Below are 72,089 nucleotides of genomic sequence, written 5' to 3' on the forward strand. Positions count from 1 at the left end.
AAGTTGAATCACATAGGGTTAGTAATACTAGTAGTTAAGATGTGCCGATTTGACATCTTTAGTCGAATTTAATTATGATTTTCCTATTTCTTGTAATATAAGTAGTGATGCAAGCCGGACTGCTGATTTAATAGCAGAGGCTCATTATGCAGAAAATAAAAATAATGATGTTTTTATCCATGATCAAGTCTCTTCTGTTTCTGATAATTCTATTGATTTCACTTTTGATTGCATTTATGATCTCGAACCATTGGGTTTTGAAAAATACTCAGTAAATAATGATGATTATTATAAAGGGTTTGAATCTCAAGATCCCTTAGAAGAAATTAATCTAGGGACTCCTGATGATGTTCGAATTATATATAATTGTAAAGATCTTGTTGATCCTTTTCGAACTGAACTCTTTAATCTTTTACGTGAGTTTAAAGATTGTTTCGCTTGGGATTATCATGAGATGCCTGGTCTCGATCGTTCACTGGTAGAACATCGATTAGCATTGAAGCCTAATGCTCGACCTGTGAAACAGACTCCAAGACGATTTGCTCCTAAAATTAATATAAAGATTAAAGAAGAAATCGAACGATTGATTAAAGCAAAATTTATTCGAATTGCACGCTATGTTGAATGGGTGTTTAATATTGTCCCTGTTATGAAGAAAAATGGGAAGTTGAGAGTATGCATTGATTTTCGAGATTTGAATAATGCTACTCCGAAAGATGAATATTTTATGCCTATTGCAGATATGTTAATCGATTCTGCAGCAGGAAATGAAATACTTAGTTTTATGGACGGTTATTCTGGATATAACTAAATTTTCATTGCAGAAGATGATGTGGCTAAAACTGCTTTTCGATATCCTGGGGCATTGGGTACGTATGAATGGGTAGTTATGCCTTTTGGCTTGAAAAATGCTGGAGCAACATATCAGCGGGAAATGAATGCTATTTTCCATGAGTTTATTGGAAAATTTATGGAGGTGTATATCGATGACGTTATGGTTAAATCGATTTCAGTAAGCCAGCACATTGATCATCTAAGGAAGGCATTCCTTACTATGAGAAAGAAATGTTTAAAAATGAATCCTTTAAAATATGCTTTTGGTGTGTCAGCCAGAAACTTTTTGGATTTTGTTGTTCATAAAAAAGGGATTGCCATTGATAAAAATAAAGCAGATGCGATATTGGCATTGTCTGCACCAAAATCAAAGAAAGAGGTGCAGTCATTTTTGGGTAAAGTGAATTATCTTCGAAGATTCATTTCGAATCTTTCGGATCAAACTAGGGTCTTTGCACCTTTAGTGAAATTAAAAAATAATTCACATTTTGAATGGACAACGAAGCATCAATCGGCGTTCGATTCGATTAAAACTTATTTGTCTCAAACCCCGATTATGGCAAATGTTTGACCATTTGAACCTTTGAAATTATATATTGCAGCATCTAATGATACTATAGGGTGTATGTTAGCCCAAGATGATGAAAATGGGCAAGAACGAGCAGTTTATTACCTTAGTCGAGTATTAACTGATATCGAAACAAGGTATTCCCCAATCGAAAAATTGTGTTTGTCTCTATATCATGCTTGTATGAAATTAAAATGTTATATGGTGGCCAAGTCGGTGAAAGTTATAGCACAAACCAATTTAATTAAGTATATGTTAAGTTTTCATATGTTAAGAGGACGTTTGGGGAAATGGATGCTGGCATTGACGGAATTTGATTTACAATATGTTCTAGCAAAGGCTGTGAAAGGACAGGTCATTGCAGATTTTCTTGTGGATAATTCAAAAGATCTGAATGACCAGGGAGCAAATATAATCGAGGTAAAAATCGATTATTGGAAGTTATATTTTGATGGGTCGAAACATAACGATGGTGTAGGAGTTGGGATTTTAATTGTTTCACCAGAAGGAATCTTGTCGAAATTTCTATTTGAAATAAAATATCCCTATTCGAATAATGAGGCAGAGTATGAAGCGTTAATTTTGGGCCTTGAAATTTTGATTAGTAAAGGGGTATTGGAAGTTCAGATATTAGGGGATTCCTAGTTAGTTTTGAAGCAGTTATCCAAAGAATTTAAATGTAACAATGAGAGGTTACAGAAGTATTTGACAACCGCTTGGGAATTGTTAACTTCTTTTCGAAAAGTCTCTTTGGTTCATATTCCAAGGATTCAGAACGAAATAGCTAATGAATTAGCCCAAATTGCTTCGAAGTATAAAATCGGATCAGGGACTCTTGAGTCTTTAATAGGTATTCATCAGATTTTAGTACCTGCAAATGAAAGAGAAGTTTTATTTGTTGATGAATGGGAGGATACTGATTGAAGGAAGCCTATTGCTCAATACTTGAAAGAGCCTAATATTCTAGTTGAAAGAAAGATAAAATTGCAGGCAATAAATTTTGTTTTAATGGCTGATGTACTATATAAGAAAGGTATCGATGGGAGTTTATCGAGATGTTTAGGTCAGAGTGATCAAAAATTTACTTTGGGTGAAGTTCACAATGGAATATGCGGTGCTCACCAGGCTGGAAAGAAAATGAAATGGATGCTATATCGCAATCATGTATATTGGCCAACTATGATTAAAGATTGTATTGATTATGCAAAAGCGTGCCTGGAATGTAAAAAACATGGCTCGATTCAACAAATTCCTACATCCGAATTACATTCAATAATAAAGCCTTGGCCATTTAGAGGTTGGACTTTAGATTTAATTGGATTAATTCATCCTCCTTCATCCAAACAACATAAGTTTATCATAGTAGCAATTGATTATTTTACAAAATGGGTTGAGGCGATTCCCTTGATCGAAGTAAGTAAGGGTGAGATAATAGATTTCATTGAGGAACACATTATTCATCGATTTGGAATTCCTCAAACATTAAGTACTGATCAAGGAACAATGTTTACTGGTCAGTGGGTTAAAAGTTTTGCATCTTCAAGAAATATCAATATGGTTACTTCGACTCCCTATTATGCACAGGCTAATGGGCAAGTAGAAGTAGCAAATAAAATTTTAATAAGTTTCATTAAAAAGCATATTGGAAATAGGCCTCGAACATGGCATAAAACTTTAAGCCAAGTGTTATGGGCCTATCGGAATTCACCAAGGGGTTCGACAGGTACTTCGCCATTTAAGTTGGTGTATGGTCATGATGCAATACTACCATTAGAAATTAATTTGAATACTTTAAGAATATCAAGACAGAATGATTTGCCAGTTGATGATTATTGGAATGCAATGTTCGATGAGTTTAATGAATTAGATTCAGAATGAATTTTGGCACTTGATAATATGATTCGACAGAAAAAAAGTATTGCTCGAAGTTATAATCGTCGAATCAAGGAAAAGTTTTTTTTAAATGTAGGTGAATTAGTTTTGAAGGTTATTTTGCCAATGGAAAAGAAATTGAGATTTCTTGGTAAGTGGTCCCATACTTGGGAAGGCCCATTCCAAGTAATGAGAACATATTCTAGAAATGCTTACCAGATCAAAGATATCGAGTCAGGAAAAGTGGTTAACTCGATTAATGGGAAATACTTGAAACTTTTCTATTGTTGGAAAACATAGAAGTTCAACATATATATAAAGTTCAGAAAAGATGGAAGTTATTACAAAAATAAAATTAGAAATAAAAAAGGAATTTAAGGTGCCACTAGTTTTGCCAAATCGAAGTGCAGCTTTGCCCTTTTGTTTTCCAGAATTGAAAGCACTTCAATTTGTTTGAACTTGTCAGCTTGGATTTTCTCAAGTTGTTTTTCATATTCTCCCCGCTTGGTATCAATTGAGACAAGTTCTTGAATAAGGTGATGTTGATCTTGTTGGGCTATTACTAGAGGTTTGGCTATAGTGGCTCGACTTTGGCGTATGGTGGCAAGCTATTCCTGAATTTGAATTAATTCTGCTTCTAGTCTTGCTTCTTCTTGATCATGAAAAGCTTGAACAGAAATAGCATGGGAGATTCTTAGATCAAATTCCTCACGAGAAGCTTGAATTGGTTAAGCGGTTGCAAGACAATTTTCTATATTAAATTTGGCTGTGGCTTCTTCATTTTCAATTTCTTGGAGTTGAAACTGAGATGCAACGCTCTCATTAAGAAGTTGTTTGAACTCTTGAATTGAGGCAGAATGTGGTGTGTTAGTTGGGAGTTCAAAAGAAGAATTTAAAAGACCAGCCAAGAGTTTGTGGAGAATTGGATCATTAACCCATGTGGTAGGTGGATGATCCAAGAGCTTGATGAGTGATCGAAGTTGTTCCCAAACGTCAGGATCTAATTCGATTAAAGGCCTTGATGTAGCAGGTCTTGAGATCACTGGTACAGGCACTGGAATTTTATTTTCTTGGATAATTTTATTTAAGACAGAAATCAAGTTGTCCAAGGAAGCACTTGTAGGGGAAGTAGAAGCACTCGTTGTTCCAGGCCTTGGCCCAGGAGGAGTTTGAAGATTAGCTTGAAGTGAAGAACTAGGTTGCAACTCGGGAGGAGTTTCTAAAACCTTGGATCGAGAAGAATCTGAATTGGTGGTGTCAGCAGCCTTAGAAGCAGAATCGGAGTCCGGGACCACTAGGTTTTCTGCGAAGAATGCAGCATGATTGTTTGGTGAAATTGACTCAAGTATATGTATTTCTTCTGGAGAATATTGCAAAGGATTTGTTGTTGGGTCAATCACCTGTGTCGTATGGAAAGAAGGTGGAAAAGCGGCTGGAATTGATTGAAGGGACCCTGTGAATTAAATCGAATCATGTGATGTGGAATGCTCTGGGTCATTTTGTTGTTGCAGAATTGGTTGTTCAAGAGCTCCAGCAGATGAAGTCGAATGGGCAACATTAATGGGCTAGTACAAAATGTACATAGTTATAAGTCTAAAATTTATTTTAAAGTTCAGTAAAATTTGTGTAAAGATAATTGTGTTACCAGAGGAAGTCTGGATCCTCGTACCAGTTGAGAGCCAGGGTCAGAATCGGCTGCATCTTCCGATTGAGAAGAGGCAGCAAGAGTGTCCTTGTTGGTTGGTTCACTTTCATCAGCACTTTCGCTTGATGATGACAGTACTAACTGATAAAAAGTACAAAACCAATTATGGTTAAGAAAATACAAATTGAATAATATTTCGAGTTCAAAGAAAGAGTTATGAATAGAAGAGTTACTCTTCGAGAGGTTCTGGTAGGAGTCCTTCTGCTCTTATGTGGCGGTGGTCGAGCAGCAACAGCTTTCTTTTTGTGAGTCCTTTTTGGGGAACTCTCAGTGACAGCTGTTCAAACAGCAGTTTGTTGAATTTCTTCTAAGGTACGAGTGTACCTTGAATAATAAGCAGCCCACCATTCGAAACAAGACTTGGTGATAAATGAGCTGCGTTCATAGATCAAGAAGTTGAAGCGGTCTCTTCGTTTTTGATTTTTTAAGAGACAAGTGTTGAAATCTTCTTGAGATAACAGAGTAATGTGACAGAATGGTTCACTGTGTCGAGGCTGTGGTGTTGGGATAGCTTGAGAAAAACCCAGTTATCTAGCAGTTAAGTGAGGAGCGTACAGGGTTATCTTGAACTTTTCTTTTTTATACTGTGGCAACCCTATTGGTATCACCTGAACAGCCAACAGGTTTGTCCAAGTTCGATTTGTGAGTTCATTTTCCTCATTAGTATTTGGAAAAAGTAAACGATCAAGTCAAGCAGGGCCGCGATTGCGACGCAAAAAAGGAGTAAAATTGAGTTGATCGTTATCAAAATCTTTGCAAGAATGAAAGAGGGAGAAAACAGCCCAGAATCTGTCTTCATCCGATTGAGTGTTTGGAAAATTTGGTTTGTAATTTGACAAACGAAAACCTTCAATATATTGTTTGTCAGTACTGCCACCTTCAGGTTTGGTCATAAAATTTTCAAAAATGGCATTAAGTCATAATTGAAGGAGCCAGAGTGGACCTCCTGTATTGATTATTTTATTGTCTCAGAGGTCACAGATAAATTGACCAAGTTCTTCAAAAATGTGCCCTAAGAGAAGCTTGGCCAAGTTGAAGCTTTCCCTTCATGTAAGAGAGCAGCCAGGGTGATACGTGCTTCAAATGTTCGTGATATGAAGAGTTCAAGAGTTATTTAGAAGATATTTTAGTTTACATTTTTAGAATATTTTATTTAATGTATTTTGATTTTGTTTATTTAATTACTAGATTGGGCCTTATGTTTATGGGCTTTAGGGTTTTCTTTGTTTTAACCTAATAAGAGGTTATAAATACCTCCTTAGCTATTGTAGTCGTAGTATAGAATTTTTAGAGGTTTCAAAACCCCTTTTTGGTTTCATGATGAAACCATGATGTGGACAATTCAGGTTGAGGAGTCCCTCTCTTGTTACATCGGGGAATTGGGTAGAAGGTTGAGGAGTCCCTTTGAATCAATTCCCAAACTATAGCGTTGACAAGTTAGGTTGAGGAGTCTCTTTCTTGTTGCGTCAAGAAATTGGATAAAAAGTAGAGTGATTCTCTTTGTATTCAATTTCAACTTATCCTTTTTATTTTATTTCAATTACAATTAATCTTTTCTATTCAATTTCAATTCTTGTCTTGTTTATCCTTTTATTTTCGTATCATTTGGTATCAGAGCTCAAGTATTAGATTAATTATTATTAATCTATATTTGTTCTTCTTTTATCATAAAAAAGAGTCCAGTGTATGTTGCATCTTTCTTTAAGTTCTTATGTTCTTGTTTTCGTTTGTATTTCATTATTGTTTAAAAAAAAGCATAAAATGCAAAAAAAAAAAACAAAAAAAAGGAAGAAAAAAAACAAAAAAAGAAAGAAATTATCTTTCTTGTAATTATTGTCCTTTTCATATATTATTTTTTTTCACCTACAAGATTCGAGGACGAATCTTTTTTTAGGAGGAGAATGATACGTGCTTCAAATGTTCGTGATATGAAGAGTTCAAGAGTTATTTAGAAGATATTTTAGTTTACATTTTTAGAATATTTTATTTAATGTATTTTGATTTTGTTTATTTAATTACTAGATTGGGCCTTATGTTTATGGGCTTTAAGGTTTTCTTTGTTTTAACCTAATAAGAGGTTATAAATACCTCCTTAGCTATTGTAGTCGTAGTATAGAATTTTTAGAGGTTTCAAAACCCCTTTTTGGTTTCGTGATGAAACCATGATGTGGACAATTGAGGTTGAGGAGTCCCTCTCTTGTTACATCAGGGAATTGGGTAGAAGGTTGAGGAGTCCCTTCGATTCAATTTCCAAACTATGGCATTGACAAGTTAGGTTGAGGAGTCCCTTTCTTGTTGCGTCAAGAAATTGGGTAGAAAGTAGAGTGATTCTCTTTGTACTCAATTTCAATCTATCCTTTTTATTATTATTTTTATTTCAATGTATCTTTTTATTCGGTTTGAATCCTTATTTTCTTGTTTATTTTTTATTTTCGTATCACAGGGGAAGGAAAAGCTTTCACATTTGTACACTTCAAGAACAGAACAAGATTGCATTTAACCAGTAAAACGAGAAGGCCACATATTCATTGTCTGTGATTTCTGTACCATCTTCACCCATGTTGTGGGCAATGAATTCACTGTAAGAAGTGTTGAAGACAACATTGTATTGATACTTAGATTGCATGTCAGGGGTACAATCTGGAGAATTTATTGGGAGTCCTTTAATGGCAGCGACATCGAGGAGAGACATTCTGATCATTCCGCAAGGAAGGTCGAAGTTGTTGGTTGTTCTATTCCAGAAACAAGTCACCGCCCCAATCATCTAAGGGTATGTAGTGAATGAGAAATGAGAAAGCCTTAGTAGTTCTTGTATTCCTAGGGCTCCCCAGATAGCACTCTTTGTGGGCTCGAGGCGTCGGTACCAAGTTGTGAAATCGAACCCTCGAGGATTGATTTTTGGATTGTTTCGGAAGGGTTTTTGGTTGATGAAATGAGAGATGTTGAAAGCTTGGTTTATTAGTAAATCTTCCCCTTCAGCATTTGGGAAGAAAGAGAGTTTTTTGTCTGCTCTATCAAGAGTCTTAATTGGTCCAAGGAAGCAGTGTGTATCTGCGCCGATTGTGAAGGGATTAAGATACTGGTGTCGTTAATCTGTAAATGGGGATTGTCAATGATTTCATCATTGATTTGATTAAGAATACAAAGAGCTAGCGGAGATGGCGGTGCTATTACATGACCTTTACCCTTATCTTGAGTAGTGGCATGAGAAAAGGAACCAGCCATTGTCAAAGAAAATAAAGGAGGTTGAAGGTTGAGAATTTTGTGAAGAAATTCTTGGTGTAGAGAAAATTCAAAGAATGATGAGGTTCCAGAAATTTGAACAAAGGAGAAAGTGATGAATTTAAAGTATCATTGTAGCCGTTACTGTGGAAGGAATGCAAATAAAGGTAACTCCACGAGGAAGATGAAGTGGTAGAGAGAGAAATCGCAAGTTTCAGGAGACGTCTTGAGTGGGTCAGTAGTAATGGAGAGTTTAAATGAAAATTATTACTGATTTGAAAACTGACGTCTTTTGGATTAAGTGTTTTATTCTTCGATAATGTTATCGAAGGCAACCACATTAATCCAAGGGGGCAATTTGTTGATCGAAAAATATTTTCGATAAGAGTGAATTGATTCGGAATGAGTCAGGTATGGTCTCTCGAGAAGATATACGCATGAGCATGAGGTTGGAAGTAATTGGCGCTGATTTGGATTTCGATTGTTTTGTTAATCGAGTAGGCCTGGTCGAATAGGAGATTCGATTCGAGAAATTGAGTAAGGTCTTCGATGAGCTGGTCGAATAGTCATAGAAGTGGGAAAGTTAGTGGCTTCTATTACACGAGGAAATCATGGGTAATATCTACAATCACGCGACGGGAACAGTTACCAAGAGGGATTGCATTTCAAATTTGTAATTTTGTAATTTTGTATTTAATTGTCAGTTATGTAAGATTAGTCTGTAAATACTAAGAAGTGTTAGGGAATAAGGGTTGGAACTTTTACTCAGAAAACACTCAAGTACACTCACATCCCAGGAATTTCTGAGTCTGCAATCGAGTAACTTTTCTGTAGGCTTTCTTCCATCTTTTCATTCTTTCAGTTTATCTTTCTGTAAACTTTATGTTTTAAGCAAATTTATTTTCCAAGTGTTCTTTATCTTCATCTCTGTCCAATTTACATTTCTACATCGTTTACTTTTAATTTAAAGTCTTTTGATCCAGTCAAAGGTATTTTATCGCTTTCCTTTAATTTCAACACAAACTTTTCTGTTTTCAATATGTTTTTTCGAAAACCTTCATTTTATTCTTTTTATTTATTTATCATTTTTAATTTATTTTTATTCCCAATCCCGGTCTAATCGAAGACGTTTTGATGCACTTTTAGAAAATTAGTACCTGCAAAGAGGAGTAGGTTTCGCTCCTAGACCATTAGATATCGAACCACCATCGATTTACTAAAAATCGACAAAACAATAATAAATGGTTATTTTAGTTTTTTTTTCCCCTTCTAGTTATTATATTTATTATCACGTGCACCACCGTATCAAACTACTTTGCTGTTTATATTTAATTGATCGATTTAGAAAAGTTTTATAATCTTAATTTATGCAATTGTAAAACAAAACTATATCTGCCGTCCAATTTATACAATTTGTTAGAAATTCAAGGCAATCTAGTAGAGTTCTATTTAAAACAAATTAGTGATTAGTGATTAGTGATCTAACTCTAGACAACCCAAATCGGTTGATTATGTGATTTTCAGATTTTGATCAATATTTTTTTTGTTGGGTGACTAGATTTTGATCAATATGGATTAGCAATTTAGATTCCATCGAATTGAAAAGCCTGCCAATTAAAAGGGCCCATCGAGATGCTAATGAAGTAATGATGAAACCTGAAAACCTACATATAAATGCTAATGATCTAGCAAGTTGCAACATAAACTCAAATTCAAACTGAGCAGCTTGGGCCGACGATATGCGGATTGCGGAGAGGAAAGCACCGAGACGGCTGGAACTGGTCAGTTGTCCCACGGCAAGAACGCGGCTCTTAACAGACCTTCCGGAAGAGACAATAATCGAAATCTTGCTGAGGCTTCCGGCAAGGACGCTTGCTTCCTTAAGGAGTGTGTGCACTTCATGGAGAAACCTAATCTCCGCCCCCGACTTCACCTCTAACCACCTTCGTCGTTCATGCTTACTTGATCCAAGTTTGACTACGCCACGAATTGCTTATTACAATGGGGCCTACAGCTATGACGTCAGATGCGGCAGAATCGGACTTCTCTCCGTACGCTCAATCTTGGATGATCCTTCCGAGCCTACTCAAGTCGATTGCTTCACGGAACAACACTACTACGGAATCATTGGTTCTTGCAATGGATTGTTATGCTTGGCTGATGCAGATACCTTCAAATACATGCATGCCATCTTGTGGAACCCCTGTACCGGATTCACATTCGAACCTCCGGAAATCAGCGGTGAAGTCCGCTTTTGTGGCTTTGGTTATGATTATCTCAGTGACAGTTACAAAATTTTTGCAACTATATGGAAGCAAGGGCGATCTGATTTTGAGTTTAGTGCCAGAATTTATACATTTGGGCCAACTTCGTCATGGAGAAAAATTGATGATATCCCATTAGCTCTATGTGGTTTCCCAAGTGACCATCCTCGTTGGGTTCTTAATAGGAAAGGGGAATTTTTTGGTAGTAGCAGATTATGCACTCTGAATTGGTGTGTTAATCATGTGGTTCTTTATTTTGATTTGGATAAAGAGACTTATGGTCATTTTCCTCTGCCTGATAGTGAAATAGATTTAGATCATAATTTTCCAAGGCGGTGCACTCACTTATGTGTCTTGAGAAACTGCCTTTCTGTTTGTTCTTACGAGCATAAGAGAACACGCCAGTGGATTGTGTGGCAGATGAAGGAATATGGAGATGCTCAATCTTGGACTAAATTGGCAGTGATTTCGAACCTTCCAAAATTCACTTATTCAAATTATTCAGAACATTGTTTACAACCTCTTTACATATCGGAAAGTGATGTTCTTTTGGCATTTTTTCCATTTCGCGGCATAATTTTATGTAACTTAAAAAATGGGAGCGTAGAATTTCCTGAGATTGACGGCTTCAACACAAGGAACCATCCTTTGTATCTATGTTACGGGTATAGGATAGCTTGTATCCACCATGAAAGTTTAGTTTCACCAAATGGTCTTCAAAGCAACTCATCCAAAATGCTGCTGCGCTTCATCAAACCCAAATCCAAGCCTATTGACTCTTAAAAGCCTATTTGCGCCTTCTTTTGGTGAAGCCTTTCTAACACTACCAACTTGGTTTTTAATGTTATCGAATTTATTTATCTTAGTACTATGTTTATTTTTCAATTGCAATTTATTTCTTTAAGATAATTTGTTTGTTCTTCTTCCTGTTCTTGTCAGATAATTCTTTTCGCATTTAATTTGTGCACTGATGAAAAATTGCAATCGGATTAAGACAAAAAAGCTGAATTTAAAAAAAAAGTTTGAAGGAATATTTCTTATTGATGTAACAATCAGCTTTTTTTAGCTTTCCAATTTCTTCCTCAATATAATATAGTGATTACCCCACCCCCCATTCTTTTAAACTCATTATAAGCAATGTATAAAAAAATTTTATGACAAGACTATTTAGAAAAAGGTCTCTTTTGTTAAAATAATTAATGACTATTCATTCATGGGAAACAATGACATGTAAGAAATAGAATCTTTAAGGTGCAAAAGTATCATGAGGTTTTGAAACATTATACAGAGGCTATTGATTCGAATCCGATGCCAAGGTAACAATACTCATTAAATAGAGGTGAATGCTGATCATGATCTGTTCAAATACTGCATTTCAAGTTGTAAGTGCTTAGGTTATCGTTAAATTCTAGGTTATTGTATAAAAATAATAAAAAAAGAATATAAGATTGCCCTTGTTTTCATTAAAGCTTGGGTTATAATATATGGACGTTTAAAGATAGAAATATGTTTTCAACGTCTCTTTTATAGTTTGATTCAACCTGTCTTTTAATTTATGTTTTCATCCCTAGTTTTCTACGTGAAGTAAGGTGGTAATTCAAATTAAATCATAATCATCATAATCATAAGTTAAATCTTAAAACCCAATGGTTTAACTGCTGATGTGACATCCCCTCCTTTATTCTTGAGTTTTTTTAAACCTTTTATTTTTTGATATTTTTAATTTTTTTATTTTATTCTGTCCATATTTTCAATGCTCGTTTTGCTAAAAATTGATGTTTTCAATTTTTTTTCTTTTATTCAACATATCCAAGCAGATCCAGTTTGTCAATACATGTGTTATTGTGCAGTGTTGCTTTTATTTTATTCAACATATTCCCGTTTAATACATGTATTATTGACCATTGTTGTTTTCAATTGATTTTAATGGTTTGTTTGATGTAAATAAATGTAAATGAAATTCACAAATCACTCTTTGTATCTGTTCTTGATTTCTTCTTCTGCCTCTCAAATCCCAAATTGGCTTATAGGTCTTTCCAGTTAGTTAAAAATTTATTTTTACCAAATTCTCAAAATTCTCCAATTCCCTCAATTCTCAATACAATTCACTCCTAAACTATTCCAAAATCTTTTCTACACATTCCAAATACTCATTCATCAATCTTCAACCATTCCAAGCCAAAGTTAACCTACTTCTAATTTATTTATCCTATTTTATCAATTATATCCATTTTCATCAACAGCATATACCATTCCAATATCCAAATTCCCAATCACCCCATAATCAATCAATTCATTCTCATACAACAATTCACAACACTTACATCAACTTATCACATAAGGATTTTCTTTATTAGGGAACCTAATAGCTATCATCACTAGAAGCATATCTAAAATCTCTCCAGAATCAAATCACTTCACCATTAAAATTTTATTTATTCATACTGAATTGAAATACTACTATTATCAAAAATTCTTTTTAAATATTATAATAATTAACATGTTTGTGAAAATAGATATTTTTATTTTTATTAATTATGATCTTTTATTATTTAATTTTTTCTGACATGTTTTTAATTGATCTCACTTTAAAAGTTTATAATGAGATATCGCACTTAAAAAAATAATTGACAAAAAAAAGTGTGATAATCTATTTTTATAGTTGTGGAAGTTGCTAGAATAAGGGTAGCATCCGTGTAAGTAGCATGGGACATTACTCTTGAAGGTTTTTGATGGTCTAGAGAAAAGGGGTTGAATCTATGACATTCTTTAAGACTTGATTAGTAAAGCCTCAAACCAGAACTTATAACTTAGCTTCTGTTTAGTCTGCGAGATGGAATACGCAGGAAACAATTTCATTTTGTCTTATAAATCGTGAAAAATAGAATTAGAGCAGGGAAGAGAAAGATGACACAGCCATGTATCCTGATTCAGTTGTCCAGTGCAATGCAACCTACATTTAGTCTCCACCACAATGTTGGTGAAATTTTCACTATCTTTTCAAGTATTATATATACAAATTCTCAAAGACTCAACATAATCCTATCAAGGACACACCAAACTTCAACATAAACTTGACTTGGCTATGTAACTACCTAGACTTAACACACTAAGTATGTAACACCCTAATTAGCCTAAACTTTACCTCGTGTCGTAAAGCAAAGGTTAGTCAGAGATTACAACAGTTCTAAGCTCATACATAATATATATATATATATATATATATATATATAGAAGTTCGATGAAAGAGACAGCTCAAAAAGCAAAATTTAAAAGCGCAAACGTATTATTGAAGCTACTAACTTAAAGCATAAGAAATAGATACAATATAACAAAATATCATAGTATAATATCATAAGAATCTAGCCACGGCTCGCGGAGTTTAAGCCGGCTAGGCATATACAGATATACAGGACCAGACAGTAAAAACAGCTTATACAAGTTTTGTTCTCTCAAATACAAGCCTCTAGGCAAAACAAAATACAAAAGTGAGAGATGTATAAACAAAATAAACAAAAGACTCCAAAGGTATCATGATCCTCCGCTTCTGCTACCATCCAGGCAACTCACCGAGATGGGTTGCAATCTGTATCTAAAAAACACAACAGAAATATGGTATGAGAACCAGAGGTTCTCAGTATGGTAACAGTGCCCAGTGATGTAGGATATAATACCCCGGGACGCCAAAGGCAATCCTAGACTTCATATCCCTCACAAGATTCAATCTTAAGGCATACTAAAATAGATATGCATGATATATAAATTTTAACATAAATAAACAGGGTATTCTATCTTAAAGGATTTCTATTCTAACCAAACACCGCTGTCCCACAACCTTCACCAACCTACCCTCCATGCGATCTCATCGCCACCGCCTTCCAAACCTCCTCAATCCCAGTAGAAAATCACAGTTATATACAATGCAAGTAAATCACAAGTGGAAGCATATAAAGCAAGTACTCAAGTAGCAATTAGACATATTATACAAATAGGCATACAATTACAAGTCGGCAAAGCAAACAAACAGATAGAAAATGCATATGATGAATGCCTGCCATATTGGCTGTGATATCACATTGTCGGTTCAAATGCCAACCCGACACATCTCTATGGAGATGTTGCCCTTCGGAATCATCATTGGGAACCCCCGAGATATAGTGCTCGGATCACTGTCCAGGGTTTTGCGCCTGCACGTTCTATAGATCCGAAGGGATGCGAGCGGGATACTCTTGCCACAGACCTCACATCTCAACGTAAGCGAGATTTAACCACCGTCCTTACGCCGCCGCCGCTACCTCGACAGGCGGGATCCAACCGCCGTCCCTGCCGAGTGCATGGCGTCTCACATTCTCAATATAAAATCAATACTTCAGTGGTTTTCAGAAAACATTTTCAATATAATATGGATCCATCATCTCATCAGAGTCCTCGATTCATCCTAATCACTGTCAATTCACATTTTAGTTTTCGAACTCAACAGTTCATCATTTCTCACTTCACATATCAATCTACCTTCACATACCATCAAACCATCCTCAGTACACCCGAAACCTAAGTCTCCGTTTTCTAATTTTTCATAATAATCATCAACTAAGCCCTTAGGTTATTTTTCATGTTCTCATGCTCAAAATCAAGCCCAAAAGTCTTAAAATGGTGTTATAGAAGCTTACAATCTTGTTGGGAAGGTGAAATAGTTGAAAACAAAGTTTAAAATTGAGAAACAGGGCGTGTGCGTGCGCACACCCAGAAAGATTTTTAAAAGCGTGCATACGCACAGCGGTGTGCGTACGCACAGGTACGAAAGTTCACAAGTCTGTTCGCTCGCACAAGCTGTTATAGCGCCCCCAACAGACTGACCTTTCCAACGTGTGCGTGCGCACAGGGCTGTGCGTACGCACAGGTTGCAATTCCTCATTGGTGTGTGTGCGCGCACAAGCTGTGCTAGCGCTGCAACTAGCACACCCTTCCCTGCCTATGCGTACGTACATACCAGAAATCATAAAATTCTGCAACTTTGCAGAATTTCAAATTTTTACACCAATCTTTGAATGATCATAACTTCCTCTACAAAATTCTAAATTTTACAAACTTTATATTAATTCGAAGAGTTTTCAATAAACTTTAATTCTAAACAACTTTCAATCAATTTTAAAAACTGAGGCAAAAATTATGATCAGACAAAGTTCACCAAAATTTTCTTTTTATCCAAACTTACAAAAACCTCAATTTATCAACTTTCACAAACCACCCCCAACCAAAACAATACCAAACTCCCATTTTTAGCACAATCTACCCTCTTAGGTCATAATTCACCATTTACACCAATTTTTCCATTGCACTTCATCATTCTCAATCTCAATAATCAAATATATATATATATATATATATATATATATATATATATATATATATATATATATATATATATATATATATATATATATAACATTCCAAGCATATATCCACCAATCATCATTCTAGCATTATCAATTTGTCCTCATCAACTCAACCATGATTCATATTGGTAATCAACATTATTCATTCATTCAAATCCATCATATCTCAACTTCATCATTTAATCACATCAACAAAATCAATTTATTATACATCATCAACCAACAATCATCAACAACATATAAATTTCCAAACCTATCCTATGGGTCACTAGCCTAAGTGTCTATGAATATTATATACTACATAGAGGAAACCGAAACCATACCTTGGCCGATTTTCTATATGCCAAAACTCAAAATTGAGTATACAATGATCACCAACAAGCTTTCTAATACAATCCAAGCTTTCAATTCCACTTCAACAAGCACCAACAAGTTCCAATAGCTCCCAAACTCACAATAATCAAACTATATATGCATAAACCATCACAAATCAACCTAGGACTCCATATAAACATAATCTCACAAGGGTTCAATGCCTCTTACGTTTTCCAATAGCTTTGGTAGCCAAAATTCAATGCTAGGCAAGGATTAGAGTGAACCTAAACATCCAAAATCATAAAAACTCACTTAATCAAAAGCCCTAAATTTTCGAAATTTTGAAGAGAAGAACTGAGAAAATTTCGTTATTACCTCACTACTTTCTTGGTTGGATTTTGTAGAGCTCTTCACAAGAAACGCGTAGTCGCAAACAGTGCGGCGATCGGAGCTCTATAGCTCAAGTTATGAGCTAGAGAAGAAGATGGTGAATAGTGTTTTCTTCTTCCTTTCTTCCCCTTTCTCTTTCAGCTGGTGGTGTTGTGTTAAGTGTGTGTTATGGCTGAAAGAGGTTCATTAATGAGCTTTTTATATGTTGGGCTTGGGCTCGGTCTAACCCGTTAGCGTTTTTACCCCATTTGGCCCAACTTCGGGTCAAACCTTTAAAATTAACACCCGATTTTCTATTTTTAATATTTTTCTAAGGTTTTTGACTGTTTTCACTTTTTCTCGTGCAGCACCGGGCAGACTTGAACCGGTTCAACCGATTCGACTGCCGGTTTGCGATTTTTCACGGTTTTTTACATAAAATACATTTTCTAACTCAGAAAAATCTATTGAGTCCAAAAATCACATTTAAATCCTCAAATTCTCACTCTAACTTTTTGGAACCTAATATGGGTAATATTAATTACTTAATTAACCGGTTGATTAATTGAGGTTCTTACAAAGTACATACCCAACTTAACAATGGGATACCTCTCAGGTACATGATACAAAACAGAAATACAACCAAAAAAAATTCTAAAATCAATCTTGACTTTTCTCTCTAAGTATCTCTCTTAGCCTTTTCTCTCAATGACATGTTCTCAATGCCTCACTTTCATACCTTTTACCACTGAATGAAAACAAAGAAAGATACAACGTTAAAACAGAATATTCAACAATAAACTATAAAGAAGATGATGATTCACAGCCTTGACACTATAAAATGAACTTGATTTAGCACTCTTTGATGAAGCTCTCTATCTTAGCGGAATGTTTCTTTGATGTAGAGAAACACTATCCAAAACGTTGAACTCCCACGGGAAAGCTTTCAATGAAACTTAAAACTTTGGTTCTCTCTCCTTATCTTTAAACTGAAAATTGATTTTCCTTTTGAAAGAGATCTGTTTTCAATACTTAAGGTTTACTTCACAAAATCAGCTTCTTGAATCTAGAGCTAGTTAAGGTCTTTCTTCTTCTTTCTTCCATCAGCCCAAAAAATCAGAAATTTTTATTCAGAAGATCTCAGAATACTCTAGAGGATTCTAGAAGACTTTGGAAGGTCATAGAGTATTCTAGAAGAATGTGAATGTATATAGAAGTTTGAAGAGTAGTATGAAATAATCTAAAAGTATTTAGAGAATTGTGGTAGGATGAATTTTTACAGTGAAGGTTTTAGATGATCAATCTGAATCGTTGATTAGATTTAATTCTAACTATCCATTGAGGATATGGATAGCTATAAATAGGAGTGAGAGTTAGAGTTTGGGTGAGTGAGTCATTTGTAACAAACACTTGAGTAATAAAGTTTTTTTCCATCAAAGTTTTTTTTTTTTTGTGTTTTCTTGTGTTCTTAGCTTTCTTGCTAAATATTGAGAGTTAAGCTGACTTGATCTTAACTCAAGAGGTTGAGTAAGTTTGAGTGCCGGCACTGTAGCGTTAAAGTGTGTCCAAAGTCGTGACAATTTGGTATCAGAGCAAGGTTTGAGAGGGAGTACAAGTGATTTGTGGGTATGACTTTTAGTATAACCATGGAGCATGTTGAGTTTCAAAGGGGAAGGGATACTATTCATTCTCAATGGGAAAGCAAGAAGGTGCGCTCTTTAAGTGAGTCTAGAGATAAAAACTCTAACTTCTTCTTAGAAGTGAGAGTTTCGATGTTGGAGAATGTTCTATCCTCTATGGATGAGCGCTTCCAAAAGATAGAACACGACAAGGTGACCCTCAAGACTCACATATTGAAAGAACTAGATGTTTTTAAAAAAAGCATACTCAAAATCGAAGAGAAATTTGATAATTTCTTGAAGCTATTCGAGGAAGTTCGAGTTTGATTCAAGGAGGCAAAATCTCGACCAACCATTATAAAGGAGACGACAAAGATTGATCTCCCCAAGTCAAAGGAGCTCAAGGGCGCGAGGGACGTTCGAGAGGTGGAGAACTTCCTATGACAAATGGAGAGATACTTCGAAAACCAAGGGGTGATCGAAGAAGCAATAAAAGCACGCACTGCAGCTCTCTACCTTTCTGATAATGCTACTTTTTTGTGGAGAAAAAAATGCATAGATATAGAAAATGGTACTTGCAACATAGGCACATTGGAAGATTTTAAAAGGGAGTTGAAAAGATAATTCTTCCCTGAAAATGTGGTCTATGAAGTAAGGAAGAAGTTGAGGGAGTTGAAGTCACAAGAGTACGATTAGCGACTACGTAAAGGAATTCACTACTCTCACGCTTCAAATCCCCAACTTAGCATCAGAGGATACATTGTTCTTCTTCATTGATGGACTCTGACTTTGGATAAAGCAAGAACTACAAAGAAGGAATGTTAAGGATATCGATGAAGCCATTGTGGTGGCTAAATCACTTACCAAGTATCATCGAAGAGACTCTAAACCCAAATCTTTTTTCAAGCCTATGTTTACTAAAGGTGGGAGAGACAAGGAAAAGAGTTTTTCAACCAAGAAAAAAAATACTCTTAAAAAAAATACGAAAAGTCATTAACCATATATGATTCCTAAATTTTTGCAGTTTAAAGCACAAACTTATGCATGATAATGAATTGAATATTCTAATATGAAAACATCATTCATTTATTTTTCATCTTCCCTTTCAGTTTTACACCAATATACCTCATACCAAAAGTAATTAAGTTAACTTCAAATTATATATAAGTTAGAAACACATCTAGATGTGATTATCCAAGCAGTCATTTTCTAATTTTACACCGGTCTCTATTATGAGTCAAAAATCACAGGATGAAGCTCTAACAAAGTATTATGATTGTTGAGACCGCAATATAATTTAATTTCCATAACATACAACCTTTACCCAAATTATAGTAGCATCAAATCTTATAAAAAAAAGATCACACGGTCGAGCCATGGCTTCCAAAAGAAATCACTTTAATATATGATTTGTACTTAAATATATTTAATATAAAGTATGTGTTCAAAGATCCTAAAAGTATACAATGACCCGAATGATTTATTTGTCACTATAAATCTCCTTAAAAATCATTTGTATATAATAAAAGAATTCATCCAGTAAGAAACAATTTTTAATATACAATTCCTATCAATGTTTTGCGATTTTCTTTTTCTCTCATTTATTTTTTATTCCCATTTATCTCATCTTCATGTACCACATTCATATATAGAAATAAGGAAAAAAATTATTTTAAAAGAAAAAGGAAAAAGATTGGCTGAAATAAAATAAAGAGAAAATTTTATGGCCAACACTTTTATTAAAATCTAATCAGCATTTAACTATCAAGAAAAGAGTGTGTAATCTTACACTATTAGATGTAATCTCACATCATTAAAAATACTAATAATGACTAATTAATAACTACAAATTACAAAATGTACTGACTTCTAACACAACATTGGCTTCTTATACTTTACAAGTGTAATAACCCGTGCCATGCACGTGATAAAACTGAAATTATAATTTTAAATTATTCTATTAAAATTAATTTGAATTATAATAATTTAATTAATAAATAAATAATATGATGTGCATTCTTTGTATTTTTTTAAATATAGTATTAAATGTATTAACTCGAATGTAGCTATTAAGTGTATAAAAATTATGTTTGAATTATGAATTCTCTAAATGAAATTACCCCGTTTAAAATATTTAAATTATGATTTAAATTTTCTTTTTTTTGATGTATATTACATTTTTTTCTTTATTTTACTATTAATATGTTGATATTGTAAGTCTAAATTACAGTATTTTACTTAATCTTGACTGAAAAAGAAAATAGTTACGTGTTTCTATCATTTAATTTATTTAATACACAATGTGTTAACACTAACGATATTTAAAAAAAATATATTGATAAAAATAGATATAATATAATTACAAATATAACATAAATAAATAAAATATATAAATAAATGCGAAATCAATATGTTTACCAATGTCTTTGTTAAATTTTATAAATTAGAGAATAAATTATGTATTTGGTTGCTTAGTGATCACATAGATGATCAAGTAATTAGATTGTAAATTGATCTCATAGTGTATATCTTATTTTTTTCTCATTTTTGAATGAAAGCGAAAATTAAGGGAGTAAGTAGTAATATATAAAGAAAAAAATTTTGCACCACAACACATAATTATAATCTAAAGAAATATTCATATTAAAATTTTACATACTGCAAATCATGAAGATCAATCACAATGTACTGGTCACTTCTCTCTATTTTTGACCATGATATGAGTTTTTCTTTTCTAGTCAAGAATCTAATAACATCTAATTAAACAAAAAAATGAATTAAAAGTACCAAATTAAGGACAAATGAGTGAATAATATAAGAAATTATAACTTCAAACGTGTATAAAATAAAAAGAATTTACTGATTTATTTTATATTAAACGATAAAACTAACAATAGTATATTAATAAAAGGATATACCTTTAAAAAAAGTCACAATATAATTTCAAATATTTTCATAAATAAACTGTTAAAATTTTTGTTATCGATAAAATGATGCTATTATACAATTTTTTGGCAAAACTTAAAATCAAAAGAAAAATAATTTTGTGTGGGTTAATATAAATTAATTACGTACCAAATAAGTAGAATCGTTCTTTTGTTTGTTTCAATATATCAGCATGAGCAAGCAAATTAAAATAATTATCCAGAATTTTACGATCATCGACCAAATGTACTATACCTGACTCCATCTTAAAAGATATTTTTCACGTGTGTACAGTCAGAAGATATATTCCGCTTGATTTCTCGATCTCAAAATTTGAGAAGACATAGATTTTCCTTTCTACCAATTCATTCTCAAATATTTTTGTCAAATAATTCTTGATTGAACAATGAATTTTATCGTATTGCAAAATAAATTAAATATAAAAGCTATTAGCATTTACAAAGCTATTAAAAAGAATTGTCTTTGACTTGATTGAACAATGAATTTTATCGTATTGCAAAATAAATTAAATATAAAAGCTATTAGCATTTACAAAGCTATTAAAAAGAATTGTCTTTGACTTGTGAAATGGTGTACTTATAAAACTAACTTAAAATATGAACTACAAATATTTATAAGAATTTAATTTTGATGTACTGACAGTGTAAAGTAGTTTTACACGTGTATCCAATTACGTAATGACACATCAATAAAAATAAATACATTTTACATTGACTGCGTGAATGGTCATCCAAAAGAACGGATGTGATTGCACGACTATGTAAAATGCTTTACACTGTCAGTGCATCAAAATTAAACTCTATTTATAAATTGAACATAGCATTACTTGAAAAAATTTAGTAAATGAATCAATGAATCTTATCATCTATTAGAACTATTTCTATGTAAACCGTCTTACTCTTATCAAACTTGAATGGAACTTTTATAGCCTTATAATTCTTGTCTTTATTTTTCATACTTTCTCTTCGTATAATCTACTATAGGTGATACTATTAATAGGATCGTAGTCAATAATCATTAGGTATGAAAAAAAATAGAATAAAGACTATGTGAAAATTATAAATTTTTTAAATAATAAACATGAAAGAAAATTTACTGCTTATTATATATACTAATAATATGTCAATAATTTTTAAAATTTACTAATAATACTAATAGTTTAAAGATAATTTTACTATAGTTATAATAAATTTAGTTATTACTCTAAATGAATAAAATAAATAATATATTTAAAAACTAAAGAAAAAAAAGATTAGCAGTAATCATGTTTATAATGTTCCCATATTTTTTTTTTTTTGCTTGTTATTCTTTCACTGCAATGTTAGATCAAAGAAACTCCCTATATATATATATATATATATATAGGGAGTCAATGCACAAAGATATGTTATCGTAATAAAATATCACACTATGAATAATTATATTTGTCAAGTAAATTTATTTATACTCTATATCTATTATATTATTTTATGTAAAATTAAAATCTACTCTTCTAATTTAATATTATATATATATTTACTTCTTACATTGTCTAAAATTAAATTAGAATTATGTCTAAAAGCTTAACATGGTAAACAGAATATAATTAATATCTAATATTTTAATAATTAAAAACCTAAAATAAGTTAATAAATAATAATAATAATTAATACCTAAAATATCATATATATATATATATATATATTTGTTTTTGATATTGTCCAAAATTAAATTGAAATTATGTTCAAAGTCTTAATACCGTAATTGAGGTATAATTAATACTTAAAATTTTAATAAGTAAATACCTAAAATAAGTTAATTAAATAACAACAATTAATACCTAAATTATTGAAAAGGAATTTTTAATAAATGTGAGGAATAAAAATAAAAAAAATTAATAAATAATATTAGTGTTTAAATGAAAGAGTTGATAAAGAATAATAATTATAAGTAAAAATAGTATTTTTATTTTGGAAAAAAAAATACATGAGAAATTGTTTAATAATCCGTACCATGTACATGATAATAAATTGTTCAATAATTCGTACTATGTACTTGATAAGTTTGAAATTATAATTTTAAATTATTTTATTAAAATTAATTTAAATTGTAGTAATTGCATTTATTTTTTCTTAATCTAGTGTTATGTGTATCAACTCTAATATAGTTATTAATCGTTTTTGTTAATCTACTTTTTTTCCCCTAAATTTATGATTTAAAATAATTATTATAAATATTAATAATTAAACAAATTATTATATTATAATTATTTACGTTTTATTCCTAAAATTGAAAACATATTATTTCTTTTTTATTTAATGGTTTTTTATTTATACTACCAGTATATATTAATCGATTAGTCAATGGTTTTTTTATTCGTAGGATATATTTATTTATTTTATTTAAATCATTTTAAATCTTCCTTATTTAAGTATATATATATTAAGTCACATATATTAATTATTTTTTTATTTTTTTATTATAAATAATTATTTTAGCCTACAATAATTATATTGATTTTATTATTCCATTAATACCATCATATGCGTAATAATATTCATAAATCATACTAATTTCTATATTTATTTATATGTATATATATCGATTGTTTAGTTAATAATTTTTTTATTTTTAGAATATATTTATTGTTTTAAATCATTCTAAATACTTCTTTATGTAGTTTATATATATAAATTGTATGTAAATATATTTAAATCGTACATATTAATTAATTTTTTTTATCATAATTAATTTTTTTGAGTCTACAATCATTCAATAATTTTTTTATTCTTTATTATTAATATCATCGTATGTGTACTTTTTATAAATTATAATAATTTTTTTATTTATCTATACATATATATTAATTTTGTTAAATAATTCTAAATATTTGTTTATATATATATATATATTAATTGTACATATAAAATTTTAAGTCACATATGCTAATTATTTGTTTGTTATGATTAATTTTTTATATATATTTATGATTATTTTTTATTTTACAATCAAGTAATAATTTTTTATTTTTTATATCCATGCATGTTTCTCAATTCTTTTTCATATGTATGATTAACAATTTTTTTTAAATGGTGATATTTTAATTTTTTTTCTTTCACGTATTTTTATATATTAGCAAGAAAGAAAAACCACGTATTGTGACTCTTTTTCCTTTTTTGCGCCTTAATCTTAATTAATCAATCTTGTGTCCAAAACAGATGTTAGTTAATCTTAATTAAACTTTTAATCATTCTAATTTATTGATGAATTACATTTCTCTTAATAATTGCATTACTATTCTGAAATACAAAAAAAAGGTGATACATATATCAAAAAAGAAAACAAACTTTAAAAAAATCATATTAAAAAGTTTAAAAATAACATATCCATAAAGAATAGTCATAATATATAAATGGAGACAACAATTTAAATTTCTCTAAAACTAATTTAATCAACTACCAATATTAGAACTAAATTATTTAAATAATATTTAATCTATTCTAATTCTTAGATACGTATAGATTAGAGTCATTCTCGTAACAACCAACCGAAATAACATCATAAGATCGAAAACTTAGAATCGGTACAAATTCAGACTATCTTCTTGTTAAAATTGTCAAATTAAATTGACTTTTATTCTCTTCAATGGCATTGCATTAATGCACTAAAAGACCGGTAGTTTCTGAAAAAAATACAATATGTTATAAAATTATTTATAATACAAAAAGCTTAAGAGAAAAAAAATTTAAATATAGTACCAATCTTTGAATTGCATCTTCAAGGTTGGCACAAATTTTTCAAAATTGAACTTAAATTGAGAAAATTCGATCTCATTATATACTCCACTTCGAATATTTTTGGACAATTAAATATGGGATGTGACTTGAACTTGACCTACAAAACTCCTTAGAAACAATTGCCCAATCAAAAAAGAATAACAGATTAGAAAAAAAATGCTTTGATTCTTATATTTAGACTCACTAACCACAAAGAAACACTATATATAGCCTTTAGTAGTACAAAAATAATTATAGAAATTAATTATTGCAATATCAATTTACCCCTATCAACGTTAGTATCATATTTATAGCAATTAGAATTATAAATTTATGTTTAACTTTTTATATAATTATGATATTTTTTAAATCAGTATAATTATGTATTATTCATTAAATGCTAATTGTAATATAATTCTAATAAAGATATTTTTTAAAATAAATTTAGAAGAGAGAATAGTGCCTTTATTTTGAAAAGAAAATAAATTCATGAGAAATTGACACCTTACTTTCATTAGTTGGGGGAAAATCCAATTTTAGAATATTAAGTAGATTATTTTATATAATTATAATAAAGATATTTTTCTAAATTGGTATAATCATGCATTATTCATTAAATGCTAATTGTAATATAATTATAATAAAGATATTTTTCTAAAAATAATTTTAGAAGAGAGAATAGTGCTTTCATTACATTAATAGTACTTTCTAAAAATAAAGATATTTTCCTAAATTAGTATAATCATGCATTATTCATTAAATGTTAATTGTAATATAATTATAATAAAGATATTTTTTTAAAAATAATTTTAGAAGAGAGAAGAGTGCTTTAATTATATGAAAATAGTACTTTCTAAAAATAAAGATATGTTCCTAAATTAGTATAATTATGTATTATTCATTAAATATTAATTATAATATAATTATAATAAATATATTTTTTATAAAATAATTTAGAATAGAGAATATAAAAGTTCATTTTGGAGGAAAAACGGAGTCATGAGAGATCGATACGTCACCTTCATTAGTTGGGGGAAAACCCAATTTTAGTATATTAAGTAGATAGATTGACTAATTGCAAAGGATATGAATTTTTAATGGAGATACTTGCTACTATTAAAAAAAGTTTATATAAATAGAGACACCTGCTAAGTATATATAGTAGATTATATTGTCCACATTAATTATATTACAAAATTTTGAGAAAAGAAATAAAACAAGAGATATATAAATATGTATAATATTATTACTATATATGAAGCAGGTTTATATTGCTATAATTATAGAGACTTACTATAATTATATCAATTTTGATTATGACTGTAAATAAATAAAATAGGAAACAATCAAAACTATTTTTTTCTTTTTATCGTCAAAATTTACTGTAAATATAAAAAATAAAATCAATAATGATTAAAAATTTGATTGAGAAATAAAACTCCATAATCTAAATTTAATTAGATAACTAATTAATCTTATGTCCATATAATATTATTATTATTATATACTGATTAGAATTATATTGGCATATATCAATTATATGAAGTCGAAACTACTACTACTACTATTATTATTATTATTATTATTATTATTATTATTATTATTATTATTATTATTATTGCATAATAGGTTATTAGTCACGTGAATTATTATTATGAAGTCACGTTAATTATGCTTGAAATTGATATAATTGCTATAATGGCCATATATTTTCAATCACATCGATTATATCAATTTAACTATATTAATTATATTCAAATTATTAGTCAATTATTTTAATGAAAATTCTTGCTATAATTAAGTTATTTCTATATTATTATCTTGTATCAGTTGTTATAATTAATTCAATAAAGATATTTATTCGATATATATGTTCTCTATATTAATTATATACCAATATTTATAAGAATGAGTTAAAAAAAGTAATATATAAATATATATAATATAATTTTTATATAAAAAATAAAAATAAATGGATATAAACTGTATTATAAAAAAAATAAAGTTTATATATAGAAATAACAAAAAAATCAAGTAATTATTTATTAGTTTTTTTGGTTTTTATTACACTTAATGAAAATTGAGTGATCTAAAAAATAAATATGGAAGTGATATGCGCACGTATATTAATACAGAAAGAATATATATTCAAAATTAAAATTTATCCTTTATAGATTAATTCAGTTAAATGATAATACATTAATTGATAATTAGTTTAATAATATATTAAATATTAATTTGATATAACTATAATGAGAATATTTTTCCAAAATAATATAATCATACATTATTTATGAGCTAATTATAATGTAATTAAAGATATTATTATGACATAATATTTACTTTCATTGTATTACACTTTGTATATATTATCAGAAGATGTATGTTTCATTATTTTTTTTAGATAAAATCTATTTTTTTTCAGCAAAAAAATTGTGTTTAGGTCAACGATTTACTATATGTTTAGGTAGAGATGTTTTTCGAATTTAATGAAAATACAACTAAAGAAATAAAGGATAAAAATAAACTTAAATATATCTTACAGTACTTCATTTTATTAAAATATTTAAAAATAGCACATCCACGAAAAATACTCATAATATATAATTTGAGATAATAATTTAAAATTTTATAATACTAATTTAATCAAATACTAATATTAAAACCAAAATACTTAAACAATATTGATTCTATTCTAGTCCTTAGTCACGTATAGAACAGAGTCATTCTCGTAACGACAACCAATTGAAACAACATTGTAAGTTTGAACATTTAGAATTCGTGCAAATTCAAACCATCATCGTGTTAAATAAGCTTCATCATCCGCTATCCATGCAATGTGGCAAGGTATAGAATTGCCACACCGAGAAACCAAACTAACCCTTATTCCCCTCAATGGCATTGCATTGCATGCAGAAGAAAGCCGGTAATTTCTGAAAAAAAATCACAATATGTTATAAAATTATTCTAATAACGAAAAGTTTAAAATAAGAAAATTTAAATATATTACCAATCGTTGAAATTACATATCCGAGTTTGTCACGAATTTAGCAAAATTGAACTTAAATTGAGGGAATTCAATCTCATTATGTACTCCACTTCAAAGATTCTCGGGAAGACGTAAAAAACATGGAGGGGATGGAACTTGAACTTGCCCCATAAAGTTCCGTGGAAACAATTCCTCAATCAAAAATCGAGCTCCTCCCAAGAAAGCTAACTTTAACCACGTTCCATTAGGTTGGTCATAATAGGTGAGTAGATCCAACCATCCTTCCGGTAAAGTAGAGATTATTGCCCCTTCTTTGAACGCTTACATCCATGTAGTTGGAACCCGAATCAGTGAAGACAACTCGATGAGGTATTTCATGGATGTGATGCATTGTAAATAATTGTGGCAAAAGACAATCGAACTGGAACATTAGACGATAAGAATAACTTAGAGCAACCACAATTAATACATTATCAAAAGAATAATATAATAGAATGAGTATATGAAAAATATTATAAAAAATTATAAATTGTACCTTAAAAGGATCAACTTCAATAAAAAACGAAGAATACATTTTTATTCTATGAAGTAGTAAAAAAAATATAAAATTATGAGTTGACTCTCAAATTTAGATTCATGTACCACAGAAAAATACTATATATAGACTTTAGTAAAACAAAAATAAATATGTAAATTATTTATTATTAAGATAATTTTTTATTATATACAGTAATTTTGCATCATATATTAATTTTGTTAAAATTATATAAGTTTATCATATCATAATTAGAATCATTATCTTCAATCATAATTAGAGAAATCTCGGACAATAAATAAGAATATTATACCTAATATACACATATTGAAATAGAAAGGGGTAGAGATATATTATATCATGGACGGTATAATAACTAAAAATGTTTGAAATAAATATCATAAGAAGATAGAATTATAACGGGTTAAAGTAATAAAAAAATAACTTGTAGAATTATTATATGCTAATGCTAAAAATAATTTTACGTAACTCTATTATAATTTTTTCGACTACCAGTGATAAATTATTATAATTTTAAGATGTTACTTTACCCACGTGATAATTTCAATGTTATTATTATAATTTATTATTATTATTATTATTATTATTATTATTATTATTATTATTGAATAATAAATAAGAATTAAAATTATATCAATATTTTTATAATTAATATAATTAAAATAACTAAAAATATTTAAAATTAACATACGTTATTAATATTATAAGATTTGATCATTTTATGATTAGAATCAAATATTCTTATCATGATTACTACGACCGGTGCCATTATCATATCATTATCATTTATTATTATTATTATTATTATTATTATTATTATTATTATTATTATTATTATTATTATTATGATTAAAAATATTTTTAATTGATAATTGAAAAGTAGTTTAATAGTGCATTCAATATTGACTTGATATAATAATAATGAAGATATGTTCCTAAATTGGTATAATTATATATTATTCATTAAATATTAAATATAATATAATTATAATAAAGATATTTTTTATAGAATAATTTAAAACAGATGAAAAATTTCATGTATTTTGGAGGAAAAACGGACACACGATGGATCGCCACGTCACCTTTATTAATTGGGGGAAAACCTAATTTTAGTATATTAAGTAGATTATTATTATTATTATTATTATTATTATTATTATTATTATTATTATTATTATTATTATTATTATTATTATTATTATTATTATTATTATTATTAAAATGATTAAAAATATTTTTAATTGATAATTAAAAAGTAGTTTAACAGTGTATTAAATATTGACTTGATGTAATAATAATGAAGATATGTTCCTAAATTGGTATAATTATATATTATTTATTAAATATTAATTATAATATAATTATAATAAAGATAATTTTTATAAAATAATTTAGAATAGATGGAAAATTTCATGCATTTTGGAGGGAAAACGGACTCACAAGGGATCGCCACGTCACCTTTATTAGCCGGGGAAAAATCCAATTTTAGTATATTAAGTAGATTTTTCATGTAATTAAAAAGAAAGACACTTAAAATTCCATTTAAAATATATCCATATTAATTGATAAATAAATACTATATATCCAAATATATAAATTTTTGTCATGCATGAATATTATCTAGTTCGGTCCATTAATCTATTATTTAACTGATATGATCATCAATCTATACATATTCAAAAAATGTGATTTTTAGTGTGTAATTTATATCAATTTTCTTCTCTCATTCATTGTATATATATCATCATAAAATTATGCTAATAATTGTGTACTAAGTGATTATCAGATTAAAACACTAAATCACAGAATAAAAATATAACAAATGGCAAATCATTCATTAAAAGAATATGTGAGTGCAGAAACAATTTGTGTGCCAGGAAGACTTACGTGCATGGCATATTGAAGAATATGTTAAATGAAACTCTTAAATTCTCAGCTACATGAGTATACCCTGCATAATTCCATACATTAAAATAACGTGAGATATTTTTTCATTATACATTGCTGTAAACAATGCCATATATATTATTTGTTAATCTTATAGTCATTTTCATACTCTGTCATTGAATTTCTTTCAATTTGTTCTTAGTAGCTTTTGTTACTACACAATCTCTTGTCATAGAAAATAGAGAATAACACACTTCTGACATTTGAAATATAAAAACAAAATACATCATGTTCAATGTTTTATCTAAAAGATGTTTACCTAACCAATTCAGTTGAGGGTGTCACTTGATTGGCCTCACTCGAGGCTTATTGCTTTTTCTGATTCGCCTCATGCAATTTCTGAAACAATAACATAGCACAAATAAAATAATAATTAAAAATGAGATTATTAATAGCACAACAACTACATCATCTTCAAGGATCAATAGCGCAAATTGAATGATAAACAACTTAAGTAATATCATCTATACTAGAAATAAAATCATGTAAATTGAATACACATAAAAGTTTAAAACAGAGGGAGAAGAACCACACAAAAAATAAGAGAGAACAATTGAAAATTTTCAGCAATAGCACAAAATTAGAATGAATACATCACTTATTATATCTGCTTTTTTCTTTGTACTTCTAAACGGCAATCGAGCAGCTACATCCAAGTTCATCATATCAAGGACACACCAGAAAGATGCAATTGAACTCGTTAGTACACTGGCTAATGGAAAACCACTGTAAAATTTAGGTTCATGATCTCTTCTCTAATATTACTAATAATCAATTATTAGTTGACAAAAAAATATTTGTTTTACAAGTAGGGACCTGTTTTTCAATTAGTTAACATAAAAATGTTTGTTTCACATACACATGAATCATTCATACTGCTTTGGCAAGCGCAGCTTCAGCCAGAGTACTTTGATAGCAAATTTCACACCTTGAGCTTTGCAAAGGAAGTTGTTACTTACAAAAGGAATCAAGTTAAGTTTTTTCTTAAAAAAAGGGTTTTGCTATTGTGTAGAAGAGAAATTCTTTCAACACATGTAGAAATCACGTGTCGAACAATGACATAGATAATGGAAATAACATACCAATGCATAATAGAGCAGCAGCATCAGTACGAGACCCACATATTTTTTTACTTTATGTCTAGTAATGTTTGTTAAATACTTAAATTTATTAGTACCTACAATTAAAAAGAGAATTTATATATGCATAAAAATACAAAAAACCTTTTAGAAAATTTACAAAATTTTAAATAAATTCAACTATTTTATTTATTGCTAATAAAAAGCTACAAATAATAATTAATAATTTTTCTATCCCTGCTAATAATAACAAAATATAAGTTTTTTTAAAAGAATTATATTCTACATAAATAATATACTTATTATTAAATTCTTAATATATATATATATATATATATATATACTAAACATTTTAATTTAGAGAAATAAAAATATACAAGAAATAAAAATATACTTATTTTCATATTTTATAAATAAAAATATATAACATTTTAATTAAGGCTGATAATATGTACTCTATTTGCGGGTACATAACTTTACCCAATTTAATCGGCTAGAGTTGTCTATCTGATTTGTTACGGATAGGGTAGAACGCGAGTAGAATTTACTTGTGGATATGGTCGAATGCGAGTTCAGAGTATACCCTATTCTATTCTACCAACATTTTTAATATATTATATAACATATATTTAAAATTATAAATTATATATATAGTGAATAAATATTAAAGCCATAATTTTTTTCTTGTAAAAACTCAAAATAATCACTAAGTTAATAATTTAAATTATTAATTGGACTATAGGATTTAGACTCTACTCTAATCCTATCCAAACTCTACCCTAAACCTGTCCATAAGTTGAAAACTTTTTAAAAACTCAACTTTAACCTTACTCATTCGCATCTTAAAGTTTTCAATCCTATCTTATCTAACCCTGCCTGTAGAAAAAAAATTTTAAACAAATATAAAATTCAATCATTTCATATTTCATACATATTTATAAAATAGAAAATAAAAAATTAAGTTTAAATTAAAATTAAAAATAATAAAATTAAAAAATCTAAAATAAAATTACAAAGAACATGTTCATCAAATTCTTAATAAAATTAAAATAACACAAATAAAGATAAATGTCTCATCACTCTTCTTCTAATTCTAAATTTTTACAATATTACTCTTTAAATAACAAATATATTAAATTAATAATTTAAATTATTAACTTAGTAATTATCTTGAATTTTTACAAGAAAAAAGTTGTGGTTTTAATATTTATTCACTACATATATAATTTTTAAATTTTAAATATCTATTATATAATATATTAAGAATGTTGGTAGAATAAGATATGATATATTCTGAACCCGTATTCGATCCTATCCACAAGCAAATTCTACCCGCACTTATCATATTTGCAGCAAATTAGATAGACAACTCTACTCGATCAAATTAGGTAAGGTTATATACCTGCAAATAGAGTATATATTATCAGCCTTAATTAAAAAGCTATATATTTTTTTTATAAAATATAATAATAAAAATATTTTTATTTTTTGTATATTCTTATTTTTCTAAAATAAATTTTTTAGTATATATATATATATATATATTAAGAATTTGATAAATAAATATATCGTTTATGTAGAATATAATTATTTTAAAGAACTTACATTTCGTTATTATTAGCAGGGATAAAAAAATTATTAATTTCTATTTGTAGCTCTTTATTAGTAGTGGAATTTATTTAAAACTTTATAACTTTTTTAAAAGTCTTTTTTATTTTTATGCATATATAAATTCTTTTTTTAATTGTAGTTACTAATAAATTTAAGTATTTAACAAATATTATTAAACATAAAGTAAAAAACATGTGGGGCCTATTGATTGCAGAATTCTAACTTTATGGATCCCATACTGATCTCATATATTGATATATTAGTTCTATTACTTGTGTCATTGATCGACACGTGGTTTTTAAATATGTTGAAAGAATCTCCTTTCTACACGGTAACAAAACCCTAAAACAATATTTTAATAATATAATAGTTATTTTAGTTTTTTTTTTCTTCTAGTTATTATATTTAGGGTTTATTATCACGTGCACCACGGTATCAAACTACTTTGCTGTTTATATTTAATTGATCGATTTAGAAAAGTTTTATAATCTTAATTTATGCAATTGTAAAACAAAACTATATCTAATATCCCGTCCAATTTATACAGTTTGTTAGAAATTCAAGGCAATCTAGTAGAGTTCTATTTAAAACAAATTAGTGATTAGTGATCTAACTCTAGACAACCAAAATCGGTTGATTTATGTGATTTTCAGATTTTGATCAATATGGATTAGCAATTTGGATTTCATTGAATTGAAAAGCCTGCCAATTAAAAGGGCCCATGGAGATGCTAATGAAGTAATGATGAAACCTGAAAACCTACATATAAATAGCATAGAATAGATTGATCGATGTAGCAAGTTGCAACATAAACTCAAATTCAAAGTGAGCAGCTTGGGCTGACGATATGCGGATTGCGGAGAGGAAAGCACCGAGACGCCTGGAACTGGTCAGTTGTCCCACGGCAAGAACGCAGCTCTTAACAGACCTTCCGGAAGAGACAATAATGGAAATCTTGCTGAGGCTTCCCGCAAGGACGCTTGCTTCCTTAAGGAGCGTTTGCACTTCATGGAGAAACCTAATCTCCGCCCCCGACTTCACCTTCAACCACCTTCGTCGTTCATGCTTACTTGATCCAACTTTGACTATTGCCTACAGAAATGGCCTCAGTTGCGGCAGTATCAGTCTTCTCTCCGTACACTCAATCTTGGACAATGCTTCCGAGCCTACTCAAGTCGATTACTTCAGGGAACAACGCTCCTACGAAATCATTGGTTCTTGCAATGGATTGTTATGCTTGGCTGATGAAGATGCCTACCATTACATGCATGCCATCTTGTGGAACCCCTGTACCGGATTCACATTCGAACCTCCGGAAATCAGCGGTGAAGTCCGCTTTTGTGGCTTTGGTTATGATTATCTCAGTGACAGTTACAAAATTTTTGCAACTACATGGAAGCAAGGGCCATCTGATTTTGAGTTTAGTACCAGAATTTATACATTTGGGCCAACTTCGTCGTGGAGAAAAATTGATGATATCCCATTAGCTCTATGTGGTTTCCCAAGTGACCACCCTCGTTTTGCTATTAATAGGAAAGGGGAATTTTTTCGTAGTAGCAGATTATGCACTCTTAATTGGAGTGTTAAACATGTGGTTCTTTATTTTGATTTGGATAAAGAGAGTTATGGTCATTTTCCTCTGCCTGATAGTGAAATAGATTTAGATCATAATTTTCCAAGGGGGTGCACTCACTTATGTGTCTTGAGAAACTGCCTTTCTTTTTGTTACCAGGATAGGAGAACACGCCAGTGGATTGTGTGGCAGATGAAGGAATACGGAGATGCTCAATCTTGGACTAAATTGGCAGTGATTTCGGTCCATCCAAAATTCACTTATTCAAATTTAGATCGTTGTTTACAACCTCTTTACATATCGGAAAGTGATGTTCTTTTGGCATTTTATCCATTTTTCGGCATAATTTCATGTAACTTAAAAAATGGGAGCGTAGAATTTCCTAAGATTGACGGCTTCAACACGAGGAACCATCCTTTTCATCTATGTATCGGGTACAGGATAGCTTGTATCCACCATGAAAGTTTAGTTTCACCAAATGGTCTTCAAAGCAACTCATCCAAAATGCTGCGCTTCATCAAACCCAAATCCAAGCTTATTGACTCTTAAAAGCCTATTTGCGCCTTCTTTTGATGAAGTCTTTCTAACACTACCAACTTGGTTTTTAATGTTATCGAATTTATTTATCTTAGTACTATGTTTATTTTTCAATTGCAATTTATTTCTTTAAGATAATTTGTTTGTTCTTCTTCCTGTTCTTGTCAGATAATTCTTTTGGCACTTTAATTTGTGCACTGATGAAAAATTGTAATCGGATTAAGACAAAGAAGCCGAATTTAAAAAAAAAAGTTTGAAGGAATATTTCTTGTTGATGTAACAATCAGCTTTTTTTAGATTTTACCCCCACCCCCATTCTTTTTAAACTCATTATAAGCAGTGTATAAAAAAAATTTATGACAAGACTATTTAGAAAAAGGTCTCTTTGTTAAAATAATTAATGATTATTTATTTATGGGTAACAATGACATGTAAGAAATGAAATCTTTAAGGTGCAAAAGTATCATGAGGTTTTGAAACATTATACAGAGGCTATTGATTCGAATCCGATGCGGTAACAATACTCATTAAATAGAGGTGAATGCTGATCATGATCTGTTCAAATACTGCATTTCAAGTTGTAAGTGCTTATGTTATTGTTAAATTCTGGGTTGCTGTATAAAAATAATAAAAAAAGAAGACAAGATTGCACTTGTTTTCATTAAAGCTTGGACTATAAATATATGGAAGTTTAAAGATAGAAATATGTTTTTAACGTCTCTTTTATAGTTTACAACATGTCTTTTAATTTATGTTTTCATCCCTAGTTTTCTATATGGAGTAAGGTGGTAATTCAAATTAAATCATAATCATCACAATCATAAGTTAAATCTTAAAATCCGTTGATTTGACTGCTGATGTGGCATCCCCTCCTTTATTCTTGATTTTTTTAAACCTTTTATTTTTTGATATTTTTTATTTTTTTAATTTTATTCTGTCCATATTTTTAATGCACGTTTTGCTAAAAATTGATGTTTTCAATTTTTTTGCTTTTATTCAACATATCCAAGCAGATCCAGTTTGTCAATACATGTTTTATTGTGCAGTGTTACTTTTATTTTATTCAACATATTCCCGTTCAATACATGTGTTATTGACCATTATTGATCATAGTTGTTTTCAATTGATTTTAATGGTTTGTTCGATGTAAATAAATGTAAATGAAATTCACAAATCACTTTCCGTACCTGTTCTTGATTTCTTCTTCTGCTTCTCAAATCCCAAATTGACTTTTGGGTCTTTCCAGTTCTCTATGGTTGCATGTGGTGGTTGAACGGTTCCTTTTTCTTTGGCCTGTCCGATGGTCCCCTCTTGATACGTGTCATGATTTTTGAATATAAAATCCTATTGGTTACTAGAGTTGATACTTAGGTACGCACAATATTCATACATCCAATTTTCAATTAAAATTTTAACATACATATTTATTTTCATGCAACATAGCACCAACATATATCACAATTTTTTATATATAATTCCTATCAATGTTTGACAATTTACCTTTTCTCTTATTTTTTTTTAATTCTCATTCATCTCTTCTTCCTGTACCACATTCAGATATAGAAATAAGAGAAAAAAAGTTATTTTAAAAGAAAAAAAAAGATTGGCTGAAATAAAATAAAAAATATTGGCTTCTTATACTTTATTTTTCATGTAAAAAGAAAGACACTTAAACACTATTTAAAATAAATTGCATATTAATTGATAGATAGATACTATATAACCAAATATAAATTTTCATCATGTATGAATATTATCTGATTCGGTCCATGAATCTATTCTTTTAACTAATATGATCATCAATCTATATATACCCAAAAAATGTGATTGTTAATGTGTAATCTATATCAATTCTCTTCTCCCCTCCATTGCATATATATCATTATGAAGATATGCTAATAATTTTGTACCAAGTGATTATCAGACCAGAACACTAAGTCATAGAATAAAGATATAACAAATAGCAAATCATTCATTAAAAGAATATGACTAAGTGCAGGATCAATCTATGTGTCAGGCAAGACTTACATGCATGGCATATTGAAGTATATGTTAAGTGGAACTCTTAAATTCTCAGCTACATGAGGTACTTTTTCATCATACATTGCTGTAAACAATGCCATATATATTATTTGTGAATCTTATAGTCATTTTCATACTCTGTCCATGAATTTCTTTCAATTTGCTCTTAGTAGTTTTGGTTATTACACAATCTTGTCATAGAGAATAGAGAATAATACACCTCTGATTTTTGGAATATAAAAATAAAATAGTGAATTCTATGATGTAAAAAGAAAGATTCTTTTACATGTGTATGTTTATGTTGTTAAAAGGGTAGTGTGACAAGTATTTGAAAAGAGAGTAATTGAAGAGACAAGATTTGACATATTGCAAGTAAAATATAGTGTATTTTTTTTTAATTAATTTTTCATCTAAGTTAATAATTTTTCTTCCCACTTATGTTACCTTGAAAAAAAATTCAATTAATTATTTTTATTTACATAATAAATATCATCTGAAAAATTAATTTTTACACACAAAAATTTATTAATATTTATTTTAAATTAAATTAATGAATATATAATATATATTAAAAAAATTATCATCTTTCTTCAACATACTTTTTTCGTTTAATAAAATAATAAATATTAAATATTCACTCAATAACATAGTTTATTCATTGTAAAAAATTAATAATTTAATTATAAATAATAGATTGCATCTAAAATATTTCAATAATAACTTGAAGTATTTAATTTTTTTTAGATAATTTTTTTTTGAAATATTAATTATTAAAAGATTTTTCTTTTTTAGTATTTGAAATTTTCTTTTAATTATTTTTTATAAACAAATGTAAATAGATATTTTAATGCAAACAAAATAACAAGATATGATCTACATAACACCGAAAAATAACTATATTTTCTTATATTTTTCTTGGTGTTTACAATGTTTTTCTATATCTCTAGTGTTATGAGTCACCAAAAAAAAATGTATGGTGTTATACAAATTTTGGGTGCACATATTTTTAGTGAATTTAATTTTGATATATTGACAGTATAAAATGTGTTTTATACAGTCGTATAATTATATTTGGTCTTTTGGATGACAATAAACACTGTCTATAAAAAGTAATTATTTTTGTTAATGAAGTGTTACGTCATTAAATATAAATATAAAATTATTTTATACTAACACTATTTTAAAATTAAATTTATTTTTAATTTTCCTTTATAACAAAAAGCAAAATTTCTTATTGCAATTTTCATTCTTAAAAAAAATCAACTCTCCCAAAATATATATTCTCTCTTTCTGTACCATAAAAATGGCAGTATTACAAATGCTATTTTGACATCAATATTTTTTAAATAATTAAATATAATTTTTTTATTAATTAAAAAAATTTAAATATATAAATAATTAATAACAAACTATTTTTATAAGATGTCAAAAATATGTGGTGTTTGAATAATATTTTTTTATAAATATCTATATGTATCCAGAGTAATATTGACAGATACATTGATATAATATTTAAATTAGATATATATAAATATTACCGTTAATTTAAATGTACGTAAATACGTAAAGTTATATGTTTTTTGGTTGGTTAAAATATGTATATTTTTATATTTGTAAAACTGAATATATCTAAGTCATCAAAAAAGAAAAAAAGTATATATTAAAATAAATAAATATTAATAAATTTTTGTGTGTAAAGTTAATATTTTTGGAGAGAAAGAGTGTACATTCAAAAAATCTAAAAATAAAAAAATCATACAAGATCTAATATTATCTTTAATAATTAATTAACATAAATATAATTAGCCTATTTAATCAATACATTATTTACATGTTACATAAGATAAAATATACTACATTTTACTTGTAACATGTCAAATCTTGTCTCTTCAATTATTCTCTTTCTAAACACTTGTCACACTATCCTTTTGACAATACAAACATACACATATAAAAGAATATTTTTTTTTACATCATAAAATTTACCAAATAAAATACATCATGTTCAATGTTTTATCCAAAAGATGTTTATCTAACCAATTCAGCTGAGGGTGCCACTTGATTGGCCTCAATAGGGGCTTCTTGCTTTTTCTGACTAGTCTCATGTGCAATTTCTGAAACAATAGCATATCACAAATAATATAATAATTAAAAATGAGAATATTAGTAGCACAAATAATATAATAATTAAAAATGAGAATATTAGTAGCACAACAACTACATCATCTCAAAAAATCAATGAAGCAGATTGCACGGTGAATAGTCTTAGCAATATCATCTATGCTGAAAATAAAATCATGTAAATTGAACGGTGAATAGTCTTAGCAATATCAATGGCTCATTTGTTTTTGGGTTAAATTACACAGTTAGTCCCTACACTTTCAGTAAAATTACAAATTGGTCCCTATAATTTAAAAGTTTGTAATTGGGTCCCTAAAGTAAATTAAAATTTGTAATTAGATCTTCAATAATGTTTACCGTAAAAAAAATACACATTTACCATAATGTCCTCTTCTTCTTTTTCTCCTTTTTTTTTTCTTCCTCCTCTCTTCAGAAATTTTTTTGTTATTCTTTTTTAACAACAACAATAGGGCTTCAACAACAACAATTCCAGAAAGATAACATTTCAACAAATCAAACAATCAGAAATTTAATTCAACAACCAAATCAACACACAACAACAATAAAATCAAAAAATAAATCAAAATCAGAAACTGAAGCAGTCACAAAAATAAAAGCAGAAGCAGTAACAGAAGAAGAAGCAGAGGCTCAAGCAGAAGAAGAAGCAGAGACAGTCACAGAGGAAGAAGCAGCGCCGGCGGGGTCCCCCTCCAAGCTTAGCCGGTGCCGTCCCCCTCCCCCCCTTCCCCCTCTTCATTTCCCCTTTTCCCTCTCCCTCCCCTCCCCCTTCACGTTTCCTTTCGGCTCCCCCTCCCCCAACCCCCAAAACGCGTTTCCTTCCCCCCACCCCACTCTTTCTTGTTGCTGCTATAATCTGTGCTCCTTGGAGAATTAGATTAATTGCTTCCAGTAAGCAAGTCTCAGTAATTAAAATCTAAATTTACTTTATCTACTATGAGTTAAAATTTCAGATTCAGAAAATTGAAGAAAAATATGAGGTCTAACATTTCAAGCAGAAGCAGAGAGAAAGGTTGAGTAAGAATAACAGAAAGAGAAGCTTTGAGAGCTTGAGAGGGAGACAAGAGGTTGTCTTCCCTGGAAAGGAAGCAAACAACATCAACCATGCACACTTTGCCAACGCATCTACAGCACTCTCCTCCTTCTACTTCTCATTCTTCTTGGAGATTCAGATTTCAACAAAATGAGATTTACGATGGAGTTAGGTTTCCCGATCCAAAGCCCCTCTGACTTCAACAATGTCATAGAAGCCTTCGGCTGGGAGGAGTTCCCCTACCACGGTGGCGCCGCTCCCCACAGCAATGTTATTTGCCGTGTGTTCATCGCCAATGAGTCTCTACCGAAGCCGTTCCCGAAGTAGTCTTCACAGGAGCAGGTAAGAAGGGAGAATTAGCCATGGCTTTGAAGAGTGATGGTGCGATTGTTGTTGTTGTTGTGATCTTAAGAGAGGAACTTGATTGTGAAGGTTGGCATTGGAGCGTAAAGAATTGAAAGAGTATGTGAGGAAGTAAAGGAAGAGAGAAATGGAGTTGAAGATGAAGAGGAAGAGGAGACATGAGCGTAAAGAATTATTGTTGTTCCTTCAATTCATGACGCTGGGGAGGGGGTGGGATGGGTTAGGGATTTTTTTGTCATTTTTAAATAGTTAAATTATAGTGTTGGTCCCTATACTTTTACTAAAATTACAAATTAGTCCTTACTGTTAAACACGTGCAACTCACATGCTTAAAATAGCGAATATACTGAGGAATATTCTGTTAAATCAAACGGTGTTTGAACGGTAGGGACCCAATTACAAATTTTAATTTATTTCAGGGACCCAATTACAAACTTTTAAACTATAGGGACCAATTTGCAATTTTATTGAAAATGTAGGGACTAACTGTGTAATTTAACCTTTTTGAGAATTATTTATCTAGTTTCATAATAAATGACATTTTTTAACTTGAATAATTTATTAGTTAGTTTGTATTTATTATACCATATATTCAATAATTTATTGAAAATAAATATTAATATAATGAATAAAAAAATAATTTGAAAAAGATATCGTTTAAAAAATAAGGACAAATAAACCGCTAACCAATTTAAATTTAGAGACAATTAGATCCCTGTCCATTTTTGAACCTGACACGTCAACATTTTCCGTTCAGAGTTATCGGAGAGCACCGCGTTGTGTCATAAAATAAAAGTTAATAGTCAAAATCATCCCTGAAAGATACCCCGATCTCTATTTTGGTCCTCGAAAGATAAAGTTAATCGAAATCGTCCCCAAAGATACACGACTTGGTCACGTTAGTCCTTCCGTTATTTGGATGATGACGTGTCATGTTAAGTGCCACGTGGCGCATGATGACGTGGTGGGTTAATGCCACGTGTCAGATCAGTGACACGTGACACGTGTCACTTGACATGTAAAAAAGTTATTTATAATAAAAATAGTCCTTGAAAGTTCAGATGTAAGTTATTTTCATCCCTAAAATTTTAAAAATTAATCGAATTAGTCCTTATATAATTTTTTTATTTTTTTGATAATATTAAATTTGAAATATTTTTTGATACTACTAATTTTAATAGAAATATAATTGACAAACAAAAAATTAGTAATTGTATCTTTTCTTCTTAAAATTTTTTTCAATAAAATTATCTCTCTCCTTTAATTCTTCTCAAAATCTCTCTTATTCTTTTCTATTCTAAAACCTTTTTCTTACATTATCACATTTTGCTGGAATATATATATACTCAAAATTGAAATGTATGTATTTGTTAACCTAAACAAAGTTATATGCTCAAAATTAAAATTTATGTATGTTAACCTAAACAAAGTTATACCATTATTTTTTCTACTACATCTTTTTTTTTTTTCATTACGGTATTACTTACATATAGGATGTAATGGTAGTGATATTAAAAGTCAAAATTCAATAAGATCCACAAATTTTGCTTCAATTTCAAACTTTACAAAATATTATTATTATTATTATTATTATTATTATTATTATTATTATTATTATTATTATTATTATTATTATTATTATTATTATTATTATATATGCTAAACGAATTGCTTCTTAAGCGTACTACATGCAAAGATCATAATAAATTTTTGTGTGTTTCATATGTTTGAGATAGATTATATAATTTTTTTTAATACATAAATTTTGATTTTGAGCATATAACTTTGTTTAGGTTAACAAATACATACATTTCAATTTTGAGTATATATATATTCCAGCAAAATATAATAATATAAGAAAAAAAATTTAGAATAGAAAAGAATATGAGAGATTTTGAGAAGAATTAAAGGAGAGATAATTTTATTAAAAAAAATTTTAAGAAGAAAAGATACAATTACGAATTTTTTGTTTGTCAATTATATTTCTATTAAAATTAGTAGTATAAAAAAATATTTCAAATTTAATATTATCAAGAAAAAATAAAAGAAAATTATATAAGGACTAATTTGATTAATTTTTAAAATTTTAGGGATGAAAATGACTTATATCTGAACTTTCAAGGACTATTTTGATTATAAATAACTTTTTTACATGTCAAGTGACACGTGGTGCCACGTGTCACTGATCTGACACGTGGTATGCCACGTGTCCCTGATCTGACACGTCAATAAATCATCTTGTGACACGTGGCATTAACCCACCACGTCATCATGTGCCACGTGGCACTTAACGTGACACATCATCATCTAATTGACGAAAGGACTAACGTGACCAAGTCGTGTATCTTTCAGAGACGATTTCGATTAACTTTATCTTTCGAGAACCAAAATGGAGATCAGGATATCTTTTAGAGACGATTTTGACTATTAACTCCATAAAATAAAGAACAGGAACCAAAGTGGATCGGTTTTTCTTGAGGGGTCGCGTTGTCATTCTGAAAAATGGACAGGGCCAGATTGATAGTTCACTCTTAGTGCAGGCAGGGATGGTCCCAGTAACACAGAATTCTAATATAACCTTCATATCAAAGTTATGAAAGTAAAAAATTTAGACAAAATCTCAAGAATTCAACTCAGGATTGAAATTAAACACTACTTATCTATGAAAAACTTAAACTACAATGAACAAATCAACAAAATATTATGCAATCAGGATTGAAATTAAACACTACTTATCTATGAAAAACTTAAACTACAATGAACAAATCAACAAAATATTATGCAATCAGAACATAAATTAAGATTAGGGCGACTAACCTAGGTCACGGGGGCAAGCTAACGACGATGAGGAAATGGCTGTCCTGGCTGCAGCGAGAGAGCAGAGTCCTGTTGGCGCTGGTCCTAGGATCGCAAAAGATTAGAATATCAGAACAGAGTGGAAAAGAAGATGAAGCCGTGCAACGGTGACTCACCCAGCGCACAATGGCTACGACAGTGAAATTTATGTCGTGTTCCTTGCGACAGCGACAGGGCAGAGGCTCTGGGTGGGGGCAATCGATGCTTGTCCTGCATCGGAGAAGATGAGAAGATGAAATATCTGTGAAGAGGATAGATCCAGTTAAGGTGGCTCACCTAACTTACGGTGGCTGCGACGGCGACGAGAAGGAGGAGGCGGTCTTAGCGGCGGCGATGGGGAAGCAGCTCAACCTGGGAATCTTCAATGCTTGGAAACCTTTGTTTGGTGTGAGAATATGACATGAGCCCTAATTTGTTTTTGTAAAATAGGTCAATTTGAAATTAATAATTTGGACCGAAGGTAATCTGGTAAGAAATTGTTATTTAAATTTTAGCTTTTATTTTTAAAAATTTTAGTTCTTTGTATTTTTATTTTTTGGAAATATTAAAAAGATTAAAATTTTAAAAATAGAGACTGAAATTTTAGTTTTAATTTTTTACTAATAAACACAAGTCTCATTCCAATATCTCAAAATAAACATTATCTTACAGTTATTCATTGGTAGAAAAGTGTTTGTATAACAAATTAAAATAAATTTAGTTAGGTCAAGATATTTTATAAACAAATTGTATTTAATAAAGGGGTATTATGGGAGGTTGATAGTCTTACCACGTCTATTCCACATGAAATTAAGTAGTTTATTCGTGATCTGAGATATCCCAGTTTGACTGAGTTAGAGCCACAGTGGGAATAGTGGCCTGCAGCAACAAAAAAATATAGTACAAGGGAGGGTTATAGATAGTTATTAGAGAAAACCTTGAATTGTAATGTCAATAGCAACTAGAATTGGTTATGGAATACTAATATTTCGAAAAAGTTCAAATTCACTATGTGGCTTGACTTACATGATGCTCTACCCGACTGAGACCTTTCGATTCAAGTGGCATTTAGTTTCTTCAGATATGTGTAAGAGATGTAACTAGGCACAGAAAACAATCGAACATTGCCTTAGAGACTGTGAACGATCAAAGGCAATTTGACATATGTTGGATCTTAGTATTTTGGACTCGACGACTGGTACTACTCTTGAAGAGTGGTTTCGAAAGGTCTTGGCTGACAATGAGGCATCTTTTGGTGCAGGGCTTTGGTGGGTATAGAGACATAGGTGTAATGACATACTCAATGCTGACAACCCTTGGACAGACCACAAGGTTACAGGAATCAAAACAATGCCTTTAGGTCTCTCCAAAATTGCCTGTGTTGGAAACCACCGGCGAGCAACAATTTTAAAGTTAATTGTGATGCAAGCTTGTATCTGGATTCAAATTTAGCGGGGTTCGGGTGTATTATTAGAGATTTCAAGAGAGGTTGGATCTCGAGCTGCTCTGGAAGCATTTCCACTGGTCTATCATCATATGTAAATTTTTTGCTGCTTGGAAGGGGTTGGTTTTAACTTGGGATTGCAGTTTGAGGGATATTACATGTGAAACGGATTGTCTTGACATTCTACCCATCATGTATGATCTTACAAGTGGGTATTCATCTAAAGTAACAGATTTAGTTCACAAGATTCAGGAGTTTTTATCTCGTCCTTGGCTTGTTCACGTTGAGTGGGTGTCCCCAAAAGCAAATAGAGCTGCGGATTGGATGGCTATATATGGTGCCAAGAGTACGTGTTTGTTTGGGCGCCGTTAAATCGATAAAAAATTTTTCTTTTTTCAATGAAAAGAGATCTTTTTTCACTTTTTAGTGTGTTTGGCAAATTTTTAATAGTAAAATAAAAGCACTAAAAAAATTTTAAAAAAAATATCTTTTTTGAGAAGTTACAATTTACATCTTTTTTTAAAATATCTTTTTTTAAAATATCTTTTTTTCCTTAAAAAAAGATAGTTTTCACGTCATAAATGAACAAAAAGTACTTTTATCTTATTTTACCCAAACATAATTGATAGATAAAAAGATATTTTTACATGAAATATCCAAACATAAAATTACTTTATTTACTTTTGTAAAAGATATTTCAAAAAAGATCATTAAAAAAAGATCTTTTTTGAGAATGACGTCCAAACAAGCCTTAACTCTAATTATGTTATTTGGTCTGAGACTTGTGTTGATCTCCAACAAATCATCCGAATATAGGACAGTATTTATTTTGTTTCTTTACATATTTAGACACCTAAAAAAAATTGTATTTAATTTGTTAGGCAATGTTAACTATTTGAGATCTAACAGCAGAGAACCAACATTCTTATCATTCTCAACTTTAGTAGTTGTGAACTAACTTTGGTCAACATAAATTCATCATTTTTTAACTACTCTTAAAAAAATCTATTATATCTATTATTTATTATATATCTCTAATTTTACAACTAAAATATATCACATGTCACTTTTTCATTGCAATTGGAATTAAATCTTTTCCTTCAAAATTAAGGAATTCTCCTCTCCTCCTTACTAATTTTACAACCAAAATGTACCACATGTCACTCCCTCATCTATCTATTCTATTATATAAAAATCGAATTTCTGCACTTAATGATGGAGCTGACGTGGCATGCTTCTAAGAGTGTTTCCCGATTTATTTCTTTCAATTCCGTAAAATAAATCAATTATAACTAATTAATGATATCAATTAATTAATTTGATTAAACATTCAAATCTCACAATTTATTGTAATTTATATAAATTAATAAATTATAATTAATTATATCAATTAATTAATTTAGTTAATTATATTAATGATTTGATTTGATTTGATTGGAGTAAATATCAAATTATTTTAGTAAATAATAAATATGATAATGAAATATATGAATTAATTTAATTAGTTTATTTTTTTCAATGATATCTATTTATACGAAATCACAATGTGTTTTACCCATTCGTTCTCTTTTCTCTCTTTTCTCTTTTTCTCTCTCTTTGATCTCTTGTGTTTAGGACTTTAGGGTACAATTTTTGTAATTTATTTCATTTTTATTTTTTTTATCACTACTTATATATTTCATTTTTTTTATATTTTCTAATGTTTTTTGTCTATTTTAGTTGATCATCATTAGGTGCATATTTTTTTCCTTCGAGCTTTTGATTAACAAAAGAGATGTGTCTTTTTTACGGTGTTTTTAAATAATCTTACTGTAATTTTATTTTTTAATATTCTCTTTTATCATGTGCACTTCATGTGTCTAAGGAGTTGACTTAAAGTTATAATATGATATATAAAATGATAGTATGATTTATATTATGCTGAAATATTTGGACATTATCGTATAGATATTTTTGAATTTGTCCATTAAATTCAATCATATAGGATCTTGAAAATTATGCAATTATGTAATTATTTATTTTTTCATAAAATTATTGTATTGGTCATTTACATTAATGAGACTATTTTTGTTATTAATATTTATAAATATACTATTATCTGTATAATTAATTAAATCATCTTATTCGTTTAAGTTTAATTCTATTGAATTAATTATTCGAAATGTCATCGCTATTTCTATTTTTAAAGATTTTTTTAATATTATTTAATGATTATAATAACATGATGATAGTTAAAAAAGACAGAACAAAAAAATTTTTAATGTGAAAATAAGGTAAAAAAATAAATTTATTTAATGTGAAAATAGGGCAAAAAGAATAATATATGTTTTTTTTAATAGATAATTATTGTAAGGCATCAAAATCTCTAATAATTATTAAGAATAAATGATCGTTATAAAAACAATGCTAATTTAAATGATATACAAATAAACTATGTCAAACATAACGTACAACTTAAAAAAGTTACTTATGAAAAAATATAGTTTATAACATTTATTTTTTTTACTATTTATTTCAAAAAAAAAATCATTATTACTTAGCAATCTTTATTTTTTTAAATTCAATATATATATATATATATATATATATATATATATATATATATATATATATATATATATATAATTTTACTCTTTTTTGGATAAAATTCTACTTGTGATGGTAATTCTTCTAATGATGTAAATGCTAATAATTATATTTTTACTTTTTTATATAATCGATATATTATTAATAATGAATAATAATTAATCTCTCATATTTTTAATCAAAGTATTTTGATGATAGTTTCTATTTATTGATGTTAATGGTTGATTTTTTTTAAATAAAATGCATTATAATTTTAGATTATTTCATAATTAACAATAATGCTTGATTATTTCTTTAAAAATAAATGATATTATGATTTTAAGTTATTTTATAATACATAATTAATGTTCATAATACTAAATTACTCTAAATTTTCTATTTTTTATGGTTAGTAGTTAATCCCAAATTGAAAAGATTATGTTGAATTATTTAATAGTCCAAAAGTATAATTGAGGTAATTAATTTAGTTTATTTGTTTATTAATATATTTGATCGAAATCATGAATGATAAATAAGACAAGAAAATAATTAAAAAATAAAATTTTAGTAATTACTAAAAATAAATAAAAAAATAAGTTATAGGGTATTATTTTATTTAAATTATTAATAATTAAAAAATAGAAGATCGGTAATTATTTTAAATATACATTGAATTCAGTTTTATGAATAATTTATTTAAATTGTTAATAAAATTTTATAATTTTCAGATTTATATCTATTCAATTTATGTATTTTATTTTATTTTGCTTTAATAAAAAATTAAAACGTGTCTTTTTAATTATTTTTTTAGAAAGTATAGTGAAATGAGTTGCTAAAAGCATTCAAAGGTCTGAAATTGGGAGCTAGAGAGGAGTTTGGGACTCTGTGTTTGAGTCAGCTGCAAATTTCAAGTGATTTTAAAGCTGAACTTTTAAAATCTCATCAAGACGATAAAGAGTTACAGAAAGTATTGCCGACAATTGAACAAGGGAAGCAATGGAGAGTGTCAGAGGACAAGGACGGATTATGGAGGTTTAAGGGCCGAATTATTGTGCCGGACGTCGGAACTTTACGGCAGGATATCTTTAAGGAGGCGCATAAAAGCGGGTTTTCTATCCATCCGGGAAGCACTAAGATGTATCAAGATCTGAAAATGATGTTCTGGTGGCTGGAAATGAAAAATGATGTGTGTAACATCCCGTTACCCTAGGCCTTACCTCTAGCCATAAAGCAAAGGATAACAAAGTGCCACAACAGTTCTAAAACTCATAATATAATATAATATATATATCCAAAATTTTATATAACTAAAAGCTCGATGAAGGAATAAAAGCTCAAAGTTGCATAAAGCGGAATTACGAAATGCAAAGCGTTCACACATGGTAACTAAGCGCGTAGGCACGGGCCAAACAGGACATAATATATATAAAACCTTGTAGATAGCTCCAGGATACACAAGGTAATAATTAAATTAAACAAGATATATAAGTATGATATACAAAAAAAGGATTAGTCACAGCCTGCGGAGTTTAGGCCGGCTAGTCAAACTGAATACAATAGAGTTTTGAAGTTTAAAATAGTAACAACCTATCTCTCAAAGTTTTTTTTCAGAGATAAAGCCTCTAACGCAATAACATTAAATATACAAAAGGTGAGAGAATACTACAACAAAAATAAAGTGAAATAAAACATAAGGGAGACCATCCTCCACTCTGTCACCATATCCGCAAACTCACTGTGGTGGGTTGTGACCTGCATCTGAAAAATAACAACAACATATGGTATGAGAACCGGAAGTTCTCAGTATAGTAACAGTGCCCAATATGTAAAATGTAAGGTTCCAGGACGCCAAAGGCAATCCTAGAACTTCACACCAAACAGATATTCAAGCTTAAAACAAATAATTAACTTAAAATGTAAATCATAAACAGGGTTATCTAAACTTAGGGGATTTCTAACTAATATTAATCACACCGCTGTATCCCACAGCCTTCACCAACCTAACCTCCATGCGATCCCCTCGCCACCGCCTCCCGATTCTCCTCAATGCCAGTAAAACACATTTAATGCAAACAAGTAAAGTACAATTAGTATTCATGTATAGCAGGTAAATCAGCTAGCATTTAGAAATATTATTCAAATAGGCATAACTCAAGTAATCAAAGCAAATAAGCTGATAGAAGATGCATATGATGAATGTCTGTCCTATTGGCTGTGATATCACATGTCGATTATAGTGCCAAACCCGATACAAAATCCGATCGGCAACTCCCGGATTAGTCTCTCTGTTGCGCATACTCAGGAGGAATAATTCTGAGAGATGAGTGCCCTGTCACCTTCTCCTTTCAGAGGAAAACATTCCGAGGGAGAGTACTCTACCACCTTCCTCTGGATGCCGCATGATTCCGTAGGTTAGTCCCCTACCACCTTGCAACCAGAGAGAAAATGTATACTCAGGAGGAATAATTCCGAGGGATGAGTGCCCTACCACCTTCTCCATGAGAGTGAAACGTGAGTGGGAAGTCCAGCTTCAACCCTCACATCCAAACGTAGGCAGGAGACTGCCACAGCCCCTATGACGGCATCGATACCTTGACAAGCGGGAGCCTGCCACAGCCCCTGCCCGAGGAGCATAGCGACTTAACAGTCCCAGCATAAAACAATATATCAATGGTTTTTAGAAATTATTCTCAGTACTCAGTAAAGTCATATTTCAACTCCGAGACCTAAACTCGTCTCAACCACCATCAATCTGTAATTCCATTACTCATCAGATTAATCATCATTACAGTACTCTGTCCTCTCATTCAACTAATCCATCCTCAGTACTCAAGGAACCTAAGTCTCTGTCTTCTACTCTTTTTACTAGAAAATATCTAGTTAAACTCACTTATAGTATTCTCTATATTTCAAGGCCTAAAAACAAGTAAAAAGGTTTTAAACAAGTGTTACAAAAGTTTGCAAGCTTGTCGGGAAGATAAAACGGTTAAAAACAAGGTTTTCATTGAGAAACAGGATAGTGTGCATACACATTGGGTTATGCGTACGCACGCCCAGAAGAGTTTTCTCAGCTTGATGTTGTGTGTACGCACAACTTGCAAATTTCGCAGGGTGTGTGTGCGCACCAGAGTGTGCGAACGCTCTCAACAGTAGGCATAACCCTGTGTGTGCGTGCGCACCATAGTGTGCATACGCACGTTTTCTGAAAATCACAGGGCATGCGCACGCACACAAGTGTGTGTACGCACAAGTGAAAACATGGTCCCTGCTCAGAGCACGCGCACAACAGTGTGCGTGCACACACAAACCAGAACTCACAAATTCTGCAGCATTACATAATTTCAGATTTTCGACATCAACTTCCAACGATCATTTCTTTTTCTACAAAATTCTGATTTTCACAAAATCTATACCGTTTTAAAGCTCTTTGAATTATATTTTATTTGATACAAAATTCAATCCATTTAGAAAACTGAAGCTCAAGATATGATCCGCCAAAGTTAGCCAAAAATCTGTTTTTACCAAAAATTTTAAATATCAAATTTACCAAAACTCTCAATTCAAAATCAAACTACTCACAACCCAAAAAATACCAAAACAACACAAAAGTCCACACCATTCATTCCTCAACTCAACCATCAATAACATCTCAATTACACTATTCCAACCAGTGACGGATCCAGAAAATTGTCACTGGGGGCAATGCATATATAATACGATAATATTTTTTATAATTATAATTTGTTATGGTAAAATATAATTAGTTTTCAAATTGTTTAACAAATAAATTTATGCACTAAAATAATAAGTTAAAAAATAATTTTTTATATTTTCTTTCAATTGTCAATACAATCAAATATTTTTCTTTTTATATATGTTATTGAACAATCATTTAAAAATTCATTTCCTATATGATTACAGAATCGACTTTTTATAATATTTATAGCCGAAGAGATTTCTTCAACTAATATTGTTGTTACTGGCAAACCTAAAACTAATTTTAAAAAAATACCATATAAAAAATATATTCTTTTGGGACTATGTAAATTTTTTTTATTTTAAAAATTAAGCCATTTAATTTCAGACAACATTTTTTTTATTTTCATTTTTTTTAGTCTTTCATTTATTAGATTTTAAAATTTTGCTACAAATTTTAATATAGGAAATTTATTAAAAAAATTCTTTGGTAATAATGATTTACATAAACATACCAAAAATTTAAAATTATTTTTAAATATTCAAATAATTTAGATATTAATTTTTTATTAATATTAAGCGAACTAAATATATTTTTAATGGATAAATTTTTAATCTTTTATAATAAAAAATATTTAATGGAATCAAAATTTCGCTCTTCATTATATTTATTTAATTTTTTTAATTTGTTAAGCACTAAATTAACAAATAAAAAATAATTTTATTTTAACATTGTCTGTAATGTATCAACTTTTAATAATAATAAATTTATTTACTAAAATTGAATTGATGTACTTTATATTGGTGTTTTTATATATTTATTATTGATTAATGTTTATGTTTTGTGTCTTTTTTTTTTCTATTTCTATACACTGAGAAGTGTATGTGAACCAACAAAAAAAAATTAGTGGGGTCAAATTTATTTCTTGGGTGGGGGGAAATATATATATATTTTTTAATGTATTCTACATGAAATTTTATGAAAATTCAATGGGAGCACTTGCCCCCACATGGTTGAAGATGATCTGTTCCAACCCATCTAAATTATTATTCATCAACGTCTAAATTCAACCTAAATCACATCAAAACTCTTAAATTCCATCATTATTCACTATACAACATCCAACTTTTAATATCCTAACTTATCAACTCCTTCAACACTTATCAATCCAAGCCAAAATTTATCATCAACAATACTCATAGTCATCATCAATCAAAATCAACACCAATACCCATCATGTTATTATCATAATCATACTCCCTTGTATACATCTCACTCAACCTTCATCATAATTCATATACCACACATTTCAAAAACTCCGTATTGAAGGTTGTTCTTATGAAATTGTTATTGAATTGGTCCTAAATTTTTTGAAAAATTAGCCGTCAAGAATATATTTGATACAAATAAAAATTTTTTGGGATAAAACTAAAATAAAATAAAATTTAGGGATATTTTTGAAATTTTTGCCAAATTTCAAAAACAAAAAATATACTTTATTTTTTTTTTGTTCGGACGGACATAATTCGATAAAGAATAAATTTATCGCTTTCGAAGGGTTTAGTGAAACCTTACCTTATCCAACGGTATTAGGGGCAAATCTAACAATACTCCAATACTAAATCACCCATAAACAACCAAGAACACAAAAAAAAATTCAAAAATCCAAAGTCATTTTTGAGTTTTAGGCTAGGACAGAAAACTGGAGCTAGAGAAAGAGTTCTTGCCAACTTTTCTTAGATAGAAACGAAGAGTTTGACTAGAGTTTTGCATGACCACAAATGGCTCGTCGATCAGAGCTTCGTAGCTCAAGTTATAGTCACTGAAAGTGGAGGATGAATAGTGACCAAACCATTTGCTCTCTTCTCTTTCAAAGCTGCGTCCCCTTTCTTGTTTTTAGGGTCAAAATGAGCTGAAATCTCATTAAACATGCATATATATGTTGGGTCTTGGGTTCAGTTTAGACCCGATCCAACCTGTTAGTATTTTAGGTCTGTTTGTCCTAACTTTGGGCCAAAATCTTTAAGATTACTATCCAGTTTTCAATTCTAAATTATTTTCGTCCTTTGAAAATAATAAATTCAATTTTTTTAAATCTTATTTTCCAAAATACGTGGTACCGGACAGACTAAAGTCGGTACTACTAGCTTAAGCACTGGTACGAATTTTTACAAAAATTTTTCGCAAAAGATACATTTTTCCACTCAAAAAAATTCATTGAATTCAAATTTCACCTTTATATTTTAAAACTAACACTCCTATATTTTCGAATCCATTTCAAATAGTTAAAAATATTATTTTATTAAAATGATTATTCCGGTTCTTACAATGTGGCGTTGCACGTTTCTAAGTGCTTAACTTGTTAGAAAATCAAGATTGAGCATCAAAGACCATTATGAACCCTTCAGCCCTTAGAGATTCCGCAATGAAAGTGGGAGAGCATTGCAATGGACTTCATGTCGGGCTTACCAAGGACTCGGGCCAGATATGATTCCTTTTGGGTGATTGTCGATCGACTGACAAAGTTAGCCCACTTTCTCCCCATTCGAATGAGTTGTACATCGGAGGAGTTAGCACGGCTGTACATTAAAGAGATTGTGAGGTTGCACGGTGTGCCTACTACCATTATATTTGACAGAGATTCCCATTTCACCTCAAGGTTCTGGAGAGCCTTTCAGCGAGCATTTGGGACTCAGTTGAGTTTAAGCACTACATATCACCCTCAAATAGATGGTCAATCAGAGAGAACAATCCAAACCTTGGAGGATATGCTGAGAGCTTGTGTTTTGGAATAGCCGGCGAGTTGGGATTGGTATATGCCACTAGTGGAGTTTGCATATAACAATAGCTACCATGCAAGCATCGTGATGGCTTTGTATGAGGCTCTATATGGGAGGAAGTGTCAATTTCTGCTATGCTGGTATAAATCTGGAGAGAAGAGCTTGTTAGGGCCTGAAATTATAGCTAAGACTACTGAGCAGATAAAGAAAATGCTTATCACGCAAAGCCATCAAAAGAGCTATGCTGATCAAAGGCGAAAGCCTTTAGAATTTGAAGAAGGAGAGCATGTGTTTCTGAAGGTTACTCCAACAACCAGAGTGGGTCGAGCGATCAAGATGAAGAAACTGAATCCCACTACATCGGACCATTTGAAATCTTGAAGAGGATTAGGCCGGTGGCTTATAGGATCGCTTTACCGCCGCATCTTTCGAAGCTGAACAACGTATTTCACATGTTGCAGCTTCATAAATATACTCCTGATGCAAGTCATATTCTGGAATCGGAACCGGTTCAAGTACGAGAATATCTGACGCTTTCAGTAATTCCAGTTAGGATCGACGACATCACCATCAAACGTTTGTGCGGGAAGGAAGTATCATTGGTGAAAGTAGCTTAGAGTCGGGTTGGAATTGAAGAACATACTTGGGAGCTCAAATCGGATATGCGGAAGGACTACCCACACCTCTTTTCAGGTAACTAAATATGAATTTTGAGGGCGAAATTCTTAATTAGGTGGGTAGGATGTAAACCCCGTAATATTAGTGAATAATTAACCAATAAATTAAAATTTTAATAAAGAAAATTATAAATATAAATTTATAGTAAAATAAGATAGAGCGAATTAAAACAAGAATTTTGACACTAATTTCAAAGAATTTGGCACAAAATTGGGCCAAACGTGTCGAACTGGACCCATACTGGGTCCAAGGCCCAATCCATCATCCCAGTAACTTAAGAAGAGTCAATCTTCTTCTTTTCTTCATCTAAAAACATGCTGAAGCAATGCTCAAGGCAAGGGAAACAAGAGCAAACCCTTGGCTTTGATTTCAAACCACCGTATTTTGCTATTCCGAACTCCGATCACCGCACCATTTGCGGTCACACGTTCGCGGCGTCGAGCTCTACAAAGCCCGATGCACAATTTAGTAAGGAACTTCCATTTTCATTCTCAGCCTCTCTTTTCCCAAAATTTTTGAAATTTATTAGAGTGGTGTTGAAATTTTGCTTCTTCGATGTTATGAAGTCTGATTAGCTTGAGGAAAACATTCACTCTTGCTTATTTGGTGCTTGGGTAAGGTGAGAATCCTAGAATTCTAGCTAATTCATTGATTTTATGTGTTGAGTATTAAGTTTTGGATAGATATATATGAAAATGTGAATTAGGTTTGTGTATATGTAAATTGGAGCTTGATTGTATACATTGGAGGCTTGGTGGAGTTTGGGTATCATTCCTCGGGAGATTTTGGATCTTTGGGGCTGTGTTTGGTTCCTTGGTATTGTCTCGGATTATACGTGGAAATCGGCCAAGTTATGGTTTAGGTTTCTCGTATTTAATATATAATATCTTGTGAAAACTTAGGCTAGACAACCATAGAATAGGAATGAATGCATGAGTACGTAAATTATTTAGTGCTTTAATGATATATGTTGAACAAGGTTGAGTTTTGGTCTGTTGTTGATATTGGTAATAGAATGCTAAATGATGAATTAATGATGTTTGACAAGGTATGAGGATGAATATGAGTTTGTGATGGATTGTTGACGAATCTTGTTGATTAAAGTAATGAATTTAGGTATGAGATTGTATATATAGAAGTATAATTGATTGAGATAGGATGTGGAGATTTTGGCATTTTAAATGGTATGCTGTTGTGCTGAATATATGTATAGGAGCTTGGATTTGAGTTTGGTTTCTAATGAAAATTGAGGTTTGAGGTTTTTGTGTAAAATAGATTTTTGGCCGAAATTCGATGAGCCATAACTTGGATTCCAAATCCCCAAATTGTTTTAAACTTATTTCATATGAAATGGAGTCCGTGAAGTTTACGCTGTTCGAAAAACATGTGAAAAATGTTTTAAAACGAGAAAGTTATGCGCGTCGGAAGTTCGGTATGTAAAACTGAAATTCTGCAGACTTAGCCATTTCTGATCACACTGCAGTGTATGCGTACGCGGACAAGGCTATGCGTACGTGAAATGGGCTAAATTGCACTCCCACGCGTACGCGTGGCTCCTATTTCACTAAATGTGGATTTTGTGTTTTAAAAGCCTTATTTCAAACCTCTAAACCTCTATTTTCATTCCTTTGGTGCTAGATCTTGTTAGTAAGCATAGTAATAGGATGAAGTTAGGAAATGGTGGTAACTTGGGGTGAAGCAAGGTTGGAAGATTGTTGAATGATATATGAAAATGTAAATACTTGGAGTGTATGTGGTTCCATTGGTTTAATGATTAATTGTGCAATGATTATGAATGTTTATGAGGCTTATCCACTCAATTTTATCTGAGATACGAGTTTTACTAGGTAAAGTACCGTGACTTGCCACTACGTGTTCCAGGTTGAGACTCGATACTCTGTTGATCCCACGACGTAAGAGGTGACCGGGCACTTATAAATTCCCGGGAAGGTTCCCCCATTGAGCAATTATATATAAATGAGAAAAAGTTATGCATAGACTCTTGGGGACGCGCGTCGGAGGACAGTCCAGGGTTTAGTAGTCGGACTTGTCAGTTTGGCTTGATAACCGATAGATGAGACTCATTAGTCATATGACAGGCATGCATCATGTGCATATTGTTCGAATTGCTTGCTTGTGCATTAATTGGGATTGCCTAATTGATTATAATATGCTAATTGTTATACTTGGTATTTGTATTACTTGTATTCTACCTGTCTTTGCCATTGTCTGCTTGTCTGTCTATGCAAATTCATCGGAGATGGAGGAACAGAGGAAAGGTGGAGAGATTTTAGTGTTCTAGTTAAGTTTTAGTTATGTTTAGGAATCATTAGAAGACCACCCGTTTATGGTTTTTGTTTTATCCCTTTAAGTTTTATAATTTGAGTGTCGGCGTTCTAGGATTGCCTCTGGCATTCTCAGGACCATATATCTTATGTACGTGGTACCTTTACCATACTGAGAACCCCATGTTCTTATCCCATACGATATTGATATTTTTCAGATGCAGGTCGAAAGGCACCTCGCTAGGCGTCTGGAGTTCTGCAGCGAAGTACATTTTGGGACTTTATTTTGATGTATATTTTATATATGGTCATATGTATATAACTCTCCGAACAACTTGTTTTGTTTTGTATCTCTTAAAGATTTATGGAGAACTAAGGTTTTATTTATGTATTTTGGACCTTGGGTTATGTATATATGTATGTAAATATTCTCTGGCCAGCCTTAACTTCGCAGGCTGAGTTGGGAGCTTGATATTTTGTACCCTTGACCATCTACTCTTATCTTTTGTATATATATGTTAATGAACCATAGCTTTCTTCGTACGTAACTAATCCTTAATCTTGAGTGTTGCGCTTTTAATTTTACGATTTTGTTTTACCTATTTTTCAAAGCTCCTAGTATACTATCTTCTTTTGACTATGATATATACATATATTTTATTTTAGAGATCGTAATACCACATCATCTCTGTTTTATGACTTAAGCGTAAAGCTCTGTATGGTATAGGCTATTACAGACTTTCTGTTTGTTACGAGGATAGGAGAACACGCGAGTGGATTGTGTGGCAGATGAAGGAATACGGAGATGCTCAATCTTGGACTAAATTAGCAGTAATTCCAGTCCATAAAAAAATCACTTATTCAAATCCATATCGTTGTTTACAAGTTACAACCTCTTTACATCTCGGAAAGTGATGTTCTTTTGGCATTTTTCGGTATAATTTTGTGTAGAGTAGTGCTAGGAAGCCAATGGCCTAAGCATACAATGTGTATAATGGGCTAAATCTTTGGTTTATAAATAAAATGAACATCACCTATACTATCTAGAATAACCATCCGGATACCAGGGATAATAAACATCTCATGTTATAAAAAGCTAATTTTGGGTTCACCAAGGTTCGAACTCTTGACCTTCCGGATCAAGAACTCTAATACCATGTCCTGAAACCACTCATCCCAAAAACGTAACCTGACAAGACAATGTAACACTAATAATCATATCTCTAATACTTTTTAAACCTTCATTGTACACATTGTACGCTTAGGTCATTGGCTCCCTATACTTTCTCTTTTGTGTAACTTAAATTATGGAAGCGTAGATTTTCCTGTGATTGACGGCTCCGTCATGGGAAACCATCCTGCTTTTTCTCAATGTATCGGGTATAGGATAGTTTGTATCTACCAAAAAAGCTTAGTTTCACCAAATGATTTTCAAAGCAACTCATCCAAAATGCTGTTGCGCTTCATCAAACCCAAACCCAGGCCTATTGACTCTTAACGCCTGTTTGCGCCTTCTCTTGGTGAAACCTTTCTAGCACTACCAACTTGGTTATTAATGTTATCGAATTTATTTATCTCAGCAATATGTTTATTTCTCAATTGCAATTTACTGCTTTAAAATACTTTATTTGTTCTTAGCTTCTTCCTGTTCTTGTCAAATAAATCATAAAAAATTGTATTTGTTCTTGGCATCATTATTTCTTCTTGCAAATCATTGATTAGGCATGCCCAGGATGGATATGTAGAAACGAGCATCGTTTACGGGGAAAAAAAATTTAGTATACAGTTGCACCTTGATGATTTTCGATAACAAATCTAAACTATCTTCGCTGTACTGCTTGTGGTGATCGATTAATAAGTAATTTAATTAACGTCTGAAATAATATTTGTTGTTAAGACTTAAGACAATGATATCAAAGCAGTAGAACGATATATGGTCCGTTCCCTATCACTCGTGAATGCAATAGCTATCTTTGGTGTAGTCACGCTTCTTCTCTCAACTGCTATCATCACTAGAAGCATATCTGAAATCTCTCCAGAACCAAATCACTTCACCATTTACATTTTGGAAAAGTATATGGAACCAAAAGGTGATCAGCAAAAAGTAAATAAAACTGTTTAATTAGAATCACTTTTTGAATAATATGTTTGAAAACTGCTCCTGGGATCACGGAACACAAACTAAAACCCAATTTTTCATGGAACCCAAACACATTTTGGCTGGTTTTTGGCTGATATGCTTTTGGTTCCCTAGTTGTTCTCTTAAATTTTATTTATTGATACTGAAGTGAAATACTACTATTATCGAAAATTCTTTTTAAATATTATAATAATTAACATGTTTGTGAAAAATAATTTTTTTTAATTGTTTTATTAATTATGATTTTTTATTATTTAATATTTTTTTTGATATGTTTTTAATTGATCTCACTTAAAAAATATATAATGAGATATCGCACTTAAAAAAATAATTGACATAAAAAGTGAGATAATCTATTTTTTGTATTTGTAGAGGTTGCTAGAATAAGAGTAACATATGCTTAAGTAGCATGGTACATTATCATTAAAAGTTTTTTATGGTTTAAAAAAGGTGGTTGAATTTATGACCTTCTTTAAAATTTGATTAATAAAGTCTCAAATCAAAACTTATAATTTAGCTTCTGTTTGGTTTGCAAGATGGAATATGTAAAAAATAATTTTGTTTTGTCTTTTAAAAATCGTGAAAAATAGAATCAGAACAGGAAAGAGAAAAATAACACAGCCATATATCCTGATTCAGTTGTTCAGTGTAATGCAACCTACATCCAGTCTCTAACACAATATTGGTCGAATTTTTACTATCTTTCTAAGTCTTACATATACCAATTCCCAAAAACTCAAAATAATCCTATCAAGGACACACCAAGTTTCAACATAAACTTAACTTGGCTATGTAACTACCTAGACTCAACATATAAGTGTTTACCCAACTTAACAATGGATACTCTTAGGTATATGATACAAAACAGAAATACAACAAAAAAAAAATCTGAAATCAATCTTGACTTTTCTCTCTTAGCATTTTTTCTCAATGGCTTTTCTCAATGCGTCACTTTCATGCCTTTTACCATTGAATGAAAACAAAAAAGATATAACATTGAAACAGAATATTCAACAGTAAACTATGAAGGAGATGATGATTCGCAGCCTTAACGCTATAAAATGAACCTGATTTAGCACTCTCTGATGAAGCTCTCTATCTTAGCGGAATGTTTCTTTGATGTAGAAACACTGTCCAAAACGTTGAACTCTCATAGGGGAGCTCTCAATGAAACTCAAAACTTTGGTTCTCTCTCCTTATCTTCAAACTGAAAATTGATTTTCCTTTTGTATGAGATCTGTTTTCAACACCTAGGACTTACTTCACAAAGTCAACTTCTTGAATTTAGAGTTATTAGTTGAGATCTTTCTTCAACACCTATGTCTTTCTTCTTCTTTCTTTCATCAGCTCCCAAAATCAGGAATTTTTATTCAGAGACAAGTAACGCAGTTTCCTTGTAAACAGATTCTCAATGAATTTGATAAATCTAAGCCTTTAATCTTGTGCTTTGCCCCCAAAAAATAGTATTATCCATTGATTTACAGCAGAAAAAAATTGCCTCCATTTTTTTCATATTTTCCAAAATGATAGTAAAGAGAGAAAAAAATATCATTAAGTGATTTTCTTGCATGTAAATAGAAACAAATTATCTTTTTCTTCTGATTGTATTTTGATAAGACATTTACTTTTCTTTCTTCTCATTTTGTGCCTAATGAGAGATAAAGCAACTTTTTTTCTTATATTTTTGGTGATAGAATGAGAAAGTAAATTCTTCTTTTTTCTCTCGGGGTATTACACGAAGCAACATAGCATTCCAGCTTAGGATTGCTTCCTTTGTTCTGATTGGCATTGGATTGGGTAATGGATTCAATTCTATTTTGCAGCCTTGGACCAAGAAGCTATGGCTCATATGCTTGATTTCCTTTGATTGGGCTGGTTGTTCTCTTTCATTGGGCTACATATTAAAGAGTGACTTGGACCTAAACTGATTTGAACATGGTGTAGCATCAATGAGTCTCAATGCTTTTTTTTTACTTCGTTTTTGTTCAACACCGTTGGGACAATGGTTGGTGTAAAGGAGAATCCTTCCATTTAGCTTGGGTCCTTTCTTGATTGCAAATTATTAGGCCTCCAACCATTCACACACATCACAAATATTTTTTTTTTTGGTGTCTAAATAAGAAAAGAAACAAAGCAAAAAATATCCTAAATTCGAGCGGATGATTCGTTGGAGATCAACACCAGGTTCAGACCAAATAACATGATTAGAGTTACTCTTGGCACCATATTTAGCCATCCAATCTGCAGCTCTATTTGCTTCTCGGGACACCCATTCAACGTGAACAAGCCAAGGACGAAATAAAAGCTCATGAATCTTGTGAACCAAATCTGTTACTTCAGATGAATACCCACTTGTAAGCTCATGCATGATGGGCAGAATGTCAAGGCAATCCGTTTCACATATAATATCCCTCAAACCATAATCCCAAGCTAAAACCAGTCCCCTCCAAGCAGCAAATAATTCACATCTGATTATAGACTAAGAGGAAATGCTTCCAGAGCAGCCCGAGATCCAATCTCCCTTAGAATCTCTAATAATACACCCAAATCCCGCTAAATTTGAATCCACATCACAAATACAATTGGACTTTCAACCCAAATATCAAATGTTAATCCTAATTAATATTATTAATTTTTCAAACTTAACAACTCTTATTATCCTTATGTCTTAAAAATTCATACATTTTTTTTGAGTATTTAAGAGAAATCGTTGGTGATAATTTTTAACATTTAAAAAAATATCAATTAAAATGTCACTTTTAATATATTTATGAGGTAATTACATATACATATAAAATATTACATAAGTGAAATACTATATAACTCATTTTATTATTTTTTAATAATTAATTAAAAAAATAAATCTCAATTTTTTGTGTAAAGTAGAACAAAATACATGAATCAAATAGGTATAAATATGGACATTAAACTTTTATTAACCATCTCTTTTTACAAAGTTACCATTTAATTTATAAGACTATATTAACAATCCAAATAAATTTAATATCAGTAATTTAAAATTGCGGTTATAGTAGTGTCATAACATTATTGCGTGGTGGATTTTGGCCTTGATGCCATATAGTGATCATCGCAACGTATTTTTACGGTGGACGAAATGGCGACCGCAATTACGTTGGCGCCATGGCAGGAATGCTATAAGATTAGTCTCTTTTATTTAAAAACTCCCTCTTCCAAAAGTTGTCTCATCTTCCCATAGAAAAATTCTCTTCGTATTTGTTCTCTACGCCACCCGTCACTGCCAATCGTTACAACCACTCATCACCACAGTTGCTCCTTGCTACTGCTGCTAACCACAGCTCTCTCTTTCTCTGATTAGTAACTATTTTAACTTTTCTTCTCCTATTTTTTTTCTCTCTTCCCTAGTGCCCCTTTTCTATACACCTTATAATTGTTATAAACCTCTATTCTTCCAATTATTTTTGTTCAGTTCACTATGTCTACTTTCAGACAAGCTCTTGATTCTAAACTTAAATAGTTTATATTTTTCTATGTCATTACCTCCTTATAATTTATGAGTTATGACTTGAACTTGATGTTATATTTATTTGATAAATTGCTACTATATTTACTATATTAATGGGATGTTTTATGACTAGAAAATTGTATATATAGACTAAATTTTATAGTTTATTATATTTACAATTTTTTGCATATTTTTTTGTAACCATATATACAATTTTTAAGGTAATCTACTATTTCCACCATTTTTTGCAACGCCATCCATTATAAAATTATGGCGAATTTTGGCTCACCGCCATAAATTGTCATCCGCAATAAAAAAAATTATGTTTAGTATTATAAAATTTATTTCAGTGCCATTTTAATATAATTACTGACTTTCTATTTTTATAGTTATATTATTAACAATTCAAATAAAGTAATATTCCAAAACTTACTTCATTATCTATTTTAAAATAATTACAAATATTCTATTTTTTTAATTATTATTTTTTAGTTTATTTATCATTCATTTTCAATCAATCATATTAATGTATAAATAAATTAAATTAAATACAGTAATATTAACATAACTTTTTAATTTGAAATTAACTTATTATATTTAAATTAGTATTATTTTTTTGTAAAAAATAATTATTAGACCAAAATACAAATATATATTAGACCAATTTTTAAAAAAAAAAAATACCAAGATACAAAAAAATAATATTAAAAAATATAAAAAAAAATGGTAAAATATGAAATAATAGGAACAAATGTAACAACCCTGATTTTCGAGTACGCGAGAACTTTTCTAAAGGAACGGATTTCTCTGGAAGATCAGTAAGGGGAAAACCTTTGATATATCATCAAGTATCTTAATCCTCATTATCATTATGTCATCCTTAAGCTAGAACCTCCTTTGAGACAAGCGCGATAACGCGGTCACGAAGAACCTAGTTTTTGAACCGTATCGGTTAGGGGTTTTGATTCGGTTTTTCGTAAATAGTCTCAGTTTGACAAACCAGACTCGATGTATGAGAGGAGAGAGATAATAGTATAATATTATCATTATATTAGTATTAGAAAATTCTTGAATGATATTATAAGGTTACCTGGTCTGTTTTAGTTAAAAACAGAAAATCGGTTTAACCGGGTTTGCGGTTTACTGGTGCAGCTTAGCACCAGCACTCTCTGGTGACTTTAGCAATGCTAAGGCCTCATCATACATGTTCTATTCTCATAATAAATATGTTACTAGTGTCATTTATGCTTGTAGCTCAGAAAATAATTTTTAGAGATGTTTTTATGAGTGTTCCGGTACACCTAGTTTTAGTAGTTGTACACCAGAGATATTTTAATATTATTTTAATCCACCTCCAAGCCAACCAATCAAAACTCACCTTACACCCCCAAGACCTCCAAGGCTGTCTCATTTCATCATTTTGGCCGAAAATAACAAGAGAGAAAAGAGAGAAACTTTCCTGAACACTTAATCTTCAAAGCATGATTTCTTCTGAACTAAAACTCAAATCAAAATTCCGATTTCACCAAAATGATCCTCTCTTCTTCCTCTACATAACCATGTAACTTATCAAGGCTGAAAATAAGGTGAGATGGCTGTCTTCCTCCCTCTTCAATTCGGTTTTCAAGGAAAACCATGCAAAACATGTGTTTTCTTGATGTTCTTCCTTAGGAATCATGCTTAACTTGACTTGAGGGCCAAGAAACATTAATTTTCAGCAAGTCTAAGGTGAGATATCTCTTCCTAACATACTGAGTGAGATTTGGTCAGTTGAGAGTTTTTGGATTTAAAGTTGTTCTTGATGTGTTTTAGGAGGAAAAAGTGCTTAAGGACCACCTGAAAGTCTAACCGAATTTGGAGCAGCAAATCAAGGTAGGGATTGACGAATTTAATCTTGATTGATTGTGTTTGAGTTGTGTGATTATGATATGGTTTGGTTATGCTTGAAATTGATTGTTTATATGAGTAATTCTTGGTAAAAATTTGGTGAAATTTTGATGAAATTTGATGAAATTCAAGTTTTAAAGTTCATGTTCTTGGGGCTGCTGGAAAAATGAAACCCTAAGCTTAAATTAAGGATCAATTTGTGTTGAAATCTTGTAGAAAAGATGGGGTTTTAGTGGCTGCAATTTTATTTTGAATTATGGTAAAAATCGGTTGCTGAAAAGACTGAAAAACGGGTAAAAACAGAGGAAGAATTTGAAGAATTTATGAAGAACATGAAGAACACTTTGAGTGTGGTGAAGAACAATGAAGAACACCTTTTTGATCCATAAAAGGACAAGGAAGTAAATATTTTGGTGTTTGGGGGGTTATTTTTTAATTTCTAAAAGTTAGGGTGGTAAAAGTAGAAATATTAAAAGTTACGGGTGGTAAAAAGTGAATTTTTAAGGTTAAAGGTTAAAGTAAAGTAAATTTTTGAAAATTTAATAATAAAATAATAAATAATAATAAAATATTAAAAATAATATTTTAATAAAAATAATAAAATAATGCGGAAAAGGCAGTTTTCTGTAAAAGCTTTAGAAAGACAACTTTAAGCGCTGAATTTCATAATTACCTTCATAAAACACTTAGGGAGTGGTAAAAACATATTAGTGAGGCAAATATAAATAAAAGATAAAAAGTTGAAGAAAAGATAAAAATTGAAGAAAAAGTCTGTAAGGTTTTAATAACAGAAAAACAGACAGAGACTAGTGAACGAACTAGGGCAACATAGCTAGTCCTGGAATTGCGAATAGGGTTAGGTATTATATGAAAAGTTAAACTGTTTTAGTATAGACTTAATGAACCTATACTTGGTACAGACTAACTATTCATACCGAAATTTACATAAGCTTTAAATACATACGTTAAACAGAGAAATCAGAGCAGAGTAAAGAAACACAGAGAACAGAGTAACCAGAGTAAAGTAAAGAGATAAAGAGAAAAAGAGTAATATAGATACAGACGAAAAGAGTAATCAGAGAAGAGAAAAGAGATGCAGAGAACAGAGTAATTAAAACAGAGTAAAGAGATACAGAGAAAGAAAGAAGTACTGCATAAGAATGTGAAAGTGATGATGAACAATGAGAATGATATTGAATGATGATAATGAGAAAAGAGTAATATAACAAAGAGAATAGAGGAGAAGAGTATAAAGATAAAGAGTTAAGCCTTGTGGCATGATATTCTATTATATGTTCATCTGATGCTTTTCTATTGGCCCTAGAGGTCCTGTAGGCCCAAGTTCACCTACAGTAAGTTGTTATTCCTGTAGGCCGAAGTTCACCTACAGTGAATATCAATTGTGTATCTCAGGGTGTTGCTCCTGTAGGCCGAAGTTCACCTACAGAGAGTTGTGATACCTGTAAGCCGAAGTTCACTTACAGGGGTGCTATTTCTGTAAGCCGAAGTTCACTTACAGAGGTGCTATTTCTGTAGGCCGAAGTTCACCTACAGAAAGTTGTTGTGATTAAACCATTTCTGTAAGCCGAAGTTCACTTACAGAGGTGTTATTTCTGTAGGCCGAAGTTCACCTACAGAAAGTTGTTGTATTGTGATTAAACTATTCTTGTAAGCCGAAGTTCACTTATGGGAGTGCTGTTTCTGTAGGCCGAAGTTCACCTACAGAGATAAAGCCATATCTAGGACTAGTTCCTAGGTAATGTTGGGATGCAGGGTGTAAACTGACACGTGAGCTCATGGCCTGCATAGGACAGACATGCATCATACTTGGTTGCGCATTTCCTCTGTTATGATTGTTGTTTGAATGTATGTTTTCTTTGTTTGTATTCTATTCACTGTGTCTGTGTTTTATTTTCTTGTATTCTTTTGTTTGTGTTTTGCTTTCTGTTTTCTTTATTTTCTCTATTTATCTGTTTCTTCTGTCTACTACTTCTCGGTATTCTGCTATTTATCTGCTAAACAACACGAAATTAATGAACTTAACTAATAACCCCGACCCTACTAAGAACTCCCCAGTTCTTACCCCTTCTCTCTCCCTTCCCCCTTCAGATGGAAGTAAGAGTACCTTACCATAGTTCACTGATGACCGTTCGCAAGAAGAGGATTCTGCTCTAGATAGTCTTCTGAGTCTAGGGTGAATATCGTTCTCTGATTATATGTAAATACTGTGAGGCCAGCCAACGTCTGCACCCCTTCGTATGCGCACTTTAACCTAAATCCTGTGTACGAGACTCCTATTGCGTGGCTACTTGATGAGGTACCAAAGAGACGCCGTATGGTAATGTCTGATCGTGCAGAGGAGTAACAGATGAAGTTCTACCTTTTGATGACGTTCCACCTGACTTGAGTTTTGAAGACCTAGAACGTACTTTCCCTCGCTTTAGTAGTTTAGAGGGACTAGGTGAGTATAGAGTCTAGGCTAGCCTAGGTGCCAGCTTAGGGACCTCTTGAACAGGTCAGGACCTGGGATGTTGTATGTATATATATGTATATAGATATTATTTAGCTATATCTAGGGGTGTTCTAACTAACAGTCTATATGCTAATAAAGGCCGAATCACCGAACGTTGTCAACTACTTGTGACGTATTTTTGTGTGGTTGTTTATAACTGTTTTATCTGTTATTACTTGTGAATTGATTATAAATGATTCTGTCTATTAATCCAAACGTTTTCAAAAAAAAAATACACCACGCAAATTAACTATGCTTTTAACAATGAATCAGGCTCATATGATAAATAATAGATAATAATTAGGAAGACAAATTGGTAGCGCTTAGTTTCCGGTATGATCTAGACATATTGAAAATTGGGTCGTTACAATTTGGTATCAGAGCAGTTCGTTCTCGGTAGAGCCTGGGGAGTGGACTGACTATGCTTCGTTGCATACTCTGCTTGTGTGTCTCATGCTGTTAGGGTATCTTCAAGATACATTTGGCATGAATGTCTATGAGTGCTCATTTTGGCAATGTTCGTGCCTAGCTTGAGATATTAAGACTGGTCACCTTAATATTGATTGTTTGGTGCGGATAAGACCTCAATGACTGTGAATAGACATGGTTTAATCGAGTTCCAAAAGACAAATCGACGTGAGCCACAGCTATCTTCATAGCTGTTATGATCTTCATGGCTATGGCTGTGTGAGATTTGGATGCTGTAAGGAACGGACCGATCTCTTCGTCAGGATGACTTGAAGGAAATAGACCGCTTGAAGAAGGATTCTTGCATCTGGCTGAAATTTTGAGGGCAAAATTTTCTTTTAGGAGGGTAGAATGTAACAACCCTGATTTTCGAGTACGCGAGAACTTTTCTAAAGGAACGGATTTCTCTGGAAGATCAGTAAGGAGAAAACCTTTGATATATCATCAAGTATCTCAATCCTCATTATCATTATGTCATCCTTAAGCTAGAACTTCCTTTGAGACAAGCTCGATAACGCGGTCACGAAGAACCTAGTTTTTGAACTGTATCGGTTAGGGGTTTTGATTCGGTTTTTCGTAAATAGTCTCAGTTTGACAAACCAGACTCGATGTATGAGAGGAGAGAGATAATAGTATAATATTATCATTATATTAGTATTAGAAAATTCTTGAATGATATTATAAGGTTACCTGGTCTGTTTTAGTTAAAAACAGAGAATCGGTTTAACCGGGTTTACGGTTTACTGGTGCAGCTTAGCACCAGCACTCTCTGGTGACTTTAGCAATGCTAAGGCCTCATCATACATGTTCTATTCTCATAATAAATATGTTACTAGTGTCATTTATGCTAGTAGCTTAGAAAATAATTTTTAGAGATATTTTTACGAGTGTTCCGGTACACCTAGTTTTAGTAGTTGTACACCAGAGATATTTTAATATTATTTTAATCCACCTCCAAGCCAACCAATCAAAACTCACCTTACACCCCCAAGACCTCCAAGGCTGTCTCATTTCATCATTTTGGCCGAAAATAACAAGAGAGAAAAGAGAGAAACTTTCCTGAACACTTAATCTTCAAAGCTTCATTTCTTCTGAACTAAAACTCAAATCAAAATTCCGATTTCACCAAAATGATCCTCTCTTCTTTCTCTACATAACCATGTAACTTATCAAAGCTGGAAATAAGGTGAGATGGCTGTCTCCCTCCCTCTTCAATTCGGTTTTCAAGGAAAACCATGCAAAACATGTGTTTTCTTGATGTTCTTTCTTAGGAATCATGCTTAACTTGACTTGAGGGCCAAGAAACATTAATTTCAGCAAGTCTAAGGTGAGATATCTCTTCCTAACATACTGAGTGAGATTTGGTCAGTTGAGAGTTTTTGGATTTAAAGTTGTTCTTGATGTGTTTTAGGAGGAAAAAGTGCTTAAGGACCACCTGAAAGTCTAACCGAATTTGGAGCAGCAAATCAAGGTAGGGATTGACGAATTTAATCTTGATTGATTGTGTTTGAGTTGTGTGATTATGATATGGTTTGGTTATGCTTGAAATTGATTGTTTATATGAGTAATTCTTGGTGAAAATTTGGTAAAATTTTGATGAAATTTGATGAAATTCAAGCTTTAAAGTTCATGTTCTTGGGGCTGCTGGAAAAACGAAACCCTAAGCTTAAATTAAGGATCAATTTGTGTTGAAATCTTGTAGAAAAGATGGGGTTTTAGTGGCTGCAATTTTATTTTGAATTATGGTAAAAATCGGTTGCTGAAAAGACTGAAAAACGGGTAAAAACAGAGGAAGAATTTGAAGAATTTATGAAGAACATGAAGAACACTTTGAGTGTGGTGAAGAACAATGAAGAACACCTTTTTGATCCATAAAAGGGCAAGGAAGTAAATATTTTGGTGTTTGGGGGGTTATTTTGTAATTTCCAAAAGTTAGGGTGGTAAAAGTAGAAATATTAAAAGTTACGGGTGGTAAAAAGTGAATTTTTAAGGTTAAAGGTTAAAGTAAAGTTAATTTTCGAAAATTTAATAATAAAATAATAAATAATAATAAAATATTAAAAATAATATTTTAACAAAAATAATAAAATAATGCAGAAAATGCAGTTTTCTGTAAAAGCTTTAGAAAGACAACTTTAAGCGCTGAATTTCATAATTACCTTCATAAAACACTTAGGGAGTGGTAAAAACATATTAGTGAGTCAAATATAAATAAAAGATAAAAAGTTAAAGAAAAGATAAAAATCGAAGAAAAAGTCTGTAAGGTTTTAATAACAGAAAAACAGACAGAGACTAGTGAACGAACTAGGGCAACATAGCTAGTCCTGGAATTACGAATAGGGTTAGGTATTATATGAAAAGTTAAACTGTTTCAGCATAGACTTAATGAACCTATACTTGGGACAGACTAACTATTCATACCGAAATTTACATAAGCTTTAAATACATACGTTAAACAGAGAAATCAGAGCAGAGTAAAGAAACACAGAGAACAGAGTAACCAGAGTAAAGTAAAGAGATAAAGAGAAAAAGAGTAATATAGATACAGACGAAAAGAGTAATCAGAGAAGAGAAAAGAGATGCAGAGAACAGAGTAATTAAAACAGAGTAAAGAGATACAGAGAAAGAAAGAAGTACTGCATAAGAATGTGAAAGTGATGATGAACAATGAGAATGATATTGAATGATGATAATGAGAAAAGAGTAATATAACAAAGAGAATAGATGAGAAGAGTATAAAGATAAAGAGTTAAGCCTTGTGGCATGATATTCTATTATATGTTCATCTGATGCTTTTCTATTGGCCCTAGAGGTCTTGTAGGCCCAAGTTCACCTACAGTAAGTTGTTATTCCTGTAGGCCGAAGTTCACCTACAGTGAATATCAATTGTGTATCTCAGGGTGTTGCTCCTGTAGGCCGAAGTTCACCTACAGAGAGTTGTGATACCTGTAAGCCGAAGTTCACTTACAGGGGCGCTATTTCTGTAAGCCGAAGTTCACTTATAGAGGTGCTATTTCTGTAGGCCGAAGTTCACCTACAGAAAGTTGTTGTGATTAAACCATTTCTGTAAGCCGAAGTTCACTTACAGAGGTGTTATTTCTGTAGGCCGAAGTTCATCTACAGAAAGTTGTTGTATTGTGATTAAACTATTCCTGTAAGCCGAAGTTTACTTATGGGAGTGCTGTTTCTGTAGGCCGAAGTTCACCTACAGAGATAAAGCCATATCTAGGACTAGTTCCTAGGTAATGTCGGGATGCAGGGTGTAAACCGACACGTGAGCTCATGGTCTGCATAGGACAGACATGCATCATACTTGGTTGCGCATTTCCTCTGTTATGATTATTGTTTGAATGTATGTTTTCTTTGTTTGTATTCTATTCACTGTGTCTGTGTTTTGTTTTCTTGTATTCTTTTGTTTGTGTTTTGCTTTCTGTTTTCTTTATTTTCTCTATTTATCTGTTTCTTCTGTCTACTGCTTCTCGGTATTCTGCTATTTATCTGCTAAACAACACGAAATTAATGAACTTAACTAATAACCCCGATCCTACTAAGAACTCCCCAGTTCTTACCCCTTCTCTCTCCCTTTCCCCTTCAGATGGAAGTAAGAGTACCTTACCATAGTTCACTGATGACCGTTTGCAAGAAGAGGATTCTGCTCTAGATAGTCTTCTGAGTCTAGGGTGAATATCGTTCTCTGATTATATGTAAATACTGTGAGGCCAGCCAACGTCTGCACCCCTTCGTATGCGCACTTTAACCTAAATCCTGTGTACGAGACTCCTATTGCGTGGCTACTTGATGAGGTACCAGAGAGACGCCGTATGGTAATGTCTGATCGTGCAGAGGAGTAACAGATGAAGTTCTACCTTTTGATGACGTTCCACCTGACTCTAGTTTTGAAGACCTAGAATGTACTTTCCCTCGCTTTAGTAGTTTAGTGGGACTAGGTGAGTATAGAGTCTAGGCTAGCCTAGGTGCCAGCTTAGGGACCTCTTGAACATGTTAGGACCTGGGATGTTGTATGTATATATATGTATATAGATATTATTTAGCTATATCTAGGGGTGTTCTAACTAACAGTCTATATGCTAATAAAGGCTGAATCACCGAACGTTGTCAACTACTTGTGACGTATTTTTGTGTGGTTGTTTATAACTGTTTTATCTGTTATTACTTGTGAATTGATTATAAATGATTCTATCTATTAATCCAAACGTTTTTAAAAAAAAAATACACCACGCAAATTAACTACGCTTTTAACAACGAATCAGGCTCATATGATAAATAATAGATAATAATTAGGAAGACAAATTGGTAGCGCTTAGTTTCCAGTATGATCTAGACATATTGAAAATTGGGTCGTTATAACAAACACAATAAAAATTTATCCGATATTCAAGTGCATTATCTCCAAACTCTTCCAAAATACTAATTTTTCTTTATCTAATTTTTCAATCTAATTTTTTCCTTACTTCAAGGCATTAGCTATTATAATAAGCATATAAATTTATCCATTCTTTAATTAAGAAGGGTTGTGCTATTTTAAATGTCTTTTGTTAAAATATTTTAGTCAACATAAATCTGAGGTAATATTCGACTA

The 72,089-nt window shown here is 30.8% G+C and overlaps 3 protein-coding genes across 3 annotated transcripts; all 3 read left to right on the top strand.

Moving 5' to 3' along the window:
- The first annotated feature begins 9,874 nt into the window (after positions 1-9,874).
- LOC107611661 (F-box/kelch-repeat protein At3g23880-like) lies at positions 9,875-11,496 on the top strand. Its single transcript, XM_016313564.3, has one exon. The coding sequence runs from the start codon at positions 9,941-9,943 to the stop codon at positions 11,246-11,248; it is 1,308 nt and encodes a 435-aa protein (XP_016169050.1). The 5' UTR covers positions 9,875-9,940; the 3' UTR covers positions 11,249-11,496.
- A 22,261-nt stretch (positions 11,497-33,757) lies between these two features.
- LOC107611662 (F-box/kelch-repeat protein At3g23880-like) lies at positions 33,758-35,271 on the top strand. Its single transcript, XM_016313565.3, has one exon. It carries the CDS (start codon positions 33,895-33,897, stop codon positions 35,167-35,169), a length of 1,275 nt encoding a protein of 424 aa, XP_016169051.1. The 5' UTR covers positions 33,758-33,894; the 3' UTR covers positions 35,170-35,271.
- An 18,851-nt stretch (positions 35,272-54,122) lies between these two features.
- On the top strand, positions 54,123-54,652 carry LOC148549962 (uncharacterized). Its single transcript, XM_088495876.1, has 2 exons — positions 54,123-54,335; positions 54,419-54,652. The coding sequence occupies exons 1-2, from the start codon at positions 54,123-54,125 to the stop codon at positions 54,650-54,652; spliced, it is 447 nt and encodes a 148-aa protein (XP_088352002.1).
- The last annotated feature ends 17,437 nt before the right edge of the window (positions 54,653-72,089 follow it).

The sequence above is a fragment of the Arachis ipaensis genome, chromosome B8 (assembly GCF_059453495.1).
Source record: "Arachis ipaensis isolate K30076 ecotype BB chromosome B8, ASM5945349v1, whole genome shotgun sequence".
Lineage (NCBI taxonomy): Eukaryota > Viridiplantae > Streptophyta > Magnoliopsida > Fabales > Fabaceae > Arachis > Arachis ipaensis.

Bases quoted from the DNA above. Each gene is read 5' to 3' on its own strand.
- LOC148549962 (XM_088495876.1), top strand. From the start codon at position 54,123: ATGGCTTTGTATGAGGCTCTATATGGGAGGAAGTGTCAATTTCTGCTA. The intron at 54,336-54,418 runs GTTACTCCAACA...GAAATCTTGAAG, and splicing joins GAGAGCATGTGTTTCTGAAG to AGGATTAGGCCGGTGGCTTA.
- LOC107611662 (XM_016313565.3), top strand. From the start codon at position 33,895: ATGCGGATTGCGGAGAGGAAAGCACCGAGACGCCTGGAACTGGTCAGT.
- LOC107611661 (XM_016313564.3), top strand. From the start codon at position 9,941: ATGCGGATTGCGGAGAGGAAAGCACCGAGACGGCTGGAACTGGTCAGT.